This window comes from Coffea arabica, chromosome 6c (genome assembly GCF_036785885.1).
Source record: "Coffea arabica cultivar ET-39 chromosome 6c, Coffea Arabica ET-39 HiFi, whole genome shotgun sequence".
In the NCBI taxonomy this organism is placed as follows: domain Eukaryota; kingdom Viridiplantae; phylum Streptophyta; class Magnoliopsida; order Gentianales; family Rubiaceae; genus Coffea; species Coffea arabica.
In genome coordinates, this window is record NC_092320.1 from 29,160,030 (window position 1) to 29,232,118 (window position 72,089).

The following is a 72,089-nucleotide window of genomic DNA, read 5'->3' on the forward strand; positions in this document are numbered from 1 at the left end:
TAAAAATACAAACAAGTTTAGTTTGAAATAAAAGTGTCCTTTTAAACTTTATGGCCTTAAATTTGAAAATATTGATCCGATGTGAACTTGAAAAGAGACACGAGAAAAAGTTAAGGTTAACTCGTCTAAGGATATTAATGGTTTGAAACCGTTAGAAGAGTTGTACAGATAAAAGAAGGAAAGATTGATAGATAGTCTTGTACAATCCAATGGGATCCTAGCACTTGATCTAAGTTGAAACTGAACAAGGAGATGAGACCTACTGGTATTATGATGAATTGACCTGGTTGAGTAACTAGTGATGTTCTTCCTTGTGAACTTAATGATTATTTTACATATATCTTATGATTGGCCCTATAGGCATGTTTTAAACTTTTACGAATATTTGAACTTCTCTTATAAATAAGAATGAATATTGGTCGTGAAATGGGAGAGTAAATAGTTAAGTTTATGTGGCATAAAAGCTAATTCTCAGCTTAGGTGTGAAGAGTAGAGGCTTCGGACCAAAGTTTAAGTATATACAAACCTGCATGTCTGCTTATTGTCTTAAAAGCATTTTATTCTCAAAAGTGATTTGTGGGGTTAAATGATTTTTCTTGATCAAACGTTCAAATAACAAATGTTAAACTTCTTATCAAAAGTCAAACGCATTTAGAAATTTTGACTATCAAGATCAGAACCAATTTCTTTTCTTCTTGTCTTCCATTCGAATAGCCATTTTATTTATACGTACATAGACCACAATTTTTCCAAATGTGTATTTGATATTCTGTTATTAGTTTGGGTACGAAAGGTACGCGAAAAAAAAAAAAAAAAAAAAAAACTTTCCTTAAACGAATAAGATTTTCGGTTTGGGACAAAAGAACTGGGTCAATTCTAAAATTGTTAACTTTGAAAATCACACACTAGTAAATAATTTTGGACAATTGGAGCACGACAATTTGGTGAGTGAAGTCTTTTATAGAAAATATATCTTTGTACTCAAGTTTTGAACTACATAATTGAGTCATTTGATTTAGTCAAAAAAAAAAAAAAAAAAAATTTGAGCCTATAATGATGTTATAATTGTTGCAAGGGCCAATGGTAGACAGACTTTGACAAAGATGCTATCAATGGGATTTTAGAAGGAACCCACCCATGTAGCTACCCCTATTGACCATATGACTGATATCTTAGAACGGTTGGTGGAATACCAAAGCTCTAGGCCAATCAACTAACCTAGGAACCAAAAGAGTTGCGAAAATGGAATGACTCTTGAAATTCGTCTATCTAGGTTTCATTGGAAATCTGACCTCAAAATAGTAAGATTGAATCGAAGGAGTACAATAAGGCCCTAGTGAGAATAAGAATTATGACTGTTGTTTTAAACAACTTTGAAGGTAAGTATTGAACAGTGCACTAAGACATGAAATTTTTCTTTGGGATAAGGCTTCCTTATTCTGTCGTGATAGTGATTAACGATGGCAATCTTGGTGACACTTAGGAACTCGCTGGGTTTAATAGAAAGTAGATGAGGTTTATATTTTGGAGTAACCATCAGCAAAAGGATGAAAGAGTATTACGGCTCAAGTTCCAGTATGAATAGTTGCTTATTTTGATCTAATGATTTGTCTGGCAGGCTAGCTATTTGACTTAAGCCAACTAGTGAGATGACAACTTTAGAAGAACTGCGTAAGGAAATGGACCTTCTCCGAAATGAGGTAGAATTTCACAGGAAATTGGCTGACTACTGGGAAGGACGATGGAAACAAGAATATGCAGAGAAAATTGAGCTGCTACGCCAGAACGTAGAACTGGAGAAGGAAAATAAAGAAAACTCTCGAAATAGCCAGGCCGCCACTTTTCGAGCAAATTGTGGGTATTGTAAGAAAGCTGGTCATACCGAGAAGGAATGCTGGAAAAAGGGAGGAAAGTGCTTGAAGTACGGTAGTACCCAGCACAAGATTTCGGAATGCCCTAGAGCATTTAAAAAAAAAAAAAAAGAAGTACTCAGCAGACAACTAAGTCCGCTACAGAGCGATTAAGTGCTAGATAGAAGTAATTCGTGTTAATGACCATGAACGGGGTCCTAGTAGTGAATGTTTAACAAATCAGGAGGGTTTAACCTCACCTAAGGAATAAAGTTATAGTTACCCTAGATTGGAATAGCACTTTTGGAGGTTGTGATCTTTCGCTATGAATTATATGTACGCTACGAATTGTATGTACACTATGAATATCCTTTATTTTAGTTACTTTGCTATTAGAATATCCTTTGTTAAGTGCCAAATTGAATTTATATACATATATATATATACCCCGACCTATCTATTGAGAAAGTAAGAATTTTGAGGACAAAATTCATTTTAAGGAGGGGAGGATGTGAGAACCCTGAAAAATATATATATAAATATTATTTTGTAGATCATTTGCATTTCTTTTAACTCTTTAATAAATTTTAGCACTAAGATTTAATTATTGTTAGATAAATGCGTAAAGATAAATGTTAGGTGCAAAATAAAAGAATCGTGCTAAACCACTAAACTTCTTAGTTTTGTTACTTTAAATTCATATTTCTATGGTAAACTATTTCTCTAATCTAACAAGTAATCTCCCTGAATTCTAGTATAGTAATTAATTGTTTTGAAATAAAGCGTAAAGATAATTTTTATGAAATAAATAATATAATTGTGCCTAATATTGAATTATTCGGTTTTGCTATATTAAATTAATATTTCTTGAGTTAGATTAATTTTCGCCTTAAAATAAAATGTTAGATTTTTATTACAAGGTCAAACTTGATTTTAATAAGAAACTAATGAAGTATGAATGTTGGGAACCTTAATACTAAGTTGTAATCTATAAAAATTCGATAAAATGGTTTAGGTATACCAAAGTATAATTAGGCCATTAAATCATACTTGAGGAAAATCTCGATAACCAAAGTCTTGCAAGATTAGCGATTCAATTAGGCGTTCAAATCACTTTTGGAGACAATTTTTGGAACTAAGCTTGGACCAAGGACTTAAGTGGCTAATTGGAGAAGTAGTGAAAAGTCTAAATTACCCTCACAACCTCACGAAATAACCATGCAACCACCAAAACCAAACTTTTGGACAACCGTCTGTCACCACCTCACATTCGGCCAATACATTTCTTTCCCACTCCAACACACAACCGCACAAGCACTCTACCTTCCTGGCCAAAACCGCGGCTCCACCTCCACTTTTCTTCACAATCCAACTTCTCACCTCAGCTCCACAACACCATTTCCCTTTCGGATCAGCAGCTGGAGCAAGGTAGGAGAGCTGAAATCCGCAAGCTACACCCAGTTTTCCAGCCGCAACAACCACCACAGCTCCACCATCTGCTCAGCCAAGACAACCCCAAACCAGTCGCGAGCCTAGGGAGATAATTCTGCCCAGATTTGTTCGTGCGTGAATGGAGTATTAGCAGAGGTACTTCTTGATCTAGTTTGAGTTGATTAGAGGGTTCTGGAGCTAATTTAAAATCTTGCATGTTGATTATTAGACTTCGGATGGTAGTTACAAAAACAGCAAAAAATTTTCTGATGTGCAATAGTGCTTCATCCGAGACTGATTGGAATGATGCTACCTTAGATGATCAAACTCTGTTATTCTGAGCTTGTTGTGATGTTTAATTAACTAATCACTAACTAATTAAATTGTTCAAAGCTTTGCATGGGAACTTGGAACTTTCGGATGATGAACCAAGGAACATAAGAAATTCTGTTTTGATGTAGTAATGTTGCCGTGAGTTTGTTTGGAAGTAATGCATCTTGATTTGGTTTAATTTTGTTGTTTTGAGCCTATAATCATATTTAGCTAGCTAATGACAAGAAATTTTAGCTTTGCATGTAGTTAATTAGTTGAGCTAGAACTGAAAATAAAAATAAGATGCAACCGGATTTTTGTGCAGCTCAAACCGAGGCTAGCTGGAGATTTTCTTGGAAATTCGACGATTTGGGTTATGATTCGAACCTAAATTTTTAACTAGAAATGTTACTCAGTTAATTAAGTATCCGTATGCCGAATTTGAGTATTTAAATCCCTGAATAAGCCAAGGAAGAATTTTATACAAGATAAATGGTTGCTGGAAAATTTAGCTAACCAAATGATTGAGCTGAAAATATTGAAGTGTTTCCGGATTTCACTAGTTGATATAATTTCTGGATTTGGGTTAGATGAGTACAATTGTAGTTTGAATCTGGATTGGATTTGGAAACCTTTACTAGCTAGCTACGTGTGTACATGTCCTAATAGAGTACCAAAAATTCTATTTTAACCAAAGAAAATCCTGTTTTAGAACCATTGTTATTGCCAGAAATTTTGAGAAAGAACCGTGAGATTTAAACCTGGAAATTTTGGGGTTTGTAATCATGGTTTAATTTCAACTCCTGATCTGGAAATGTGCATTGTTTTGCTAAGAGATTGCATGAGGAAGCTGAGAGTTTTAAAGCATGGTTTAGCCAGAAAAATAAAATGATTACAGAACATTTCTTCGTGCATGTTCATCCGTGGCTGATGGATAAAAGTTCTGAATTTTCTGGATGCTTTTAATTGTGGAATGAATCTGATTTTTGAAAAAGGGAAAATTTTAATAGCCAGCTAAGTGTTTGATTGCTGAATTTGAGTCCCTAACACCATGTTTAAACTAAGGAAAGCTTGGATTTTTGTAAACCTTTAGCTGCTGGAAATTTTGTTGATATCCGAGGGGTACCAACCAGAATTTCAGTTGTCTTTGGAAATTGTAATCAGTTTCGGGAATTTTATTTTATTTCCCTTGGATCATAATGGGTCAAAACTGCATGCGAGATGCAAATTTTAAGAGATACAAGTTGGGTAGCAATGTGATATTTAATATATGGGATGGTCTAACCAAAGATATGGGCATACCAATGCTGGAAATTTTCCTTGTAGTTACCAAAGTTTGGGTACGAATTTCCAACTTAAATTGCGAAGTTATTCCTTGAAACTTAATGATTGGAAACACATGGAAAATGTTGATGTTAATGATTGTGGTTTGACCCTATTGCGTTCATGAAATTCTCAAAGAGTTAGATGTAAGAAGGTACTTGCTAAACGTATGTTTAAGCCTGGCCAGTGAAACAATTTCTACTCGTATTTCAATGCCTGAAAAGCTAATGGTTGAAATTTACTTTCATTAGTATATCATGTGTTGAAATTGTGGACAGTGGGCTCTATGAATTCCCACTTTTGAGTTGATGGTTGAGTTATTGGAAATTGGCTGATGGTGGGCTCTATGAACTCCCACCCTGAATGGATAACTGAATTGCTGAAATTCTTAGAAATCTGTGCTACTATTTTGTGAAACTGTGAGTTGATATAAGTACTGATTACCAAGTGCTAAGTATTGACGAAGCCTTGGTAAATTTTCCTGCTTATGCTTAGATATAAATTTGTTGGAACACAGGGCTAAGAATTGATGAGCTCTAGTGTTATTACTGTTTGAATTCTAATTGTGCAATATTGAGAAAAGGTGATTTTGGATTGGAATCGAAAATGTGAGAAGTGTACCGACCTTGTGACTCCAAGTAAACGCTTGACTAAGTAAATGAAAAATATTTTGCTTCAAGTTTTGAACGGTACAGATCTAGCATCGTACTACTAAACATAGTATCTACTATTTTTGCCTTAGAAACTTGGGCAACATGACTTTTACCCCTTAAGCTAGACTAGCCTTATTAATTTGGGAAAATGATTTCCCCAGACTCAAAACCTTAGTTTTGTTTCAAATTCCTTCCTTCTTTATAAATCGCCTAAGGCTAGTTGTAACTAAGGAAAAATTTAAAAGGTGAGTCTTGATCACCTTAGCTATATGCATAGAAAACTCGCTCGGCAAGAAAGACCTTATTTCCTTTTAACAAGCAGCTTTAGCAACAATTGTATAAGAAACCTTATCCTGAAGCATTAGCAATAAATTTTGCAAGCACCGCCTCTCAAAGGAACTTTTTCTCAAGGTATACTCTTAGCCTCGATATTAAATAGCTTGCCGACTTATTTTAAGAAAATAATAGTAGTATTTTTCTTTAAGGAAAAGTATTCCAGGAATATTATAAGAAATATCGTACGGTTCTCACAAGCTCGATTCCAAGTAAAATATTTTGAGAAAAAGTAACCTAGCAACATGCTAGAAATCTCTACATGTGCAAGCCAAAAGTTCCAATAGAAAACTTATGGCCTAAATTCTGATATTCTAGGATTTTACGAGGACGCGGAACTCGATCCTCAATCCAATATCTGAACTTCACTCGTGGTGAGTGTCCCTGCTTGTTCTATGTTATGTGATTAAGCGCTTTATCAATTCGCTATGTGATAATTGTCAAAATGCAATAAATGATTTTGATCCATCGAAGTGAGCAGTGTGTACTTTATCGCACTAGCCGTTCGAGTGGTGCTGTGTGTGAAATATTTTCTATGAATCTAAATGTAGTTACGTTGTTGGGTGAATCCCTCGACGCATGAATCTGACTACTATGAATCTAAATGTAGTTACGTTGTTGGGTGAATCCCTCGACGCATGTAGTTACGTTGTTGGGTGAATCCCTCGACGCATGAATCTGACTACTATGAATCTAAATGTAGTTACGTTGTTGGGTGAATCCCTCGACGCATGAATCTGACTACTATGAATCTAAATGTAGTTACGTTGTTGGGTGAATCCCTCGACGCATGAATCAAACTACAATTTCGTCGTTGGGTGAATCCCTCGACAAATTTATTACGGGTATATCTCGAGTATACTGCGTCGGTAGATGAAGTTTGGGCCCAAAGCAGAGGTATGAATGGTGACGGGTTAGGATTAAAATAAGTGGATCTACATGGACTATAAGTAGTGAAAGTTGACGGAGGGTCAACTACGATGGTATCTAATCAAGCGTGGAAGTTGGCTCCTGAGAGCCCTGTATCCGACCCTGTGTTGTTACTCGCTTTCCTACTAGTTAAATGCTGAAAATTTCTACCTGTTAAATGTTTATTTGGATGCATGTTTTGGGGCACCACTGAGCTTCGGCTCACCCCACGTTTATTTGTTTTCCTTACAGGTTTTGAGGCTTGAGAAGTTGGATGCTGTTTTTATTTGGTTACGCGTGCGTTTGGACAATGTGGTTTTAAGAATTGTAAATTTCAGTTTGTAACGTGTAATCCTGCTTGCGTACTTTCGCCTTTGTGTTACCACTTGAAGCTGGAAAATGTGTGGCTCTCGTGGTGACTTATGGCTGGGGTATTTTTTTATGTTTCTGCTGTTTGTGTTTTTGTACGTTAGGATGGTACGACTTTGTTCTTGTAAGGCGCGTGAACGATAGTTTTAAGAGCCGTCGAAGGGCTGACTTATGTCACTGTTATCCGTGAAGTTACTGTGGAGTTATAAAGTTTTACTTGGAAGAATTGCTGATGTAATAGATTAGACTTTTCTTCGGAGGAATTCAGGTTTGAAATGCGTGCTTGAGTCCTGGCGAGAGTTGGGCAGACGATCCGCCAACCCTTTGGTTCGCCTCAGGGGAAAGTGGGGTCGTCACAGCCGACAAGTGTCCTCACCACCCTCCACTCATTTTTTTGTTTCTTTTCCTTGTTATTTTGGTCCATAATTTTGGTCAAAGCTAGCTGGAATTGAGGGGATATTTTGCTCAAATATTAATGAGCTCATGTGGTAAGAAAGTAGTGGTCAAGTGGTGCGGTCAATCGGTAGTGATCGATACCCGTCGGTTTGCACCGTTTTTCCTTAAATCACACGTACTAGGGTTTTTACTTTCTATTCACTAACTTTATATCATTGTTTCTAATCACATATTATTTCTCACATAAAAGTCATTCTTAAGCACCAAATTTGGTCCTTGCTTTGTACCGGATAATTACACTACGGATACATGTGAAAACCCTAACTTGCTCCAACTTGAAAATGAAAAGTGAAAACCTTTACTTTCATGTTCATTTGCATTTATTGTGGAATGATTGGGTGGTAGGGCTATTAAAAAATCATAATTTCCAATTAAAGGGGCATTTTTAAGAAAACATGAGGGATTTTACAATTCCATAAATTGAATTTAGGGTTTCGGTTAAAATATGAGAAATTTGAGAAAATGGTCAGTCACAAATGCAACTAGGGTTTTGATTAGACTTTATTTCTAGAATTTAGGATTTCTAATCTGTAAAACAAAACAATAAAATAAAGAAACCGTAATATTCTCTTTGAGATTAAACAACAATAGTATCCTAAAAGTTGGGGTATCACATATATGCTTTTATTAGGTCTTACATGATTTATTTGATTGTAACCGATGTGTGATGTCACCACACTAGTCCAATGCTAGTTGTGGTCAATTTCTCAAATCCACACTAGTCCAACGCTAGTTGTGGCCCTTTGTTCCGCCTTTTCTTACTAGTCCAATGCTAGTGGAAAATTGTAGACATGGGTTAGTTCAACGCTAGACCCTTAGGAGCCCCTCGAGCGTTAGATCATGATTGTGTGATAAAATCACTTCATCTCATGCATGTTTTCACTTTTTAGGGTTTTTACCATGTTGCAAGACACTTTTCTCATATGTGTATATTCTCTATCCCATATCCCCTTGTATTTATATCCCCTATCTCATATTCTCTCTTATATCCATGTCCCCTATTTCTTATAATCCTATGCATGAAATATGACATTAGACTTGCATTTTCATTTAAGAATTAGAACTAGACTAGTACATTTGCATGATTAGATTAGGGAAATTACCCCTTGGGTATGGGATATGGACGAGTTTGGCTTTTTAGCCTTAGCACGCTCGTATTCCCTCTATTAAAGGGAACATTGAGTCACGAATATTAGTCCCCCGCACCCGACATGATGCATTCCTTTAGGTCACGTATATTTGTATAATTATTTTTATTTTTTATTTATTTATTTTCCTTTTCTTTTCTTAGAGTCTCATATTTTTGCATTATTTGTATAACCAGGTTTCTTCTTAAAAGTTGGCTCTGATACCAGACTTCTGAATTTGTTGCAAAGATACTCATGATATTCCCGAACAACACACAGGCTACCATTGCCTTTAAAAGTTCAAGGGACTTTTATGAAATATCTAAGCAGCAAGTTCATCTGTAAGGATCTTTGCCAATCTAAGGAGAAATAAAAAGCTTTAAGCTAACATGGTGATTGAACAAGCTGAAAATGTTTTAAGGAAAAACACATCTGCCTTCTTTCATTATATCAGTCTTATTTATATAGAAAGAAAACTGACTCTTGCATTGACTCAAAATCATATGGCCTTTTGGGAAAGGCAAAATGACTTTTTGATAAACGACTCTTCGGTAAAAGACAGGATAAACAAACAGAAAATGACTCTTGCAAAAAGTAAACAACAAATGACTCTTTAGCCTACAGTAATGTGGCCTTTCAAAAAAACAAGTAACATTGATTTAGATACAGTAATAATCCTCATCATCTGATGTATCCGAAGGAGTGGTGTCAAGATCAGTGATATTATACAATTCAATATGATCCATGTGCGCTCTTTTGTTTCTCCTTTTATTGAATTGTCTTTTTTCTTCTGAACGTTCCTTGTAGACAAAAGCAGTGGAGGGGCCAGCTTCTGTTGTTTGGCTTGTCTGATACGGATCTTGTGAATCCTACATGACATTATCATTCATCATATCTTGATATTCACGCTTGGCCTTTTGAATTCTGTTCCAGTGAGGATGACTGGTATGATATGATAATTCTAAGAACCATAATGTCTTGGCCAGCTTTCCGGTTGAATGCATCTATTTTGTTGAAATATGTACATTTATGGCTCCTGATACTCATCATCAAGATCTAAAATAGTATGAAAAATTTCTCTGTAAATGACTGCATTTGGGAGAGTATGAATTTGGTTGTTGATGAGATGGTTGGGCTTATAAAGATGGAAAATGATATGATTTAGATTTGTGGAAAGCAAATCAAACTAGAAGTACAATGGTTTGAACCATTGCAGAAAAATTTGGAGGTTTGGGTTCAAGGACTTATTGAAGAAAGGACTTTGAAATTCTATAAGAATATGGTATTGATGACACAGACGCCAAAAATACCATAAAAGAGGTTTTGAAAAATCATGAGGGTTGGCTATAAAAATTTGGCAAAAAGGATATTCGGGATTGGTTCCAAAAGAATTTAAAATAGAACCTCCATATGAACCAAAAACTTCTAGTTCATAATTGTTACGGATTCTTTCTATATCCTCCTTTTCCTAAGGATAAGGTATCTGATGGATATCAGGAGGGTTTTGATAAACAAGTGAAAACATTAAATAGGCTGAAACTTCTTTGACTGGCTCTTTTTTGGAAAAGAAATCAGCAACAACATTACCTTTTCTTTTGATATGTTTTACATCAAAAGAATATTGTGAGAACTAGGCTGACCATTTAAGCAATTGAGGATGGGGAATGGATTTTTGTTTGAAGTGCAGCATTTTAGGGAAAGATCCCATATCCATTTCAACCTGAAATTGATGAGCAATCAGAAAGAAAGAGAACTTTTTTATTCCCATTTTAATAGCCAAGATTTCTTTGAATGAAGAATGATAGTGCTGTTCACAACAATGTCTTTGACCCTGTGAATCTTCTTCAAGAAGAATTGCTCCCCAATAATTGTCAATCGCATCTGTTTGAAGATTCTTTTTCCATCTGATGGAATATGTAAGGTAGGGAAATGAAGTAATTGCTCCTTCAAACTTTGAATGGCCTTGGTCTAAGATGGTCCCTATGAGGGTGGATTTTTCTTAAACATTTTAGTCAAAGGACTAATAAGCTTAGCAGCACCAGGAAGAAATTCTTGGACATGGTTCACAATTCTAAGGAATTGTTGAGCTTGTTGTTTGGTCAGGTTGGTTTCAGGAAAATTGGAAAGAGATTGACCAACATATTATTCTGGTGTACATTTTCCTTCAGAGATAGTCATTCTAAGAAATTGAATTTCTTGTTGGGCCAAAATCATTTTCTTCTCAGAAAGCATAATGCCATATGGCTTTACAATTTCATGAAATTGATTAAGCAATTGAATATGATCTTCCCAAGTTTCACTGAAAAGAAGAATATCATCAATATAAACAAAGGCAGTGTGCAAAATGGGTTGGAAAATTTTTATCATTGCTTTCTGAAAAAGAGATGGGGCTGTTTTGAGTTCAAAAGGCATTACTTTTCACTGAAAATGATGGTTTGGAATACAAAAATCAATTTTATGCCTATCTTGAGGATGTATTCCTAATTGCCAAAACCCAGAGTTAAGATCAAATTTTGAAAACTATTTGGCTTTAGCAATTTGAGCAAACAAAGTAAACCTGTTGGGAATTGGAAATTTGACATCAAGGAGGGAGACATTTAAAGGCTGGTAATTGATAACCAATCGAATTCTTTTTCTTACTTGTTCAGACCTTTTATTAACATAAAAGGCTCGGCACGCCCATTGAGAGCCTGATGATTCTATTAGATCAAATTTCAAGAGTTCAAAACATTCCTATTCAACTAGTTTGGCATTTTTAGGACTTATTCCCAAATGACTAGCTTTTGTTGGATTGATATCTTCATTCCTTTTGAATGGCAATTTGATATGAAAATTAGGATTTTGCCATAAAGGATGATCACATTTTGTCAAAAACTCGTGATGGTTTGAAGCACAAGAATATTGGACAATTTGATCGTGAAATTCCTTTATTTGCTCCTCAATGAGAGATGACTTATTTTGAAGCATATACAATTTTGGGATTCCTGTGACGCCCCACTTCTCCCTAAGGCGAACCAAAGAGTATCGGCGGAACACCTATCTAGCTCTTATGGATAACTTGCCAGGACTCACTACGAGACAATTCAAACTTATGGATAACATTCAACAATAAGAGTCGAAACTATAAAGAAAAGGTCGCTTCCTTAATAAGTATTCAATTCTTACATTTCAAGATACCAAGTACATCACTTTCCCCAAAATATACAACTTTCAAAAGTCATTTAATCAATTACATTCAAAACCCTAATCAAAAGTGTATCAAGTCAGCTTCTACATAATTCCTTCCATTTTAGCTCCTGTTAAGGAAAACAAATCTAATGAGATGAGCTAATACTCGGTGAGGCCAAGAAAAACATGCAAAACACATAGTTCAAATAACGATAGCACTTATACGAGAATTAAAGCTATAACATTCAAGTAGTTCATAACTAATAATAAAACACGCTTGATAAGGATACGGAAGCTCTCAGGAGCTATATTCCACTTGCTCTGCCAATGCTCGATCCAGTACCTCCACGAGCTGACACTCCGTCAACCGGGTAGGTTATAGATCCGTAGAACCTCACTCACTTCGCACTCCCAATCACCGTTACACCCCCTGCTCCGGGCCCGCACTTCTTTTATATAAGGCGATGCTACTCGAGTATGCCAAGCGAGATCTCTCAAATAGATCAAGCTTATAAAATTTTCTCATGACTCACCAAACTTCACGACCAAACCCATGCCAGCTCGAGTCACAAGGTCGGCCGATGAGTTTGGGCGTCCCCCACTATTAAAAATTTAAGTCGAAGAGATTCACTCCAATCGACATTGATTCAACCATAGTATAATTGACTATTGCAACACTTCACTTTATTCACTTAGCAATTCACTTCATACAATTCAAATATAATTCACTTAAGAGAGAATGAGTGCGATAAAGTACACACTCGACTTGACACTTTCAAAACACTCAATTAATGAGAACAATTAAGCACATAGCAACACTTCATACACTTGACACTCACCAAGTCAAAAAGTGAGTAATTGAGCAAGTAAGCTTTTAGGCGTCCGCTTCAAGATTTTCTTGAAGATCCCCTTGAGCGCCTGAGCAAATAACGAGTAACTTTCACTCACAACCATGTATTAATCAAGAAAAAATGCACACGGGTTTAGAACAAGTCAATGTCTTAAAAGTGAACTTTAATTGTTCAAAATCGAGCTTCGAAAGTGAGGGTTCCAAGTCTCAAGAGAAACTTGCCTCTCCCATGAAATAGGGTTTAAAACGGTTTATCAATATTAAGATATGGTGATGAGTCCTCAAAAGCTCATTTCATAAGAAATCGACAAATTTTAGCTTTAAGTGACAAATTTGGAAAAATCAAATCTTGAGCTTGGCATGTCCGAAAATGGAAAACTTTATGCCATCAAAAAATAGGTTCGAAGTACTAAAAGTTCCTGGAAAACACTTTTCCAAGATTCTAAATGGAAAGCACTTATTTTTGAGCTCAAAGTTTCAGTTCCGATAAGACAGATTTGAACCAGTCTTGGTTTTCAGCCATTTTTGAAAATTCGGCATAATTCACAGAAAGTGAATCAACCTTTGAAATTTGTAGCACAATAAGAGTTCCACACAAGGTTTCAAACACAACAAACGGAACTAAATTCAGAGTTTTGAGCGTCAAGATATAGTAGCTTAAAGTTGGCTGACTTTGGTACACTGATAAAAAATTTCCTGATTTGAAGAGCAAACTTTGGGACGTTATTTGAGTATCCAAACGGTCTTAAATTTACACCAAATTTGGTACACTTAAACTTGCATATGTGGACTACCTCTCTATCAATTTTTACACAAAAACTCTGTGAGAACCCGAAATTTTTCTTATTTTCTAGGCTTTATTTTATTTAATTGCATGCCTTTTCTCTATTTTCTTTATTAGGAAAATTTTCTAGATAATTTTTATAAGTAAATATAGTTTTTACATCATTTTTCTAGTATAAGTTAGTTCATAAGATTTTAGGAGTGTATATTGGACGTCGGATCCGCTAGTGCGGTAAGTGCGCTAAAATTCGGCCAATTAGGTTAAGTTTTGTATACAGAGATTAATTTACCAGGTGTTAAGAGGGAATTAGAGATTACCAAAATGGATTAATGTTGGAGAGACAAAAGGATAACTTTAACCCTAAAAGGTGACATGTGTCACTTACTTATTCCATCTTGGACTTTGACCACTATTCATGAACTTTACTAAATAACCAAAAATTGACCCAAAATTCATCATCATACACATCTCTCTTGGCCGACTCTCTTAGGGAGAAAAAGAAAGGAAACTTTCAACTTCCTTCTTCACAATCTTGCTCTAATCTCACAATCTAACCGTCACAACTCCAAATTTCTCCATAAAAATCCTTTGCTAAGTAGTATTAAGGTAGTTGGTGGAGTGGTTTGGAAAGAGGAGGTGCTATGTTGCTTCTTTTCTTGAGTTTACAAGGTGAGTGGTTAAGGAATCCTTTTGTTCTTGATAATGTTCAATTAGTGACTTGTGATAGTCAAAGAGGTGGTTTTGTGGAAGATTTCATGACTTTTGGTAGAGATTGATGAATTTTTGTTTTTATTCATGATTTTTCAGATTTTATATGATTAGTATTGGTTAGCCATGGATGAGTGCTTAGTATAGTCTAGAATGAAGCTTTGGTGTGTTAATTGTAGCTATTTGCGGAAAATTTCTGCTTTGTACAGAAAATTTCAGATTTAGAGTTTTGAATTGGGGCTTTTCTAGGGTTATTGTGGGACTCTTGAAGTGGTTTTGTTTAAAGGGTATTGTAACCCTAATAAGGTGTATTGAGTGGCCTGTGACTTGCAATTGTAATTGTCGTTGTGTTGGGGTAATATAAGTGATTGATTGTAGGATGGAAATTTGAAATTATAAAGGGAAATGCTGTCCAAAATTTTATATCCATATACTTTCTTGGATTTGGGTTGCTTTAAGGGTTAATTAGTGACCTTAGGATTGTCTAAACCTTTAGCACCAAGTGTACCTTATATTACTTTCAAGTTCTTACGGCTTTACATTAGTGATGTGTGGTTTGGATTTATGACTCGTAATCGAGTCTCATTGTGTTTTATTGAATGTTTTTGGGCATGCTGGTGACGCAAGGCGCTCGTTGGTGGAAATTTGTGAAAACTCTCTTTGTTTGATTGGTGAGTGTACTACTCACATGATTGTTACTTCATGGCTTTGTTTTACTTGAAATCTATGACTTGAATGTTTGTGTATACTGTTGAGATTGATTGAGACGAGAGTGTACTTTATCACTCTCGCACTCTATAGCTTATGTGACTGTTTACTGTATCAATTGAATTTCACTTGAATATACTTGAACTGGTGTCGTTTGGGCGTGTATCCAACGACCTTTACTCTTAACACTGAGCTCAACCCCATTGGTGGTCAATTGAATCGAGCCAACAAGGGCTTGGTCGAGGAAATTGACAAGCCATGGGGACTGTTTATGTGGAATCATTGAGTATGAGACTCTTGATTCCGGTATACTCGAGTATTACCATTTCTGAATTGATTGGAGTTCGGGCCCCGTAGGGGTATGTGAGGTGGACAGAAACTGGAGAAAAGTGGAGTATGGCAAGCAAGGAAAAGGGTTCTTGAGAGCAGTCCGTATCCTTTTTACAAATCTTTATTTAAATTTGGTGTTAGTTAACTCATTTATTGAATGAATTTGGATTGAGTGGCTTTGTACTTATATGAACTTCGTTACTTGGGTGATGGTATCTCATTGGGCGAAAACTCACTCTATTGCCTTTGTTTTCCTTATAGGGATATGAATAACTTTTGGGAGACTGTGATTTTGGGAAGCTGAGTTGAGCTAGTTTAATATTCTTTTGTATAGCTCCTCAATGGTTGGAAAACCTTAAGTGTATTTTGATCCAACATCTCTTTTGAGTTGTAAATTTGCCACTTTACGTGTATAAACGTATTTGGTAATGTTCATGTGTTACTTTGGGTTGTAAATGTCAAATTTCAAGGTTTATATGATTTGTTGGAATCGATTGGGTTTCGAACAGGTTCGGGTTTCAAACGACAAAAGAAAAATTTTTGGCGGGAATTTCTACAGGAGAATCCGGTCGGATTGTGACCTGGCCGACACTATTCATGTGCGGCTCCGATTTTCATTTTTTTGTTTCGTGTTTTTTTTATTCGTTTGAGCACCCTTTTATCTTTCGAAACGTTTTAGATTGTATTTAACTGCCTCGTTAATCTTGGTGAAAGTTGGGTAGGCAGTCCGCTTAACCCTTTGGTACAAGAGCAGCCCTAGCTTTTCCTTCCAAAATTTCACCAACACACCACTAGCTAAACACTCAAAAAAGGTTTTAATCGGTTTAGTTTCTTGTTTCCTCACTTGGATGGCTCAAACTCAAGATGGATTGGTGAAGCTCTCCCTTGGTTTTTCTCTCCCTCTCTCTCGGCCAAAGCAAGCAGAAAATGAGAAAGAAAGGAAGCTAAATGGTGATAAGAAGGCAAGACAATTTGGTCTTGGTCAAGGCCCTAGATGGCCAACAAGTGTCACTACCAATTTTCACTCATTTTTTTGTTTCTTTTTCTTGCCAATTTGGTCAAAATTTTCGGCCAAAGCCAGCTGAAAATGAGGGGATATTTTGCTCAAATATTAATGAGGTTATATGGTAAGAAAGTGGTGACCAAGTGGTGTGTTCAATCGGTAATGCACGGTATACGTCGGTTCGCACCGTTTTTCCTTAAATCACACGTACTAGGGTTTTTATTTCCTATTTACTAACTTTTTATCATTGCTTCTAATCACATATTATTTCTCACCTAAAAGTCACTCTTAAGCACCAAATTTGATCCCCACTCCATATCGAAAAATCACCTTACGGAAAAATGTGAAAACCCTAACTTGCTCCAATTTGAAAACGAAAAGTGAAACCCTACTTTATAGATTCATTTGCACTTATTGTGGAATGATTGGGTAGGAGGCTATAATAAATGAATAATTTTCAAGTAAAAGAGCATTTTTGAGAAAAATATAAGGAATTTGTGAGTCCTCACATAAATGAATTTTCGATGGGCGAGTGTGTACTTTATCGCACTCAACCCAAACCAAATAGTGAATTTTCAATGATTGAATACTACTTGTACATGAATGTAAGTCTTTTGATTGAATTGGGTCATTGCCCTTCATTGCCAGTCAACTCGAGCCAGAAGCGGACTCTATCGAGCGGCTGGTGACCCTGGGATAGTGTTTTGGTAGACTCGAGTATGACCACGAAATTTGGTGGAGAACTGGCTAGTGAATTGGTTAGTGGCAGGAAATGAAATAAATGAATGGAAATATTGAAGTTATAAGGGAAGAAATGAATGGTTGAAGGAAGGAGAATGACTGGCTGAATGAATGAATGATGGAACGAATGGCTCCACATGAATATGTATCCTTTTAATGAGTGTGTTGTCATTGTTTTATATTGTGAATGTTTTCTCAATTGATTGTTATTAAATGACTAATGTCCTTGTTTCAATTGCTTGATTATGTATATGGGAACCTCACTGAGCTTTAGCTCACCCTTCTATTCCATTAAATTTGTTTTCCTTACAGGGTTTGAGAGCAAGGACGAGTGCTTAGAGGAAGACTAAACTTTTAACTAGAACTTTTGTTGTATAATAGTGATAGTATTGGTAGTTAGTTGGATCCTGAACTTTTGTACTTAATCTTGAGGATTGTATATCTGTGTGAATGATTGTATATATGTTAAGTTTGATTGGCCATCTTAACTTGCTCTGAAGTGATAAGTGAGTGAGCCCCGGCAAGAGCTAGGCAGGTGATCCGCCGAACCCTTTAATTTGCCTTAGAGGGAGATGGGGTCGTCATAGGTGGTATCAGAGCTTAGGTTTCAGATCTCTGTAGTGTATCCTAAGACTTAAAGTTTAGGATGCCGGACTATGGGATATTGTGAAGTTTAAGTGCAATATTAAGCATCTATGTTCCTGATGGATAGTAAGATTTGATATTTGAGAGTTTTTATATTGGGCTGGCAAGAAGAGAAGAGAATTGTGCAAAATTGATTTGAAGAGTAATGGGTCAGTTTCTTGAACAGCCATACTAGTTGATACCTATGGGACTGACTTTGACTTTGAAAGATCATTAAGGTATCCTTTAGTGTTTTGACACTCATTAGCATTTGTAAGGAACTAGATATAATTTTTGGAGCGATTGCTTAAGTAGGGATCTTTTGAACTTTCTTTGACGGATGAAATCGGAGTTTAGAATCTACCCTTGGAGAAATTGGGAAACCATTGTCTCTTGTTTTATTCTGCATGTATGTATGTGTTTACCGTGTTGCTGACTGATATGTATAGTGTACTACACATGTTTTGTGAACTTGGTTTTGCTAGGATGATATGTACAATATTTTTGTGATTTAACTTGTGAATTTGTTGTGTTATATATTTTAAGGGTGTTTTCTCATTTTTGGCCTACGTTGTTTTCTTCTTATTCTATATATATAGCCACTCTATTTTTGCTCATACACATACATAGTTTATATATATAAAAAAAAAGGTATGGAGGGACGAAGAAGCGGGTTAATTGTGGAAGTGGGGTTAGGCAAACTCAAGAACCAAGAGAAAAAAGAGAAGCGACAGCTAAATAACAACATGAACCACGGGCCGAAGCAGGGGATCAGGTAGCGACGGCCATACAACGAATGACAGATATTTTGGCGTGTTTAATGAAGTAACAAGGGCAAGCACCTGTTAACCAACCCAGCGAACCTGGGGAAGGAGAGGATTGGGCCCTAGAGCATTTTTAGAAGTTTTCTCCTCCTAAGTTTTTTGGAGGATCTGATCTGGAGGCAGCCGAGAGGTGGTTAGAACAAATGATTAATATTTTTGCCACGCTAAATTATCCAAAGGAGAGACATGTGACTTTTATGGTATTTCAATTTGAAGGGCCAGCTCGTGCTTGGCAGAACGTTATTAGGGCTAAGTGGGAGAGGGAACAAATAGCTCGGATTTAGGTAAATTTGATACGAAATTTAATGACAAGTACCTTCTGCCCTTAGTCCTAGAGAAAAGGGAGGACGATTTCATTCGATTACATCAGGGAGCCTTGAGTGTGTCAGAATATGAAACCCAATACACTTAGTTATCCAAATTTGCCCCTGAATTAGTAACTACAGAACAAAGAAGAGTAAGGCGATTTGTCTAGGGATTAAATGTGAAAATCCAGGAAGCTCTTGCAGCAGCTCAAATCACTATATTCACAGAAGTTCTTGAGGAAGTCCAAAGGGTTGAAATTGCAAGGGCGCAAGTAAAAGCATTCCAAGTACAAAAAAGAAGTGCGCCGAGTAGTGAGCTTGAGGAACTTAAGGATACTGTACCACCTTCCAAAGGTAGAAGAGTAAACCTTCCACCTTACCCACCATGGATACAAGGACAATATGAGGGAAGTTCGATGAGAGAAAGTTAGATAGGAAGAGGACGACACAAGGAAGTCTCTCTAAAGAATCCAATAGAAGCTCCTCGATTAGCTTGTGGTTACTGTGGGAAAACAAATCATACTGAGGATGCATGCTGGGTAAAAGGAAAGAAATGCTTGATATGTGGAAGTGCTGATCATCAACTTCACAATTGTCCGAAGAAGCAACAAAGAGGGCTGAATGTGCAGCAAAAGGATCATATTACTTCTAGACCGAACCAAGAAAGAGGAAACAGATCCAGGGCATCAGGTAGAGTATATTCTTTGGATCAACAACCCATTCCAAAATCTTATGAAGGTTAAAACTTTTTGAGCAAAGAAGAGAATTTCGAGAACGAAATTCTGTTAAGAGAGAGAGTGTGTGAAAACTCGGAAAATTAGGTTATATTTATTTATTTCTTTAAATACATTTTCTTCACTTTACATTATTGCCTTAATTTCTTCAATATTTTTATAAGTGAGTCAAGTTTTTAAATCATTTTCTTGGTATAAGTTAGTACACGTTAAGTTTGAAGTGCATTATAGATGTGGGACCCGCTAGTGCAGTCAGTGCAGTAAAATTTTGACTACTCGGTGAAGTTTTGCAATAAAGAAACATTAGTTTATAAGGTGCTAAGAGATAATTAGAGGTTAGCTAGATAGATTAACCATTGGAAAACAAGAGGATGAAATCAAAACCCTAAAGAGCCAAGTGTTGTGAAACCATTGGATGTTGGACTTTGACCAAGTCTTCTTAACTTTACTAAAACCACATTTGACCACAAATTATCTTCATTTTGCACCTCTTGGCCAAAATTCTTGAGAGGAAAAAAAGAAGGAAGAGAACTTCATCTTCAACCTCCATTCCTTGCTTCAATCTTGAGTTCCAACCATAGATTTTGCAAAATACTCTATAAAAGTGGTTCACTAGGGAAGATTAAGGCTTGAGTGGGGAGATTTTTGGAGGAAAAGTACTAAGCTTCCATCTTTCTTGAAGGTACAAGGTAATTATGGCATTAAACTTTCCTCTACTTCAAATATATGCAAACTAGTGGTTAGGGGTTCAATTTTGGTAGTTTCATGAGAAAGTTTCATGTTTTGAAGTTGTGATGTGAAATTTTCAGTTTTTATGGTAATTTTCTACCCACATATGATGTTTAAGTGTTGGCCATGGTTTGGTAGCTTTGTTATGTGAAATAGTTAGCTTATATGTGTTAGTTTAACTTGCCTAAAGAAAATTCCAGCTTGTGATTAGGAATTTCAGCTTAGGCTTTCATTTTCTAGCTTGAGTAGGTGATAGTTATATGCTTGATTTAGTGAGGTATTGGTTTGGTATGTATATGATTGAGTTGAGGCTGTTTTGTGGTAAGAATGAAGCTTTCAATTGGCTGGAAAAAGTAGTAAACACAAAGGAGGTGCTGCTGAAAATGTTTTCCACAGGAACCCTTAGGCAACCTTAGGAAATATGCTATATCTTGTTGTAAGAAAGTCAGAATTGAATTCTGTTTACTGCAGTTGCAACTAGAGTCATAGTACCATCAACCGTGAAAATTTCAGCATTTTTCTCATTTCCTATGAATATCTATGATTTTTCAAAATTGACTGAAATTGTATACCTGTTCTGTCTTTTACTGAATGAAGTAGCAACTTGGGCTGTGAATTTCTCCATGTTCTAGATTGAATCAACTTTTGGACAAAACATTAAAGTTGTAGGGATTTGAGTTAAATTTCTACCTGAAAAATTTCAGATCAATTGGATCATTGTAGTTTATGATTTTTCCAGAGCACTATTGACTGCGCAAAAACTCTAATTTTCCTGACTTGTTTTTCATGTGCATCTGACCGTCCATTTTGGACCCTGAAAATGGGAGAACTGGGTGTCGATGCCTTCATAGGAAATGTACGTCTCTGCCTTAGATTTGAAACATCATAAAATTTGCTTCAATCCAATAAGTGTAGCTTCAGTTGTGATCAAAACACCAAAAGATGGCAAAGCTGCCATCTTCATTGTTTCTCCCTTGTTTTTTGTTTCCTTCGTCGGACTTAACATGTATTTCTCAAGTGTTCCAAACCTGATTTCTAGCAATCTAAACAAGTCTTCAAAATATGGTTTCGAGTTACACATATTGGCTTTAAACTTAACCGTTTTAATCATTTTCTTTTACAAATTATGCGTGCACCTTGCCTATATGACTTACTATACTTTTCATGCCTTTTTCCTTTGATAATATAAGTTATGCAGCTTGCACTCATGTATGATTGGCTCTTTGTGCACAATATTTGACTGCAGATTTCGAGAGTGGCCAAGGTGCCGGCCGTGAACTGAATTTTGATAAAACGTGACTTGTTTAGGGTAAGTGTTCCTTGCATGTTTGTGCAATAAGTGACTATGTGAATATCTGTGAGTGATTGTTTGAATGTTAAATGCTTTCTCATGATTGTTAAATAGATTGTCGATGGGCGAGTGTGTACTTTATCACACTCGACCCAAACCAAAAAGTGAATTTTCAATGATTGAATACTACTTGTGCATGAATGTAAGCCTTTTGGCTGAATTGGGCCCTTGCCCTTCATTGCCAGTCGACTCGAGCCAGAAGCGGACTTGGTCGGACGGCTGGTGATCCTGGGATAGTGTTTTGGTATACTTGAGTATGACCACGAAGTTTGGTGGAGAACTGGCTAGTGAATTGGTTAATGGCAGAAAATGAAATGAATGAATGGAAATATTGAAGTTATAAGGGAAGAAATGAATGATTGAAGGATGGAGAATAACTGGCTGAATGAATGAATGATGGAACGAATGACTTCACGTGAGCATGTATCCTTTTAATGAGTGTGTTTTCATTGTTTTATATTGTGTATGTTTTCTCGATTGATTGTTATTAAATGACTAATATCCTTGTTTCAATTGCTTGATTTTGTGTATGAGAACCTCATTGAACTTTAGCTCAGCCCTCTATTCCGTTAAATTTGTTTTCCTTACAGGATTTGAGAGCAAGGACGAGTGATTAGAGGAAGACTAAACTTTTCACTAGAACTTTTGTTGTGTAATAGTGATAGTATTGGTAATTGTTGGATCTTGAACTTTTGTACTTAACTTGAGGATTGTATATCTGTGTGAATGATTGTATATATATTAAGTTTGATTGGCCATCTTAACTTGCTCTGAAGTGATAAGTGAGTGAGCCCCGACGAGAGTTAGGCAGGCAGTCCACTGAACCCTTTGGTTCACCTTAGGGGGAGATGGGGTCGTCACACGTTTTATGGTATTTTTGGTGTCTGTGTCATCAATACCATATTCTTATAGAGTTTTAAAGTCCTTTCTTCAATCAGCCCTTGAACCCAAACCTCCAAATTTTTCTACAATGGTTAAAACCATTATACTTCTGGTCTGATTTGTTTTCCACAAATCTAAATCATATCATTTTCCATTTTTATAAGCCCAACCATCTAATCAACAACCAAATTCATACTCTCCCAAATACAGTCATTTATAGAAAAATTTTCCATAATATTTTAGATCTTGATGATGAGTATGAGGAGGCACAGAGGTACATATTTCAACAAAACAGTTGCATTCCACCGGAAATCTGGCTAGGACATTATGGTTCTTGGAATTATCATACCAGTCATCTTCACTGGAACAGAGTTCAAAAGGCCAAGCGTGAATATCAAGATATGATGAATGATAGTGTCATGCAGGATTCACAAGATTCGTATCAGACAAGTGAAACAATGAAAATTGGCCCCTCCACTACTTTTGTCTACAAGGAGCATTCAGAAGAAAAATGACAATTCAATAAAAGGAGAAACAAAAGAGCGCACATGGATCATATTGAATTGTATAATATCATTGATCCTGACACCACTCCTTCGAATACACCGGATGATGAGGATTATTACTATATCTGAATCAATGTTGCTTGCTTTTTTGAAAGGCCACATTACTGTAGGCCAAAGAGTCATTTGTTGCTTACTTTTTGCAAGAGCCATTTGCTATTTGTTTATCCTTTCTTTTAGCCATTTACTATTTGCAAGAGCCATTTGTTGCTTAGATTGGCAAAGATCCTTACAGATGAACTTGCTGCTTAGATATATCATAAAAGTCCCTTGAACTTTTAAAGGCAATGGTAGCCTATGTGTTGTTCGGGAATATCATGAGTATCTTTGCAGTAGATTCAGAAGTCGCACTGGAAACTTGACGAAACATATTATTTTGGAATGTCAAGAAGCATCTTTTGCATCTCTTTCTTCTATGAAAACGCATGTTTTAAAGGATTAAGAGGATTTTAGAGACTCATGAGGAAGCGCTATAGTTATAGAAGAACAACTTTGTTCTAGAGCTTGAAGAACAACGTATAAGAGTGGATCTTGAGGAGCTTACTTCATCCAATTGAATAAAATTTCTTCAACTTTTACTCTTTGCTTTCTTATATTATTCATGCTTTACTACAATAGCTTTATGTCCTTTAACATGTTAGACCTCATTTCTAACTAAATCATTTTCTCCAAAATGTAAAGATAAACTTGTAATTTAAAATTGCTTCCACTATACATACGTTTTTTCATGCCAACACTAATTTTTCTTTGAACTATGTTAAATCTAATGATTTTTTAGTTTAAATATATTTGTCTCATGCTTTATGTATTTTTTGCCATTACTACAGCTTTTTTTTCAAGCAAATCGTGCTGGACGATTACCAACTTTGACTTCTGTTTTATCAAAAAGAATTCGCCTACTCAAAAAAAAAAAATTTCTGGTTCCGCCTATGCACTTGGTTGTACTTTTTTCATCACCAGACACCAAATTAGTTTGGAAGTTAAGAGATTTTCGTGATAAATTATATATCAATCATCAAGATAGGCACGTAGAATTTCTGTTTCGCCATCCTACAACTTGTCTTAGAGCACAAAGGCAGACATAGATCTTTTGGACTAACCGGTCAATACTGAGTATTAAAAATAAATGACGAAAATGAGAACTAAATTTGACCTTCGATATTTTTTTAATACGCAAATATATGCAAAGATTGTTTCCTAAGCTCCAAAATATTCAAGAAAAATAAAATTAATTCGCCAATAGTGTCATTTGTATTAAGATTTGATTGATGTGAAATGTATTCCCACTTTTTTTTTAATTGACAACACCCTGCACACGGAGGTGGAATGCCAACCCAAACTTTATTAAAAAGAAAACAAAAGTACAAAGAAGGGGACTAAACCTTACCTCAGAGCTTGGCAAGTTGGCAAATTGGTCTAGCTACATGTGTAAGTACTGTAATTAATCAGCACATTTACTAAGGAAGTTACATTCGCATCTACCCAGTGCTTTACTTCTTCATTTTGTAAATTTTTCTACTGTTGTTTTAGAAATTAAATTCTATCAGAATGGTCATAAAAAATTGCTCTTGTATTTAGTGATAATTTTTGGTGATTGAGTGTTTGACATCTTATATGTTAAATTGTCACATATTAAACTAGAAATGGAAGACATTTTTCATAAATTTGTATACCTACAATTACTGCTTGTATTTTTTTAAAATTTACTTTTACCCTGCGTATGCACGACGTATCATAGTCTATAAGACTGTTATACTTGTCATTGTTTATTCTTTTAGAAACTAAATCACTGAAAATTGATGATTATTGGTGAGTTAATATGGCTAGGGGAGGGCTCTTGGAATCTTTTTTGTTGTCAAATTTAGGGTTTGTATCATGTACCTGACACTTGGGGATGAAATGGTACCAAAAAAAATGTGGCACACATTTTTGCTTTGGGGCTGAATCTTTATGCAGTATAGTTGAACTCTTTTTCTCTTATAAATGTTATAATTTGAAACTTAGGCATGCTTAACATTTATAAAAACGACTTTCCCTAATGGCAAGTAGTTTTATTGATAGACTGAGAAAAAAGGAGTTTTAATGAGTGCCGAAATGCACCTAATCATGCAAACCATTTACATTAATCACTTTCCTCAATTGACCCTCACACCTTTGGCAAAAGGGATAATTTTAGAAACCTCCCTTGAGGTTTTTGACAGTTTCACTTAGCTCCCCCTAATTTTAGAAAATTACACTAATCTCCCTTGCTTTCACTGTTTAAGTGACAGTATAGACCCATTAGGCTAGAATACCCTTATGCAATATCATACATCAAAAGAAAGTGAAAAAAAGGTTTGGCGATCAATTTAACCCCAAAAAAAAAACAAACACTTCCATCCACACTTGCTATGTTTTCACGATAATTGTAAAACCAAAATCTCATCAACTTGTTCAAGAAAACTCCAACTTAATCCCCAAATTCTATCAATTTTGGCATCACTAAAATCTCAAATTTTACTAAAATCGCAATCCAACTTAATCCCCAAATTCTATCAATTTCGGAATCATCAAAATCCCAAACTCTACCCAAATCACTTCCTCTACAAATTGACCATAACCATCAGCCCAACTAAAATACCCTCAAAAAGCTTCCCGCCCCAAATTAATACTATACAGGGAAGGAAGATAGGCATTTCTGGATATATGGGACTGATGCAAAACTATTCAGTAAGTTATGGGTATAAATTACAGGTGGGTCACGAGGAAAGGAAGCACAACAGAATCAAGAAGGAGACCTCTACAAGCTGGGAGGATCAAACCCAAAGGCTATGGAAGGACTTGTGGAAATTGAAGGTGAAGCACAAACAGAAAATATTCTTATGGAAATGCCTTAATGATGCACTCCCAGTTAGAGCTCCTATTTTCGGTAGAACCAAAATTGAGGACCCCATTTGTAGCAGATGCGGAGCAGAAATGGAAACGATAGTGTGAGGACCCGCAAAATTCTCCTTGTTTTATTTTATTTTATTCTATTCTATTTTTCAGCGTGTATTTTCCTTACTTTCAATCAATTAATCATTTAATTTTCAGAGATTCTATAAGTGAATATCATTTTTTAAATCACTTTTTTTTTCTAGTATAAGTGCGTACATGTTAAGTTTGAGGTGCATTATGGATGTGAGATCTTGGATTCCTAATGGTCTCAAATAAATTAAATATGGATAATTATAGTAGCTATTGTGTGAAAAATGTATTTTACCATGTGTTTTAATTTTCAAAGAGTATTTTACATACCAAAAGTGAAACATTTAATTGAATCATTAAAATCCTATTTTCAAAACTAAACCTTTAAGTTTAAATTAAATTCAACCAATTAATATTTTCGTGATTGTATGTGCATGCATGCATGTTTAGTACGGGGGTTCGAGTGACTAGTACCTTGGGTTAGTGTGCTTAAGTTTTAATTAAACTAAATTAGTGCATTAAGTGGATATTAAGTTAGTAAACCAATGGGCTAATTACATTGGATCAAGTAGAGTTGTAGTGTTGGGCCTTTAAGTTTTAATTTCATTAGAAGCCTAAGCCATAAACTCATTAATTACCCAAGCCCATGACCCATCTCTTGTTTTGCTTTACTATTAATAAACTTAGCTATTAAGTCAGTAGGACATAAGACAAAACAAACAAAGCCAACACCAAGAACAAGCTGCCGTGAGCTTGGAGAAGAAGAAGGGCAGCATCGGGTGAGCTAGGGGAAGAAAGAAGGAAGGAAAAAAAAAAAAGAAAGAAAGAGAATCATTGGGATTATTCATCGAACCTTGCTTGCAACCAACCAAGGGAACTTTGTTGGAGAGTTGGAGCTCAAGGATACATCTCCTCAAGTAAGTTTCAGTCACCAAAGCTGGACGTGGTTTAGCTCATGAACTTGTACTAATTTTGTTTCTTTTGGTGAATTGATGACCAAGTTTGTGTTATATGATGAATTGTTGGATTAATTTCTGTGTTTCATGCTTCAAGAGAATCGGCCAGCTAGGGTTATGATTAAAGATTTGAGGTAAACCACTTTCCTAACTCTTGATTCTTGTGGTAAAACTTATGATTGATGATTGGAAGTTGAATCTAACTAGCTAGGAACTGATTTGAATGGCTGGAAATTCGTTTGATTGGGTGGAATTTCAATGAACTTCAAGTATTCCTTTTCTGTCAAGATTTCTGTCCGAAATTAGTCTGAATATTCGAACATGTTGGGAGATGAATTAGCCTTAGCACAAAACATAAAAGTTGTAGATAATGATGTTTTATAGTTTCCTGCAAAATTTCAGCTCAATCGGAGTAACGTACCCTGTAAAAAGACCGAAATACCCCTGCTGCCCTGTTTCTGTCCGAAAATGAAAATCAGCCTCTGTAAGTGGTTAGTTTGACCAGGAATATTACCGAATTGGTTGATAATGTCTTCTTAAGAATTATAGCCTTGTATCTTATCTTTCAAATGACTTTGCAATTACCTGAATTGGAGTTGTGTGTGCTGAGATATGAGTGAATAAAGCAGGACTGCTAGTTGATTTCTGCAGTGAATTTCGAACTGGAAAATCTGGAGTTGTTTTGGTAAATTTGACCTCGTTATGGTGAGAACTGGACTGAGTGATCTTCATAAAAGTTGTAGGTCTTTGTCTTAGCTTTTCAACACCTCCAAGAACGGCTTAAACGGACTTTGGTAGCCTGCGATATGGCCATTTAAAGGTAGTACGGTTAATTAGCCGATTAGTTGGGAATTGGGAATTGGGAATTTGACTAGGTTACACTGCAATTTGGACTAAGTGGTCTTCATCAAAATTGTAGCCCTCTGTCTTAGCTTCGAAATGGTATAAATTACATTCCAATCCGATAAGCGTAGCTTCGGATGTGTCCGTTACGCAAAACCCGTCAAATCTGTCTTTTGTTAAACTTCATTCCCGCACATGTTGTTAGCTTGATTTTTGTACTTATATGACTTTGAGCCTATGGAATGGCTATTGAAATGAGATGATATTGTGTGTGACTTTGGGATTGATTGAGGAAAATAATGAAGCCATAAATGGCTGGAAAAATAGGTAAATACAAAGGGCGTGCTGCCCAAATTTTCGCTCGAGAGCTAAGTTTCTATTTGAATTTGTATATTTTCATTTGGCAAATACTATGACCATTTTCCATCTTAAAACATGATCATTCTTCAATTGGAAACTCCAAATGTTTACTTACTCTTACCCAAATAAAAAGGAGTGGTTTAGGATTTTCTTGGGTATTTTGTCCTCCCTTTTACATGAATTTCATTAAGACATTTAGTCTATAATATCTACTTGAATATGAGATGATTTTGAACCATATAAACGATCCCGAAAACAGTATTGCTTAGCCTATCTAGTTGGATTTCGACTTATCTTTGGTTCAAGTGTTTCCATTGGAAAATTTTATAACCCTTTTGAGTTGGGTTTTACGTTTCGACTATGAAACCCTAGTTATTTTTGTCCACGGGTCCAAATGTCCTCGTTTCACTTTAAAGTCTTTTATACGTTCTACTCATCAATTGTCGAGTTCTTTGATTTCACCTAATTATTTGTGTTAGATGAGCTGTAATATTCTTTCTTGTTTAATCTTAGGTTTTCTTGGTGACTAAAGATAATATCTGGAAGGATATTTTGCACGTTGTTTTGCGTATATAGGTGAGTGTTCCTTGTTTGTTATATTTCCTTGACTTATTGGCTTGTTATTATTGATTGATAATGTGTTAAGTGCTTTCAATGATTGTTAAAACGAGTTTTCTAGGCGAGTGTGTACTTTATCGCACTCGACCTAAATAAATGTGAAATTTTCAATGATTAAATGATTAAATGCTAGTTGCGCATGAATGTAAGCCGTTTGGCTGAACTGGACCTTGTCCTTCGTTACCGATCGACTTGAGCTAGAAGCGGATTCGGTTGGGCGATATGGTGACCCTGAGTGTGAACGTTGGTATACTCGAGTATTACCTTGTAGGTTGGTGGAGCCTGACCAACATCTAGGAGGGGGTGAATGAAATGAAACGAACGAACGAACGAGGGTTTTACTTACAAAAATGCATTTTCAAACAATTGGAGGAATAAGGGGAAATGTCAGGAGAACGAATGAACGAACGAAAGCATGGCTCCCTATGAGTTGTATCCTTTTAATGAATGTGTTATTATCGCTTTCCATTGTAAATGTTTCTTGAATTATTGATACTCTATGTTTAATGTATTGGATTGATTGTTTGGTTATGTGTTCGGAACCTCACTGAGCTTTTAGCTCATCCCTTTAGTTTTGTTTTTCTTAACAGGGAAGGCGAGCCAGGGCCGGAATTTTGGATAGACTAGCCTAGACTAGTTTCTTGGTTTTCTTTTGTAATGGTTCTCGCCCTAGTGCTTGGCACGGGTTGGATGTATGAAGAATTGAGAACCTTTGTATATTCGATATTTATACTCTAATGTACATAAGTTTTGCGTTAAGTTTTGGATTGTCGTTATATTTATTCCTGTGTTTTATTTCGATTTTAATTGTGAACTGAAGTGAACGACTGAGTTCTGGCGAGAGTTGGGTAGGCGGTCCGCCGAACTCTCTGGTTCGCCTTAGGGGGAGGTGGGGCTGTCACAAATAGAACATACTCTTTTGAATTGTAGGGAAGCTAAACTGATTTGGAAGTTAGCCCCTGTCCAATGGGAAGGAATGATGGAGCAACATGGGAGTTTTAGAAGTTGGTGGACATCAATCTCAGAAGCCAGGAACAGACCAGAAGGATGGCAACACATTTCTTTGTCTGTACATATTCTATGGCAAATATGGAAAGCTAGGAATGAGCTGGAATTTAATGGAAAGAAAAAGCAGCCTTGGAAGACAATACAAAAGGTGCACCAGGAATGGTTAGAGATAGTGGAACTAGATATAAAAGAAACTAAGAAGAGCACAGAGGAAACATCAGTTCTTCATCAACATATACCGTAGTTAGACTCAGAACATGGGACAGTGGAAGTGAGGATTGGAGTAACTTCTGATATGGCCAATCATGGGCTAGGCATTGGAATATGTGACAGCCCCACCTTCCCCTAAGGCGAACCAAAGGGGTTAGCGGACTGCCTGCCCAGCTCTCGCCAGGACTAACGGTTCAGTTTACGTCGATCTATTACGTTCCGGAACTTACCATTGCGCGCAAACAAGTCAAAATCACAAAATAAAAAAAAATGAAAATCGAAGCCGAAATTTATCCAAACCACGCCCAAGCATATATATACATTGGAAATCAACATTTACAAGCCAAACGGCAAACCAAGATATTCGTCTAGTTCATACATGTACCAAAAGCCATTTACACACCCAACATTGGTGGAAACAAAACACTTAGGGTTTTTACCCTCAAGGAGCTATTCAAAAATACATGTACAAGAGCTCAACTTGTCATCCAACTATCACAATCTTTTCCAAAAGTTTCATTTTCCTGTAAGGAAAACAAATAACACGGAATGAGCTAAAGCCCAGTGGTATACTACTACAATAGCAACCAATAGCATATAGCATAACCAATCACTTAAAGTACAGAAATAAACAATGGAGCAAAACGGTAAAAGGATACGGTCGGCTCTCAAGAGCCCATTTCCACGCTTGCAATCTTGATCCAACCTCATTGACTCTCCGTCAATGTTAAAAGTACCAAACCGTAGACCACCCTTTACTTCCAATCCTTCCACCCATCATACCCCAACCAGGCCCGCACTCCATTCAGTCATTTTGGGTAATACTCGAGTATACCGGAACCAAGGGTCTCAATACCACAAGGTTCCCCAGTACAGTCCCCGTGGCAATTCAATCTTCACGACCAAGCCCTCGCCGGCTCGATCCAATTGACTACCAAACGGAGTTGAGCTCAGTAATACAGTAAGGTCGTTGGACATCGTCCAAACAACACCAAATCAGTTTCCATAAAATGGAATGCAATAACTCATATATCAAGTTCAGTAAGAAAGTGAAACAGTGGACAATCAGTGATACTATCAAAAGAGGTGAGGGCGGTCAAGTACACACTCACCTTAATCAATTCCAATATCCAAGTAAGCCTTCAAGGCATCACATATACATTTAGCAAAGCCACATAATAACATTTAAGTGAGTAGTACACTCACCAAACAATTAAGTGCTATTTCATGCACTTCCGTCAGGAGAATGTCGTGAACCACCGTCACGCCCTAGAACACGTAAACAAATGCAATGAGACTCGATAGCGAGTCACAAAACAATGCCAATCACAACCCCAATAGGGTTTTGCAAACATATATAAGCATCATAGGAAACCAGAAATTAGGAAAAGGGCTTTAACTTAGGCCTTGATAAGAAAACCGGTTTTGACGTCATAATGCGGTAATGGCACAACTCTCACTACAATTATCGGGTGGGGGTGTAAGACCCACCGTTTCGAAGCTATGGGACAGGGCTACAACAATGTAGAAGGTCACTCAATCCAGTTCCTAACACAACTAGGTCAAATATACGAAATACTATACCAGAATTCCCAAAACAGGTTTGCAAAACGCAGAAAACTGTAATCGGTATATCTCCGTCCATACAAGTCCAAATGCCGAAATTCCAAAGGAATATGTTAGCTAAGACATTCATCTACATTTCATCAGAAGACACCAACTTCAAAATCCAAACCAATTCCAGTCAAAATAGCCAAATACAAACTCAGTTTTCGCATTCTGATCAAAGCAGAACAGCTACAGTAATTTCGTCATAACTCACTCTACACTAATCCAAATGCCCTGAAATTTTACAGGCACCTTATAAACATCAATACCTACAACTTTCATGTTTTGAGAAAAGTCCAATTCGGCCTGTAACCCTGTGATCTAAAACCGGACAGAATTGGGAAAAATAAGAACCCTAACTTTCCATTTTCCATCCAAATCCAAAATTGATTGCATTTATCACCAATTCACACCTCCTAGAGTCATTATAGTCCATTGCCAATCATCAAAGATGGCTACAACATCCATTTCATATTACACCAGAAAATTCATCATAAAATGGAAAACTTCACCAAAACTCTTCAAATCAAGAAATAAATCATATATTCCAACACTTATGCCACCATTAAGCACAAAATAACCATCATTAAGTATAAGGAAGTAGTAAAACATCACTTACCTAAGAACAAGAGGTGTAGAGAGGTTGGCCACCTTAGAGCTTCAAACAAACTTCACTACAACCCTTACTAGCACTAGAAGATAGGAGTTTATGGAGTGAAATCTAGTCTAAGCTTTTGTTTATGGAAGATTGAAGCTTATGGAAGCTTGAGAGTTGAGGAATTTTCTTCTTCTTTGAGAGAGAGAGGGCCGGCCAACACAAGGAAGAAAATGGTGAATTTTGTGAATTTTTGGAGATATTAACTAATTTTGGTCAAAAGTCAAAAATTGTGAATAGTAATTCTTAAAGTCCACCCAATAGGAAAGTGACACTTGTCACCTCCATTAATGCTTTCTTATCTTTTTTTTCTCTCTCACATCAATCACTTCACACACACTACTTATCTCTTAACACCCGATAAATTTTTCACAGTATCCGAAACTTAACCTTAATGGTCGAATTTTTCCGAACTTTTCGCACTAGTGGGTCCCACATCCAATATACATTCTTAATTTTCTAAAAATTCACCAATACTAGCAAAATCATCTTAAAACTATAACTGCTCATAAAATCCACTAATAAAATATTTCTAAGCCAGAAAATGCAGAAAACATGCAATTAAGGGGTAATAAACCCTAGGAAAAATATTAGGGTTTTACGGGTTCTCACACTCTCCCCCCCTTAAAAGAATTTCGTCCTCAAAATTCCTTATCATTGACTACTCCGGGATTAAATTGAGCTTTATACTTCGCTAACAGATCTGTGCCCCTTCACTGGCCAGGTTCAGTAAATTCTTACCTTCCACGTCCTCTAATGGGTCAAAAACTTGATGTTGTTCTAAGGAGTACACCCGAGAGGACACGTTCGATCCATCCTTGTCCCCCTTCGACTGGTCAGGGTGGGTCGTGGTTGGTGGCAGAGTCCCTTGCCTCTCGCGCAGGCGAGCTGGACAGTTAGCAATTTGATGGTCAGCACTCCCACAGAGCAAGCATTTTCCTCCTTTCCTCCAGCAGATATCCTCTGAGTGGTTTAATTTTCCGCAATACCCGCAGAGTCCGCGTGCTGTAGAAGTCGAACCTCCTCTTGACGGCCTCTCCGGTGACACTCCCAGCATCCTTACTCCTCCCGTTCCTCGTCCAAACTTGGGAGGGGTACTTTCATCCCCCTGCCCCGAACTACTTCCAGGAAATCCGCGTTTCTTAGCCTGGAAGTTTCGGACCTGCATTCGTGCACTTTCAACTCGTTGGGCTTTTTTCATTGCCTCGCTAAACGTAGCGATTTGAGCCGCCGCGAGGTCCTTCTGGATTTCTACGTTCAGGCCCTGGACAAATCGCCGTATTCTTCGTTGCTCGGTCAAGATCAACTCAGGCGCAAAATTGGATAAGCGGGTAAATTGACTTTCATATTCCGCCACAGTTTGAGCCCCTTGGCGGAGCCTAATGAACTCGTCCTCCTTCCTCTCCTGGACTAGAGGAGGGAAAAACTTGGCATTAAATTCTCGGATGAAATTCACCCAAGTCCTAGGCGTCTGCTCCCGCTCCCATTTCTGTCTAATTACGTTCCACCAGGAACGGGCCGCTCCCTCAAGTTGAAACACGGCGAAAGTCACCTGCCGTTCATCGGGGTAGTGTAGGGCTGCAAATATGTCAACCATCTTTTCAAGCCATCTCTCAGCAACGTCCGGGTCGGGTTCCCCAACAAACTTTGGCGGAGCGAACTTTTGAAACCGTTCGAGAGCTCTATCTTCGCTCTCGATATGATGGCCAGGGTTTCCGGGGTTAGGGTTTGGATTTTGGCCCTGTTGTTGCACCACTTGTGCGAGCAAGTCTGTCATTTGCTGCATAGCAGCAGCTATCTGTACATTAGGGTTTACTTGCGGTTCCAGATTGGGTCCAGTAGAGGTTTCCCCCGTACCCCTAACCGGTGTGGGTTGCCTAGTTCTGCGTCCACGGCCTCGACCACTCCGAGTGCCTTCCATCAATCTAAGTCAATCTAGGTCACCAAATAAATATACTGTTAAAGGGCACCTAACCCTCCTTTCCGTAGCACCAGACAGGAACAATGAAACAAGAATAAGCAACTCAAACATTTACTGCGAAGAGCATCTAAACACATAACACGTATACATAGATCACATAACCAGGTTAAGCAATCATACGGAACAGTCAGTCAAGTACATATAAAGTCATTGCATGAAACAATAGGGTCCTCAAAAATACTTTGAACAACTAGGTCACAAGTGCAAAAGAACTCACGAAAAGCTTTTCCCCTTCTAGGGCTTCGTCCAATATTTATATCTTAATCAAGGTCGATCACGCTTAACCATACCCGAACAAACCACACGAAGTTCCATAGAATCGTCTTTTTAGTTCACCAAATCCTTTCTAACCTAGGCCTTCATATCTTTCGTATCCGGGCGCAAGAATCTCGTCTAAAATAATTCACATCTCGAGCCGGCCGGTCCCAAGAGTAAACCATCCTTATTAAAGATTCCTACCCGACATACATACCTAGCTTCCACGAGTCCCATGATAATGATTCGTACACTTATCACATGCCCGGTTCATAACTTACGCTCAAACGAGCACTTAGACATATTCATGAAATTAGGACCACAACACCACTTGGCCCAGTCTCACTCCGCGCAAAGACCACGCGAAGTGACTCTGATACCACCTGTGATAGCCCCACCTTCCCCTAAGGCGAACCAAAGGGGTTAGCGGACTGCCTGCCCAGCTCTCGCCAGGACTAACGGTTCAGTTTACGTCGATCTATTACGTTCCGGAACTTACCATTGCGCGCAAACAAGTCAAAATCACAAAATAAAAAAAAAATGAAAATCGAAGCCGAAATTTATCCAAACCACGCCCAAGCATATATATACATTGGAAATCAACATTTACAAGCCAAACGGCAAACCAAGATATTCGTCTAGTTCATACATGTACCAAAAGCCATTTACACACCCAACATTGGTGGAAACAAAACACTTAGGGTTTTTACCCTCAAGGAGCTATTCAAAAATACATGTACAAGAGCTCAACTTGTCATCCAACTATCACAATCTTTTCCAAAAGTTTCATTTTCCTGTAAGGAAAACAAATAACACGGAATGAGCTAAAGCCCAGTGGTATACTACTACAATAGCAACCAATAGCATATAGCATAACCAATCACTTAAAGTACAGAAATAAACAATGGAGCAAAACGGTAAAAGGATACGGTCGGCTCTCAAGAGCCCATTTCCACGCTTGCAATCTTGATCCAACCTCATTGACTCTCCGTCAATGTTAAAAGTACCAAACCGTAGACCACCCTTTACTTCCAATCCTTCCACCCATCATACCCCAACCAGGCCCGCACTCCATTCAGTCATTTTGGGTAATACTCGAGTATACCGGAACCAAGGGTCTCAATACCACAAGGTTCCCCAGTACAGTCCCCGTGGCAATTCAATCTTCACGACCAAGCCCTCGCCGGCTCGATCCAATTGACTACCAAACGGGGTTGAGCTCAGTAATACAGTAAGGTCGTTGGACATCGTCCAAACAACACCAAATCAGTTTCCATAAAATGGAATGCAATAACTCATATATCAAGTTCAGTAAGACAGTGAAACAGTGGACAATCAGTGATACTATCAAAAGAGGTGAGGGCGGTCAAGTACACACTCACCTTAATCAATTCCAATATCCAAGTAAGCCTTCAAGGCATCACATATACATTTAGCAAAGCCACATAATAACATTTAAGTGAGTAGTACACTCACCAAACAATTAAGTGCTATTTCATGCACTTCCGTCAGGAGAATGTCGTGAACCACCGTCACGCCCTAGAACACGTAAACAAATGCAATGAGACTCGATAGCGAGTCACAAAACAATGCCAATCACAACCCCAATAGGGTTTTGCAAACATATATAAGCATCATAGGAAACCAGAAATTAGGAAAAGGGCTTTAACTTAGGCCTTGATAAGAAAACCGGTTTTGACGTCATAATGCGGTAATGGCACAACTCTCACTACAATTATCGGGTGGGGGTGTAAGACCCACCGTTTCGAAGCTATGGGACAGGGCTACAACAATGTAGAAGGTCACTCAATCCAATTCCTAACACAACTAGGTCAAATATACGAAATACTATACCAGAATTCCCACAACAGGTTTGCAAAACGCAGAAAACTGTAATCGGTATATCTCAGTCCATACAAGTCCAAATGCCGAAATTCCAAAGGCATATGTTAGCTAAGACATTCATCTACATTTCATCAGAAGACACCAACTTCAAAATCCAAACCAATTCCAGTCAAAATAGCCAAATACAAACTCAGTTTTCGCATTCTGATCAAAGCAGAACAGCTACAGTAATTTCGTCATAACTCACTCTACACTAATCCAAATGCCCTGAAATTTTACAGGCACCTTATACACATCAATACCTACAACTTTCATGTTTTGAGCAAAGTCCAATTCGGCCTCTAACCCTGTGATCTAAAACCGGACAGAATTGGGAAAAATAAGAACCCTAACTTTCCATTTTCCATCCAAATCCAAAATTGATTGCATTTATCACCAATTCACACCTCCTAGAGTCATTATAGTCCATTGCCAATCATCAAAGATGGCTACAACATCCATTTCATATTACACCAGAAATTCATCATAAAATGGAAAACTTCACCAAAACTCTTCAAATCAAGAAATAAATCATATATTCCAACACTTATGCCACCATTAAGCACAAAATAACCATCATTAAGTATAAGGAAGTAGTAAAACATCACTTACCTAAGAACAAGAGGTGTAGAGAGGTTGGCCACCTTAGAGCTTCAAACAAACTTCACTACAACCCTTACTAGCACTAGAAGATAGGAGTTTATGGAGTGAAATCTAGTCTAAGCTTTTGTTTATGGAAGATTGAAGCTTATGGAAGCTTGAGAGTTGAGGAATTTTCTTCTTCTTTGAGAGAGAGAGGGCCGGCCAACACAAGGAAGAAAATGGTGAATTTTGTGAATTTTTGGAGATATTAACTAATTTTGGTCAAAAGTCAAAAATTGTGAATAGTAATTCTTAAAGTCCACCCAATAGGAAAGTGACACTTGTTACCTCCATTAATGCCTTCTTATCTTTCTTTTCTCTCTCACATCAATCACTTCACACACTACTTATCTCTTAACACCCGATAAATTTTTCACAGTATCCGAAACTTAACCTTAATGGCCGAATTTTTCCGAACTTTTCGCACTAGTGGGTCCCACATCCAATATACATTCTTAATTTTCTAAAAATTCACCAATACTAGCAAAATCATCTTAAAACTATAACTGCTCATAAAATCCACTAATAAAATATTTCTAAGCCAGAAAATGCAGAAAACATGCAATTAAGGGGTAATAAACCCTAGGAAAAATATTAGGGTTTTACGGGTTCTCACAGAATAAGTCTGAGACAAGGTGATCAAGGATTCCACCGAGGTTGGGCCATACGGGCTAGAAGTTCAGGATCAAACCTGGTGGATGAAGCAATTGCACTTAAATTGGCAATGTGTAAGGCTGCCGCAGTGCTACTAACGGAAGTGAAATTCCAAGTGCAAAGTCCTTAACTCAACTATATCCTCACAAACAGAGTAAGTGACATTCGACTAGCTACTGTGGTTGATGACATTACTCAACTAAGAGATTTGTTTCATATGTGCTCCTTTTGCCTAGTTAGAAAATATAAGACTCAACTAAGCTCCAAGCTTAGCATTCATGCCTTAGGCATTATTTTGGATGAGGAATTTTGGTTTCCTTAGTGGTAAAATCGCCGCTTGTAAAGTTCAATCGAGCCTTTGCTCGCACTTGTAAAGTTTTTGTCAAGTAATACAAGTACTTATCATTTCGAAAAAAAGGGACTAATCTCACACCTCAAATTATAAATCCAACACCTATCACCTACCACCTTCCTTGAACAGAAAAGGATCTGGCCAACCACTAGTGATGCCTATGCCAAAAGCAACCCTATACTCCAATGGCATTAAGAATAGATAAACTAATCTCTGTGACAAACAACCACCGATACTTGTAAATCAAACAAAAATGAAACCAAATGAAGATATAAGATTCTATTGTGTAACAGACATAATAGCATAACCCAAATTCGTTCCTTTTTTCTCTTTTAACCATAGCCCATTAATCTCATTTCCCCCCCTATCACAACTATTTTCATGATCTCCATCTAATTTGACCATGAAATTTTCATTTGTTCCATCAATTTGTAATTTTGGAAATTTTGATTCTTTAATGTATGCAAATTATAATACGAGAAGAAATAAACAAGATGAGCTGATAGTTAAGTACCACAGAAAGAGAAAAGTAAACAAGAAATAAATACTTCAGGTAGGTTTGCATAGTGGTGTAGTTGATGGGTGGAAGAGGGTTATAAGCAGAAAGGAGGGAATCATAAGAGGTAGAAAAAAAGGAGGGAAAGAGAAAAGAAACTATTGTTAATTAAAGTAGGGTTAAGGATAATGACGAGTTGTTGCAGGTTTTTATTTTTCTTTTACTTTTGGTTTGGTTTTTGTGTCCCACATATGTGATAAATTATCTATTAAATAGAGAGTATTGTAGTCATTTTATTGAATTGAGGGAGGTCAGTGTAATTTTCTAAAATTGGAGGGAGCCAAGTGATATTATCAGAAACCTCAAGGGAGGTTTCTGAAATTATCTCTTGGCAAAATTAGCACCTGACTTCCCTGTTAATTGGTCTTCCTCTGGCTATTGGACAAACTATTAAAAGATCCCTTTTCGTGTGATCTATGTAGAAATTTGGGGAAAAAAAATTGAGCATCTTCTTCGTAGAGTGACTTGGACATTTTCTAACATGTAGAAAATGTCATAGCGCAAAATTCATAAATTGTAAATGACTTGTGTACATGGACGAACTAGGCAATAGATTTTCCACCTTTAAAAATTTTTTTTCTAAAATGGTATTTTCAAGTTTATACTTTTGAGCCATAAAAACATAAGAATATTTTATATTATATATTCATATTGAGACATGTTAAAGTTTGTCTCCCATTATTAAAAAAATTAGAGTTGGCAAAGGAGTCTATGGGACAAAAAAAGGGCAAATTATACTTTATCCCCATGTAGTTTAGTATTTTTTTATATAACTCCCCCATAATTTCAAAAGTTATACATAACCCCCTTATGATTTGGATTAAAGCGTCAAAATGACCGAAATAGTCATTCGTAATGGAACTTTTAAAAATGTTGAAATTACTCTTATAAATAGAAGACACACTAACCCGTATGATTTTTATGTTTTACTATATAACCTCTTTATGATTTAATACTTTATCATATAACCCCCTTATGGTTTTCAAAATATACACATAACCTTTCTTGGTTAATAAATAATTTTTAACTTTACATAAGGGTATTTTTGATATTTTAAGTGATTTCGTTACGAATGATCATTTTTGTCATTTTGACTTTTTAATCCAAACCATGAAGAGATTGTGTATAGCTTCCGAAACTATAGGGGGATTATGTTAAAAACCACTAAATCACACGGGAGTAAAGTGTAATTTGTCAAAAAAATAAAAATCGTTATCCCCGTCGAAGTAAGTTTTATATTTCCGTCCAAGTGTACAGCTTAGGTCACGTAGAAAATTTGCAGTGCAAAGTTTCTAAATAGAAGTTTTGATGTTAAGTGAAACATGATACGCATTTATTCATGATATCTAGTATACTAAGATATTCCATAAAGAAACATGAGAAAGAAAACCCAAAAAAAAAAAAAAATTACCCATCTTCTTCATGGATTGACTTGGTTAATTTCCGACATGTAAAAGTGAAATAATGCAAAGTTTTTTTTTTTTTTTTTTTAAGAAATAGCGCAAAGTTCATGAACGGTGACTTTGGTAGCATAGGAAATGTACATAATCTGTGGTGCAAATTTGGAAATCAAAGTTTTGAAGTTGAAGTGAAACATTAGAGGCATGAATTGACAATAGTCATTTACCATTAATTAATATATATTTAAGATAAAACCATGATTTGTTAAAAAAAAAAAAAGAAGAAGGATTGATAAACTCAGAGTCTCGAAGGAATATGCTACCTGATCTAGAGGCCTCATCAAAATAATAATAATAATATAGATACATAAAGGTCAAGAAGACTTTGGTCTAATAATTAAGGTTAAAAATTTAAGATTTAGATATTTTGCATTTAAATTTCCTACCTCTCCTTGTTTTTTAAATCTCACCCCTCCCCTATTGAAAAAAAAATTATAAAAAAAAGGATAGGTAAAGCCATAGGCTTAACTAAATAAACAACAAATAATTGAATAATCTTACACCAAATTATCAAATGTTTTTCTGAGGAAGAATTAATCATTGAAAACGATCAATTTTCTACTCAGGAAAGTATTAATAAAAATTGGCCAACGGAATTTATAATCGTAGCTGTGCAGGCATTGTGACTAATGCCAGAATCATGGCCAAGGTTGAGTAACCTTAAACTAGAGGTGGCAAATCAACCCATTTAACTAGATTTACCCATACCCGCCCATGAATAGATGGGTATGGGTATCTTAAATTTTTGTATATGGGTATAAATGGGTTACCCAATAATACCCATTTAATAAATGGGTATTATTGGGTAACCCATCAAACCCAATTAACCCATTTAAAATTCTCTTCCCCCCAAGTCTCTTCTTTTCCCCTACCATCTTTTTTTTCAAATTTTTCATTTTGTCATGATGCTAACATTATTATTATTATTATTATTATTATTTGTTGGTTTTATCTTATTATTTTATTTTTTCTTAGTTTGTTAACTTGCTCATTTTTTAGCATTACCAATTTATGATAAATTTTAGCCTATTTTCTTATCTTTATAAAATGAAAATTTAAATTTATATATGAAAAAAATGTTAGGGGTTCAAAATTTTTGGATTAAGTTTTTATATTAATTTTTATAGTACTTAATTCAAATTTTATATTCGTATTATTCAATTATTAAATAATAAGTAATTTTGTGACATAGAGTATAAATGAAAAAAATTGGTAATTAAGTTTATTGAACATTATAAGTAAATATTTAAAACTAATGATGGGTACAAAGAGTGGTATAAATTGATAACTTAGTTTGCAAAAATGAATTTAAATGAGTTTACAAAAAATTAAAATAAATGAGTTATAAATGGGTAATTGGGTTACCTAATTCATTTTTTGACTTACCCATTTATACCCATCTAATTAAATAGGTATAAATGAGTTGACTTACTTATACCCATTACCCATTTTACCCAACCCAAACCCGTCTAAGTCACCCATTTTGACACCTCTACCTTAAACTTAATTATCAAATGTTTTTCTGAAGAAGCAGTAAACATCGACAATGATCAATTTTCTTCTCAGGAAAATATTAACAAAAATTGGCCTATAAAATTCATAATCGCAGCTGTGCAAGCATTGTGGCGAATGCCAGAATCGTGGCCAAGGTCCCTGGAAGAGAAGTGGAAGCGGCACTCTTTCCTTGTTCATGGGATGAAGAATGTGCACCATGCGCGGGACTAGTACTAGTACTTGGAGCAATCTGAATTGTAAAGTTGCAATTTGGCACGGATGGATCCTGTGTGGTTACTGTTGCAAGCCCCTTAAAATCACAGCTAGTGTTGGATTGATTCTGAATCTGGAAATATGAATTGAATACATATGAAGCCTTCTGTTTAGCATCCAAGAAATTGCAGGATGATCCATCCTGGATTGGGGTGCAGTCACCGCCATTGTTGCAAGCATAGTTCATGTTGTCTGCCAGGTTAGCATCAGTTGGTGCATCTCCCTTAAGTACACACCATTTCTTGGGGAGATACTGCACATCCTTTGCAGCAACTAGAGTCTTGTTTTCGCCTTTACCTGACAAATCAAGAGGGAATTTAGGTTGTCCATCGTACTTAAAGATTCCCCAACTACGCTCGAAATTCCCGGGAAGAGTGCTTTTTTTATCTTCATCGAAAAGTCCGAATAGGTATGTTTCCAGGTATCCAGGTCGAAGAGGGCTGCCTTTGTTGGAAGCAAGATGCTTGATGAGTCCTTGGAGAAACCTCTGGGCCAACGTCACATTTGCGTTTGTGTCCCCGTCAGTTGGCCATCCGATCTCTCCTACAATGATTGGCATGTCGGAATATCCTTCAACCTTCAGGGCTGAAACCAATGTGTCCATGTTGGCATCCAGGACATTGGTGTATTGGATTTTGCCATCAACAAGTGGTGTGGCTCCATCAAAGAAAGCATATTCCAGAGGGAAATCTTTGGCGAAATAGAGACTCAGGAAAGGGTAGATATTTACGATAAATGGTGCATTGTTGGCACTTAGAATCTTGAGAATATCTCTTATCTTATCTGCTATATCTGGCCTGAATATCCCAGCTGAAGGGACTGGATTATATAAAGGAGACATGTAGACATCACCATTGAAAGGAATACTTGCTTTGGTAGTCTTTCCAACTCCTGCTTCATTGAGAGCATCCTGAATGTTCTTGAGTGCTGGTGCAGTGACGCCTGTGAATTTGTCCCCGTAGGCCTGGAGGAAAGGTTCATTGCCAACAGCTACAATTCTGCATTAAGAAGATGGGAAAAAAAAAAGAACAAATCAACATTCCCTTGCACATCGTCTTTAATTTTCCCAAGTGTTTTAGGCTTAATCTTTTGGAGATTCATTAGATTTTGGAATGTTGCCCTACTGAAATCTTCAGTGAGAAAGGAAAGCTGTAAGGGTTGAATCCTACAAGAGTATGATAACAAAATTGGCGATTTTTAGGCAATAGAGTATAAACCTGTAAGTCATTAATTGATTTACAAAATTTAGAAACTGCGCAAAATATTTTTAAAAAAAAGTAAAAAATACTTTAAAATAGGATACATAAAAGACTAGAGAAATATTTGTTCGTCAAAGATTGGGAAAGTGATCCTGTTTTATAGAGTTTGAAGAACTTAAAATCTCTAAGCAACATGTTGCCAAATATATTGTCAAAACAAATGGTATATTTTGTATCTACAAGTTCAGGAAAAAAAGAAATTTATTCTAGAATTATTTGTTTTTTAAGAATCATCTTTAGAATTTGGAAAAATTCTAGAAAGTGCAAGACAAATTGAAGCAAAATAAAAAAATCTCACATAAATTGTCAAAATGAAAGAAAGAACTCTTAAACAGCTTGCAACTCAGAATTGATCTCACATAAATTGGGAGCCTAGAGAAAAAAATTAATTCCATTTAAGGCCTATTTTTCACGAGAAACAATCCATGTAAATTCCAACGATGAGGAATCTTACGTGATGTTAACACCATCCTTGGAGTTAACATTGTATGGGATGACATTTTTATGTACCCAATCCTTGGCTTTTGTAGGGTCACCCAAATCAGCAAGCTCAAGATTAGTAGCTGCAATCATAACTTCAAGGCCAGAGCCAGCCAAGGCCTTAAGGATGGTCGGATCCGCATCAAAAAGTTTCACTTTTTGAATCCCATTGTCCTTCAACAGTTGAATTACTGTTTCTGGAGCCAACTTGTGAGATGACACAGTCCCCCAATTCACCCCTAAACCTTCGACACATGCATTGTTAAAAATCCCAATAAATAATAACAATGCACTAAAAGTTTGCCACCCCCTTGACATCTTTTTTTGACCTTTTTGGGCGTAAAAGGGCAAAGGGGGGGGGGGTGTTGGGATGTTAGTGATCCTGTTCTTGCAGGTTAGGAAGGCACTCAAAAAAGTTGATCACTACTAACTGTTTCACAAAACAAAAAATGTTTTCAGGTGCTTTTTATAAGGCAAATCTGAGCAGAATGAGGAGAAATTGGTTATCTAATTTAGGGTTTTATGAGTTGGATGGACATCATGCAACTCTTTCCTCCTCAGTTTCCGGTAAGACAAGTCTCTCTTGGGCGTATGGACCCTTGTTTTTGTGCATGGTCCTTTCATGCATATTGTCTTTGGTCTAAGAACCACGCCCGAAGACTATAAATATTCACAACCATGAATTAATTATGGGGATACTTTTTGTTTTTGGTTTTTGGTGGGGAAGCAATTATGGAATTTTCTATTTTTGACCACTAAGAAAAGCCAAGAATAGAAAGTGAAGGAGCCAACTTGATTTCCTAAACAAAAACTAAGTACGAAACAAATATACGTTGCATTGGTTCAGTAGATTCGGACGCACGAACTTAGGAAACAATAGATATACATTTGGTGGCAATCAAACTTTGAGCTAAATCCAACATTTTAGCGGCTTAATCACACAAAAAATTTCTTTTATTAAGAACTTTGTGGTAAGTTGGACAATGCTTAGACCAATTTGGTTTTTTGATATTTTTTCTTCTCAATGGACTGAGGTCAATACTGCTTCTCCTTTCCTACTTGTTACCACACTTAGAATAAATTGTTAATATAGTTATTCAGGTCATCCTTTTCAAATTGTTGTAATTGTTTGCTTTAATATTTTCAAAAGTAATTAATAATAAATTTATGGATTAAAAGTCCCATGACCTGTTACATCCTTTGCATTTTACAGGCAAAACTGTTCTAATAGACATTTTACACCCTTAGTCAATTAAAATATGGTGAAAAAATTTACTCCATTCAAGCAATTGATTAAACAACCAATTTAACCTCCATTAAAAGTGTAATGGGAAAGTAACAAAAATACCCTTTTAATGGGGAAAAATGCTGCTTTAAATAGACTATTTTTCATTTATACCAAAAGTTTAATTGAAAACACATAAAAATAGAAGCAAAATTTATAATTTTGGTTCCCAATCTATCACCCATGTGCATATTTAGTTCTCAATCTATTTCTCAAAGTAAATGTGGTCTCCAATCTATTCAATTTCGCACAAAAATGGGCAAGTGATAGATTTCGTTCAATTTGTAGCAGAAATTATGGCTCATGTGCCGTGACTTAAAAGTGTTTCTTTTTTTTTTAAGTCATAAAATGCTTAAAAATTGGAGTTTATTTCCACAATGACCTCATTCTTTAAAACTATTCCCAAACTAATGCACTTTCAAAATATATTCCCTTGTTAACCAACTTGTTGCCATGTGGAGTTTGAGTATGGAAAGTATTCACATTTTCATCTTATATTAAGAGGTACAATCCACATCAATAGATTTTTAATAACTTTTCAATAGTTCAAATTTTGCTACTTATGTACAATCTTAAAGATAAATAAAAATATTTCTCTATCTATTATTGAGTTAATTAGTGTTTCTCACATTAGATTGGCTCATATAGCGTGTTAATTTTGATACTAACACTGACCTAGTTATCTTTTCTCTCACCTATTTTTTTGGGATATATTCTCTTTTGATAAGTCAAAAAATGCAAGAGAATTTTTTTTTCAAATTTTCTTTCCGCTTATAGTGGAATTTTTATAGTTCACGTAAACTATGATTATTATGTATCTTGAAATGTTTACTCGTACTTCAAACAATTTGAGTTTCTGCAAACTTCTTAAAATTTACAAAGTTAGGAGACTACCGTATAAAAAATTACAACTGTAAGGACCCAAAAATTTTCACATTTTCTCAGCATTATTTTATTACTTTGACTATATTTTATACTTTCCTTGAAAATATTAAATTTTCTATGCATTTATACAAGTAAGTACAGTTTTAAAATCATCTTCCTAGTATGAGTTAGTGTACGTTGAGTTTGAAGTGTATTTTGGACGCGGGACCCGCTAGTGCGGTAAATGCGATATATTTTGGCAACTTGTTGGAGTTTTGTATTAAGTGATATTATTTTACAAGGTGCTAAGAGATAATTAGAAATTACCTATATGAATTAGTATTAGAGAGACAAAGAGATAAGCTTAAAACCCTAAAAGGAGCCAAGTGTCACTATGCTATTAGAAGTTGGACTTTTGACCAAGGTTGGTAACTTTACTAAAATCAGATTTTTGACCAAAATTCATTCATTTTCTTGTCTCCTTTGGCTGGAATTAGTGAGAGAGAAACCAAGAGAGTTCTTCATCTTCCACTTCAATTTCTTGCCCAAATCTTGAGTTTCAATCGATTAATTTGCAAACTACTCCATAAAACTTACTTTCCAAATAGTTTCTAAGGTGTTTGTGGAGTTATTTTTGGAGGACAAAGCCTAAACTACCATCTTTCATAGGGAGATAAGGTATTTTGCCAAGAACCTCTTCTTTACTTCAATTAATTGCTTATTAGTGGTTTTTAGTTGCTTTAGATGTTGTTTTGTGGAAGATTAGCACTTGAATGCATGAATTCCAGCTTGGATGATAACCTGCCCTGCTTTTGGCTGGTTCTATTTCACCTTGTTAGAGGCCGAACTAGCCTTACCACAAAACATAAAAGTTGTAGAGAATGATGTTTTATAGTTGCCTACAAAGTTTCAGCTCAATCGGAGCAACGTAGCCTATGAAAAGATAGAAATACCCCTGCTGCCCTGTTTCTGTCCGAAAATGAAAACCAGCCTCTGTAAGTGGTTAGTTTGACCAGGAATATTACTGAATTGATTGATGATGTCTTCTTAAGAATTATATACTTGTATCTTAGCTTTCAAATGGCTTTGGAATTACCTGAATTGGAGTTGTGTGTGCTGAGATTTGAGTGAATAACGCAGGACTGCTAGTTGATTTCTGCAGTGAATTTCGAACTGGAAAATCTGGAGTTGTTTTGGTAAATTTGACCTAGTTAGTGAGAACTGGACTGAGTGGTCTTCATGAAAGTTGTAGGTCTTTGTCTTAGCTTTTCAACGCCTCCAAGAACGCCTTAAACGGACTTTGGTAGCCTGCGATATGGCCATTTAAAGGTAGTACGGTTAATTAGCCGATTAGTTGGAACTTGGTTTTGGGAATTGGGAATTTGACTAGGTTACACTAGAATTTAGACTAAGTGGTCTTCATCACAATTGTAGCCCTCTGTCTTAGATTCGAAACGGTATAAATTACATCCCAATCCGATATGCGTAGCTTCGGATGTATCCGTTATGTAAAACCCGTCAAATCTGTCTTTTGTTAAACTTCATTTCCGCACATGTTCACTACAAGAAAATTGGTCATCAGTGACAACTTTTCTCTGTGACGAAAAAAAGTTGTCACAAAAGTAGATCCTTTATTGACAACTTTCTATCTCGTCACAAACCTCTAATGGGAGCCAACTCAGAAAAGTCATCACTAGCAAATTCCCGCCAAGATTTAGCAAGAGCGCGGGAGTGTTTAGAACACATAATAGTGACGACATTAAGAACATCATCACTATTGCTTGGCCTATTTACGGACGACTTTTTGTTGTCGTCACTGATCACTAAAAAAAAAAAATTATTAGTGACAACATTTTGTAGTGATGACAATAAGTCGTCACAAAAGGAGCTTCTTTAGTCACGACACCTAAAGTTGTCACAATTGCATCAAAGCAACTAAATGTTTAGTGACGACCCGTTATTTTCGTCACAAACTACATTGCAAGAAATATGGTCATTAGTGACAACATTTTTTAGTGACGACAAAAGTCGTCACAAAACGTGGTTGTTTAGTGACGACAAGGAAAGTTGTCATAATTGCTCAAAGCAACTAAGTCTTCAGTGACGACCTTGAAAAAGTTGTCACTAAAATGATCTATATAGTGGCAACTTCTAATATCGTCACTGTCACTCTATCGATTTGGATTTAGTGACAAGAATTAATCGTCACTGTTTAAAGTACTTATTTCTAAGTCACTTTCATTAATTCTACTGTACCACCCTAACTTTTGCGATTTAGCCCCAAATGTTGTAAAAAATTCTATTAATTCCATTATGATACCTTAACTTTTACAATTTAGCCCCATATGTAGTGCACCGATTTCTTTAATTCTATTATTACTCCCTAACTTTTGTAATTTAGCCCTATATATAATTCACCAATTTCATTAATTCTGCTATGGCACTCTAACTTTTACAATTTAACCCCCATATGTAATACACCAATTTTATTATTTCTATTATGGCACCCTAGCTTTTACAATTTAGCCCCTATTTTTTTATTAGGAAATTGCGAATGGTATCTTGATAAACTATGCATAAATATTTTATAATTTTCTCAAACTTAAGTAATAATTTGTTATAAACTCTAAAGATATATCTTTCATTACAATAGTTATAAGGCAGGCAGGTCTTTTTATCAATGGAATAAGAAATTTATGCCAGATTTATCCTTTGTACTACATGCCAAGTAGTATTAGCAAAGGAATAGTAAAGTACTACAAAGTAATTAACAAAATAGCTTTCAGGGAGTGTAGTTTATGGGCAAATGAGCATTATCTATTCAAAGTACCAACTTTTTATGGGCATTTTACTCTCAAACATATAATTTATGATAAATTTATAAATGTTTGTAAGTAAAATTCAAAAAGTGTTACACTGATTTCTTACAAAACAAAAACTGGCAAGTTATCTTTTCAACATAAATTAAATTTTTTTAAAAAAAGAAATGGCCCATAAAGTACTAACTCTTTGTGGGTTTCCTCCATTACATGAACAAATATTCTACTCTTTATGGGCATTTCACTCTGAATCATTTAATTTATGTTAAATACATAAATGTTTGTAAGTAAAATTCAAAAAGTGTTGCACTAATATTTTTATGAAAGGGAAACTGGTAGGTTTTGTATTTAACATAAATTAAATATGTGAAAGCAAAAAAAAAAGAAATTACCCATAAATCTATGTCTTGCAAATCTATACTAGTAAAATAGTTTCAAACAAAATTAAACATTAAAATAAACTGTAATTTATACACATTAAAATATCTGTAATTTATACACATTTTGCAACTACTACTTTGTGTTTTCTCTGTAATGAATTTTTTAACTATTAAGAACTTAAGTTTTGTCTTGCAAATCTATACTAGTACAATAGTTTAAAACAAAATTAAACCTTAAAATAAATGTTTGAAAAAGAACAAAAGTACATTTATCACTTGTAGTAATGTAACAAAATTTTCTCAACCATTATCAATATTTTCACAAAAGTATTAAAAACTAGCAATTGACAATATTAAAAACTAGCAATTTAATTAGTGACGACTTTTCTTGTCATTATAATCTTGAATAAATTAGTGATAACATTATGTCATCACTAAATTTTCTTTGATTTTGACTTAACAATAATGTCTTATTAATAGCATTTGATTATTTTTAATGAAAGTCTGTTATAACCATAGAATTTGACTTTCGTTATTTTCAATTAATGATGTACTTTAGTGCTGCAATTATAAAAAATTGCAGGGTTAAAATATTTGCAAATTATAAAAGTATATTTTCACTTATATGTAATTAACAAATTTTGCCACCTATATTGATGAAAATTTGTGTTTTTGTACTAAAAAATAAAGAATAATACTATAGCAATAAAATCTATGCTTCAAACCAAATTAAAAATAAAAAAAAGCATGATGATTGGTCTCAAATGTTGGGAAAATGATTATTTTTATTGAAACTATGTTATAACCATATAATTTGAGTTTAATTATTTTCAATTACATGATGTTCTTTAGTGCTGCAATTATAAGAAATTAGTATAAAATATTAGAAAATTATAAAAGTACATTTTCAATTATATGAAATTAACAAATTTTTCCACCTATGTTGATGAAAATTTTTATTTTTTGCTAAAAAATAAAGAATAATACTATAGCATTAAAATCTATGGTTCAAACCATATTACAAATCCAGAAAAAAACATGATTTTTGGTATCAAATGGAGGGAAAATGAGTGAAGTCAAAATTTTGATCAAATCATAGTGAAAGTGCCGCGCAACAAAAACAATATCCAAAGCAAAGCAAAGACCAAAGCAGCGGAACACATTCTGAAAACAAAAGCAATGGAACACTTGGTCTGAGTTAAAGCAACGGAACACTTGAGCAACACAAACTTTCACCTAGCTGAAACAAACAAGCTTCTGCACTGAGCACAAAACAGAGCTTCCGCACGGCACCTGATACCTTCACCCACACAACAAATCCGTTCTCTGGCTTCTCACTAACATCACCATGGCTGTCCAGCATTAAAGGGCAAGGTTTTCATTGGAAAGGTTCCTTTTTCTCTCTCCTATACATTTTCCCCAATTTTTCCAAATCCCTAATATTCTACAATATTTTTTACAAATTTCTGCCCAAAATCTTTTAGCAGCTCTTGATTATTAGATGCTATCATAGCTCTCTTTTTTTTTTTTTCCAATCTTTTGCCCCCTCTATTTATGTCGAGGAAGAAAAGGGGGATGTCAGCAGGGGAACGAAGGAAAAGACTAAAGTTTCATTTGGGGGCTGGTGATTGAGGAAGTGAAACCAGAAACAGAGAAAGGTCTTGGCCTAGAGGGGACACAAAGAAAATACAGAGCAACAGCCGCTCATCGGCCATCACAGCGCGCAATCTCCATAGCTGCCGTCACTCTGCTCTCATCCAATTTCTGCCGCCTCCAAGTTCCGCCACGGCACCTCCATTTCGTGCGCCGCCTAGCTGCCTGACGCATCTCCTCTTCCCGCACGGCCTTTCTCTCTCACTGTCGCTCCTCGATTTCATGTTGCCACCCACCACTGGCGCCCAGCTCCAGCGCGGCTACCATGGCAGCTACAGCTGCCTGATCATTCGCACCTTCCTTCGACCATCACCATCGCCTGCAGACTTCGCCAAGCAAACGCTGTAAGCCGTCTGCCTTCTTTGAATTTTAGTTTTCCATTTTTAGTATGAACATTGAAAAATCTCAAAGCATGTTTGCTGTGCGTTTGTTCAGTGCCAACTTCATGTTGATTGCTAACGATTTTAGATTGTATGCTATTGTATGTTGTTTGGACTGAAATCTCTTGTGTTTTGACAAATTTTGAGGGGCTAATTACAGTCCCAATTGAGCAAAAATTACTGGATCCTTCTATGCCCATGTACTGTTTGTTAAAATGCCCGAGTGAAGGTCCAAATAGAAGATTGATGCCTAATCTGCTTGGGGAAGACGATCGTTTGCTTAAATTTACAATTCCGGTCATTCCATTTTCTTTTTTGTAATTTAGCCCCAGAGTTCCTGAACTTCGTAATTCGACCCTAAAACATCCATAATTCATTCAGTTAAGTCCCTATTTGGTTGCATTTGAACCCCTTTAAGAATATCACTTTCAACTGAATACCAATGCTTCATGTCTCTTATGCATATATCAATAATAGCAAACCTGTGATTGTAGAGCAAAATGAAGGAGTTACAGCTAGAAGCTCATTGTGGTAATAGCAAGCCCAAAATTTCTGCCCAAAATCCCTAATATTTTTTGCTCATAATCCCTTCAGTAAGTAATTGAACCTCAATAAGATTTTAAGGTCACCAGACATATTTTTAAAGTAAAACTTGTTCTTTAGCTTCCCTAATGCAGTAGAAAAAGAAGACAAATTTGGCATGTTGCAGCCATGGTTTTCCTTTAATGGTGGGTTTTATTTTTTAATTGGGTAATTGAGTTATGTATTTTTTGCAGGAAATCTGCCTAGGAAATATTCAACCTTTGAATGGTTCAATTGGTTCATCCAGGAATTTTCAGCTGTTCGATCTGGTCGAATGCAAACTCAGAGAAGACTAAAAGTCTATGAAACTTGATGAAAGCCAGCGAAGATATTGACTAGAAACCAGTCTAGTTTGGCCGAGGTTTTCTATTGGTGCCCTCGATTATATTTGTTCTCTTTTGATGGAGTCCTTGATTTATTTGATTTCTTTTTGTGTTTCTTTTGCATACTAGTTGCTTGTCAGGGGGTCTGGAACTAAGGCATGGGCAAAAAGAGTGATAGACTGATAATGATTGATGGGTAATGTACACTTGAATATTTTGGACAAATGTTATTTTTGTAGGCATTAGTTGGGTAATGTACACTTGAATTTGGCATTTGAGAATGCTATATTATTACCATGTAATCTAATGCAAATACTTTTGGTTATCAATCGTTCATGTTTATTTGTATGGTTTGTTTAAAATCAATGATTTAGCAATGATTACAGGCCAAATTATGACTATTAAGCTATTGAGAAATTATCTAATGACAAAAAAAAGTTGTCACAAAATAGAAAATAAAAACTCCAACTCACAACAGAGACTGTCACTAAATCTAAGCTAAATTTGTGACGACAATTATTGTCAGTAAAATAGTTATATACAATGGCTTTCGGTGCTTTTTAGTGACGACCTTAAGTAGAGCATTTTTGACAAAAGATCAATTCGTCAATAAAACACTTCCGGATTGTCGTCACTGATGACAACTATTTAGTGACGACATTTCAGGTCGTCACTAAATAGTTGTCATTAGTGACGACAATCCGGAAGTGTTTTATTGACGATTTGATATTTTGTCAAAAATGCTCTATTTAAAGTCGTCACTAATGAGAACTATTTAGTGACGACATTTTAGGTCATCACTGTTTACTTTTACCAACGGGGATTTAGTGACGACTTTGTGACGATCAAAAAGTCGTCAATAAAAGGTATTTGTGACGATATTTGTATGTTCTGTGATGACTTTGTGTTGTCACTGATGAACAATTTTCTTGTAGTGGTTGTTAGCTTGATTTTTGTACTTATATGACTTTGAGCCTATGGAATGGCTATTGAAATGAGATGATATTGTGTGTGACTTTGGGATTGATTAAGGAAAACAATGAAGTCATAAATGACTGGAAAAATAGGTAAATACAAAAGGCGTGCTGCCCAAATTTTCGCTCGAGAGCTAATTCTCTATTTGAATTTGTATATTTTCATTTGGCAAATACTATGACCGTTTTCCATCTTAAAACATGATCCTTCTTCAATTGGAAACTCCAAATATTTACTTACACTTACCAAATAAAAAGGAGTGGTTTAGGGTTTTCTTGGGTATTTTGTCCTCCCTTTTATATGAATTTCAGTAAGACATTTAGTCTATAATATCTACTTGAATATGAGATGATTTTGAACCATATAAACGATCCCGAAAAAAATAATTCTTAGCCTATCTAGTTGGATTCTGACTTGTCTTTGGTTCAAGTGTTTCCATTGGAAAATTTTATAACCTTTTTGAGTTGGGTTTTACGTTTCGACTATGAAACCCTAGTTATTTTTGTTCACGGGTCTAAATGTTCTCGTTTCACTTTAAAGTCTTTTATACGTTCTACTCATCAATTGTCGAGTTCTTTGATTTCACCTAATTGTTTGTGTTAGATGAGCTGTAATATTCTTTCTTGTTTAATCTTAAGTTTTCTTGGTGACTAAAGATAATATCCGGAAGGATATTTTACACGTTGTTTTGCGTATATAGGTGAGTGTTCCTTGTTTGTTATATTTCCTTGACTTATTGGCTTGTTATTATTGATTGATAATGTGTTAAGTGCTTTCAATGATTGTTAAAACGAGTTTTCTAGGCGAGTGTGTACTTTATCGCACTCGACCTAAATAAATGTGAAATTTTCAAAGATTAAATGCTAGTTGCGCATGAATGTAAGGCGTTTGGCTGAACTGGGCCATGCCCTTCGTTACCGATCGACTCGAGTCAGAAGCGGACTCGGTCGGGCGATATGGTGACCCTGGATGTGAACGTTGGTATACTCGAGTATTACCTTGTAGGTTGGTGGAGCCATACCAACGTCTAGGAGGGGGTGAATGAAATGAAACGAATGAATTAACGAGGGTTTTATTTACAAAAATTGCATTTTTAAACGATTGGAGGAATAAGGAAAAATGTCAGGAGAACGAATGAACGAACGAAAGCATGGCTCCCTGTGAGCCCGTATCCTTTTAATGAATGTGTTATTATCGCTTTCCATTATAAATGTTTCTTGAATTATTGATACTCTATGTTTAACGTATTGGATTGATTGTTTGGTTATGTGTTCGGAACCTCACTGAGCTTTTAGTTCATCCCTTTAGTTTTGTTTTCCTTAACAGGGGAAGGCGGGCAAGGGCGAGAGTTCGGTACAGACTAGCTTGGTCTAGTTCTTTCATTTCTTTTGTAATGGTTCTCGCCCTAGCGCTTGGCATGGGCTGGATGTATGAGGAATTGAGAACCTTTGTATATTCAATGGTTGAACTCCCTTTTGAGATAGAAATGTAAATAAGTTTCGTTTTAAGTTTTGGATTTTGTTACACAAATTCTTGTGGTTTTATTCCGATTTTGATTGAGGTATGACTGAGTCCCGGCGAGAGCTGGGCAGGCGGTCCGCTGAACCCTTTGGTTCACCTTAGGGTAAGGTGGGGCTGTCACAACAAGTAGCAAGAAAAAAAGAAAGGAACTTGTGATATAATAATCAAGAATAAAGCTAGGGAGAAATAATGACAGAAAAAAAAGGTTCTTCGGCAAAATCATTGCAATTTGGAGGGTGATCTACAATTTTAAAACACTAATTATGGATCCACTTTCCTTCCTTTGATGGGGAGTCGACATGGCAATAACTAGATTAATAAGGGAATAAAAACTGAAAGAGCATTACTTTGGGATTATTTTTTGAAAAGTAGATTATTTTAGCCAAAAACTCTAAAAATTGAGCTAGGTTACTATTTTGCTCTTTTGTTAATTAAAGAAGGTTAAACACACAATTAAGAGAGTTTAGGTTCCTGAAGATTAGCTGATAATAAAGCCAAAAATAGAGATTGTAGCCAAACTCTACCTCAATCGAGCTTTCCGCTGCATCTCAGAGAAAACCTACGAGTTAACTAGAGAAAGAGATCTACTCCATTCATGAAGAACATCAACAAAGAATTGTTTATGCATTCAGGTTTGTAGGAGATTTGTATGTTTCTTAATTAGGACAAAAACCTTTACCTATCTTCATCGAGTCTCCTTGTATAAAATGATGGTACCTGAAAAATTTTTCAAGTATGGTGGCCCAGCAACAATGATTACCTCTTGGACAAACTACAATCTTCGGAGAAGGTACTTCTCTCGTGGCGTTAGGAAGGCGCGCATTGTTTACCAATTTCTGTGGTTATGAAGTGCTTTTCTCCCTATTTGAATTTTGTCCCTATTTTGGTAATTGCAAAGGGTAGCAGGGACAATAATGGTTGCAACTATTTTTAGCGACATGGCCCAATTATGTGACTAAGAGCTACTGCACTAATTCTCGATCTGCTAAGAAGCATGAACAATAAGGATATAATCATTGAAAGAATGAAATCAAGAAAACAGAAATTGGTGTTGGCAACTGTATTGCTATCAATATTGTTATTGATTAGCTTGCTAGTTTAGTGTTCAAGTGAGATTTAAGCTGCATGACAGCCATGATACGAAGAAAGAAAGATGGAATATTTTTTTTGGCTAAGTTCTTCGTGTACTATTGTTGTTTAACGTTGGATGAAACTAGGATTACTTGTGATTGGCTAGTGGATTCATTCACAATTTTGTATTTTTGTTTGATGTGGATGAATGTGTAGTATATGATGTACTTCTGCTCAAACATGTTTTCTCCATGTTAATGAATATTTGGTTTTCTTGACCGAATCATCTTTTGGATTTAATATCTAGTGACCAGTGCAGTAGTTTTGGTAATGTACATTATCAAAGGGTTCCTGCCAAGAACGAACAAATTCATTTCTAGAACATGTTTCTTAAAGAAGCAATTGCCTAGAAGCGAGTCTCTAAAATTGACAAGCTTTTCAATAATCTAGACCACAATTGAAACAAACTTAAGATAAATTTTGATCACATATACTGATTCACAGAATTCAGTAGAAATGTCAAAGGCTCAAAAGAGATGCCCAGATTCAATTACAAATTCAAAAAATCAAATAATCCTACCCAAATTTCTTTGTCAAATGAATCTATGGTCATTAAAACAATCAAAACATTAAGTGGGACTTGAACATTTGATAAAAGTTTAATAATCCATAGCCCATAAGTCATTAAAATAGGAAAACTTTTGCTAGTCTAGGATTTCAAATTGCACTGACCAAAGGATTAAAACACTAGGTCCTGCAAGCAGCATCATTCACAGCCATTCACCTCACTTTGAGAGACGAAAATGGACATGAACATCTCTGATTCTAAAAGGTGCACAACTAAGTGGATTAGGCTGAGTGCTATGCGGCTCATGAGGATTGTGAAGACCAAAATTTTCCTCAAACTTGGTTGAGCAGCAGGGGCAAAGATATGATGTTATTCTCAACAGAATCCATAGTGTTTCAGGGATCAGTTTGCTTTCCTTTCATTTCTTCTGCTGCTATTTCTCTATAACAATCAGTTAATAGTAATTAGAAACAACATTATATAATTAGAATAACAAGAATTGAGATGAGAAATATGGACAAATAGTTTTGCTTTTGTCTGATTTCTTAGTAGCTTTCCTTGCATTTGAACCGATGCTTCTAATTAATCGGAAATAGGAAATATACCCTTGTTTGCATTAGTATAAACACAATTCTGAACCAATACACACAAATTAGGAGCATTTTACTCATAGGAATTAATGTTCTCCATTAGGCTATCAACATCTATTTTTTACAGGACACTTACGCATCGTATATTAAAGAGTCCATCTCAAATGTGGACTGCATCGAACCTTGGGAATTTTGAGTGTCTTGACCATTTTGGTAACTCTATCTTGCTACACCAATTGCTTCTTTTCTGAGTTTGTATGTCCTTGCATTATGATCTCAGTCACCTCAATATGTGCGCTTGTAGACTTGGCCAAATCTTCTAGCCTTCTTCCTCTTGTCGTTGGTTTGCTGTACCTCATCAGCGGATCTTCTCTATTCTTTGGGTTTGCCGGGTGCTCTTCTATAGGATGGTGAGAGTGGTGGTTTAACAGTCACCTCTTGTGACGACCCCACTTCTCCCAAGGGCGAACCCGAGGGTATTAGCGGGCCGTCTGCCTAACTCGCGTCAGGACTCGAAACTTAAAGCAATAAAACTAAATGAACCGAAAGAGCACTATATACACAATATATACAATCCCAAAAGTGTTCTAATCATCCCATTACATCCTTATGAATATAACCAAAACCAAAGAGTAGACCCTAAGGAGGGTCCTTATACAAACCACCAAAACTAAAACAAACATCCTAATTGTCCAACTATTACATGCAAATCTAACTATACTAGTGTATGTATCAAAAGTCCCCGCGTCGGCCCCTGCTAAGGAAAACAAAAGAAAATGGGTAAATTATATGCTTAGTAAGTAAACAGGGGCAAAAGCAAAAATCTCACATATATAAGAGTAAAGCAAATGCAGAAAATGACATCACATAATAAGGATACAGGTGGCTCCAAAGCCAATTCATGTGCCATGTATGATCTCCTGCCGACACTCCGTCGACCACAAATAATGGTCCGTAGAACTCTACTTGTTCTCCCATCGTACACCTTTTCACCCTCTCTGGTCAAACACCTCACAAACTTGCTCGAGCGAACGAAATTGAGCTTGGTTCACAAGCTTGGATCACAAACTTGGTCCACATACTTGGTGAACCGGATTCACAAACTTGGTGGCCTCAAACCAGGTTGGACTGACTTCGACCAAGCCCTAACTGGCTCAAATAGTCCATCTAGGTATTGAGATCGGGCTCCAAACTCACAAACTTCACAAAATTTTTCAAAAGTCACCCCGAGCCACAAGCTCAAGGGTTTTAGTTCCAAAATTGCTCATATACGCAAGCCATATACAAATATGTGCGCAAGTTAGGGTTTAGGTCGAGTGCGATAAAGTACACCCTCGCCTAGGTACCCTTTTCATGCCTATCGAAACACATGAGCAACTAACACACAAGAGCGGCCTGAATACTTACCCAACGAAGAAAAGAGCAAAAGTATGAAATTCGTTCCGCGAGGAGTAGCTAGTAGGCCCCACCGGCTCCACCTAACTCACCAACGTCTGAAATAGAAGATTGTGTCACAATATTTCACAAACGGCTACTAACATACTTAAAACAAGCAAAACGGCAAAATCGGCACATACGAGTGCAGAAACGGCATACGGAATCGGAAATGGTAACCCAATCGCTTTGCTGTCAAAACTGTTTTGAATACAATCGAAGCTACGAGTGTCAGATCAAGATACATGAGGTACCGTTACGAAGCTAAGAGGAAGAGCTACAATTTTCACGAAGACACCTAAGTCCGGATCTGAACAGAAATAGGTCGAAAGTATGAAAAATTGTTCCAGAAATTCGCACTTTAGAGTGACGGACAGGGTAGGTTTTTTGGACCATAACTCCCAGCTCATAAATCCAAATCAGGTAATTCCAAAGGCATTAGAAAGCTGGGACATAAGGCTAAAACTTTGATGTTTTGGCCAAGACCTGAATCCACTCAGAACAGAACGAAATTTGAGTGCCAAAGTACCCGTCAGAACTGTCCAAATTCAAAGGCAGTTCTGACGATCGATCTTGTTTTGGTCACAACGGGAGCTACGGAACTCGAATTTCGACAAACTTTATACCGTTTCGAAGCTAAAACCAAGATCTACATTTCTTATGAAGGAGTCAACACCCAGATCATACATTATCAAAACAGAAAAAAAATCACGGTCAGAGGATGCCTCAAAACGCAACAGAATCTGATGTTCAAAATAGGCCTGAGTGTTTTGTCTATAACTCAGGATACACTAATCCGTTTGACCGGAAATTTTACAGAAATATTCAGGACTTAAGAGGTTACAACTTTAATGTTTTAAAGAACTTCTGAATCCATACGTAACATCAAGAAAAAATGAAGCCAAAGTTCGGATGCTGAACTGCCCTGATTTTCCAGATTTGCCGGTTTTGCGCGCCGCAACTGTACAGCCCGTTCTATGATTCTTATACCATCTTTTCTAACCAATTTGATACCCAACAACCACGAAACTACCAAACACTAACCAAAATCCCTATCCTCACTTCATTCGCACTAATGAGCTTGCTCTAACATCCAACTAACCAAACCCCAACTCACTAGGCATTAGCCAAGCTAAACTAACCTAATGGAGTCTATGGTTTCATGAACCAAATCTGATTTTACCAAAATCTAACCATACAAGAACAATCAATACACCACAATTCCATCTACCAATCAATTTCTCAATCAAAGCAACTAAGGAAAACATTAAAGCAAGAAGCCCTAATTTTTTTTCTCCTTTTGACCGAATTTCCAATAGCAACAAAACACTAAAATTAACCATGAAACTTCAATATAAACATCAAATCCACCATACAAATCCATAATCACAACAAAATACATCAATTCCATAGCTTAAAGATTAACAACCCCAAAGTTTATCTTTCAAAGAAGATGGCATACCTTCAAATGAGTTTGGTAGATGATGAAACTTCAACAATCAAGCTCCTAAGTTGTTCCCTCAAGCTTCAAAGGCAAGATGAAAGGCTAGAAGATGAAGAACTTGAAGAATTTCTTTCCTCTCTTTGCTCTCTCAATCTCGGCTCTCCTCTCTCTTTTTTTTCTCTCCAAGTCTTGTTTTGTTTGTCTTGTGATTATCTTATAATTCTAAGGTAATAAATAGTCAAAGACAATAGGAGATATTTTTAGGCTAACCAATCACATAAAAATGCTTTATTTGCCTTTTAAACCCTTGCACTTCAACTTAGCTTTTATTCTACTCTTGCCCTCAAACATTTGATAATCTGTCAATTAACTCCATAGGTCATAACTTAATCTAGTCTAGAACATGTAATCACGCTTAATTACTTCACTAATCACTTTCATATCTTAATCACCTATACTTAAACATACTTTTTCCATAATAAAAACAATCAAACAACAACTTTTATAACTTTGGCAGAATTAGGGTTCTTAGACCCCACTTAAGCTTTCTAATAAATTGTAACACTAGAGGTTTGCTAATCTAGAGTTTGCTAACCATTTCAAACTTGCTAAACCTTTGTAAACTAAAACGAATCTTAAACTTACGTATGCCAAAACACACACTAGAACACCGAATATAAATTATAGTTCGAACCTACGAATAATAATACCTAAACTAGGGTTTTCAATCTTAACCAAGATTAGGGTTCTCTTCTTAGCCCTAAAACCCTAATATCAACTTACGAACTGACTGGGGCCTCACAATCTCCCACACTTAGGACAATTTCGTCCTCGAAATTAATTCTTTGGTCAAAGCGTACCTTCGAAATCCGCCAAAGGGTCAGTCACCTCTTGTTGACCCATTGCATACACTCTTGCTGGCCCTGTTGGTCGATTTCCCCCTGCGTTCATCAGTTTTGTTGTGGTCCCTTCTATTGGTGGTTTGAGTCCTTCCTTCTGCATCTTAGGGCACCGGGCAATCAGATGTTCGGTGCTGCCACATATGAATCATTTCCGTACCGAACTATTTTTCCAGCAATTTTCATCGGTGTGATTGCCCCCACAGAAACCATAGGTTGGTTTAGTGGCCGTACTTGACCCTTCACGCTGGGTACTTCTCGGGGGCTCTTGCACTACTTGACCTCGCCCAAAGTTGTTCAGAGTTCTTACAGGTCGTGGACCGTCTGTGCCTTTACTCATCTTAGCAAGTGGCTTGTTTCGCAAGCTCTGTCCAACCGTGGAGTCATTCGAGCTGGATTGCCTCCTTTTCCGATCATGGAAGGCTTTAACCTGTCTCCTGGCAGTTTCAATCCGCTGTGCTTTTTCTAGCGCCTGGCTAAATGTGTCCAGCTGTGCGGCCGCTAGTGCTTCCTGGATCTCCACATTCAAGCCTTGGGTAAAACGGCGAATTCGCTTTTGCTCTGTTAGTACCAGCTCTGGTGCAAAGCGAGAGAGTTTAGTGAACTGAGTCTCATACTCCGCCACACTAGATGCCCCTTGATGCAGACGGATAAAATCATCTTCCCGTTTCTCTTGCACAATGGGAGGTAAATATTTTTCATTAAATTCCCGTGTAAAGTTGATCCAGGTCCAGGGGGTTTGTTCGCGCTCCCATTTGGTTTTAATCACGTTCCACCAGGTTCGAGCAGCCCCTTCAAACTGAAAAACAGCAAAAGATATCTGCCGCTCCTCCGAATACCTAAGCGCGGCAAATATATCTAACATACGGTCCATCCAGGCCTCTGCTAGGTCAGGATTGGGTCCACCTATAAATTTAGGAGGTGCAAACTTTTGGAACCGTTCTAAAGCACGGTCCTCTCCCTCATGGTTACCTGGATTATGTCCAGGATTCCCAGTACTGCTTCCCTGGCCCTGTTGATTTGCCATTCGCTCTAGTAGATCGGCCATCCGTTGAATGGCTGTGGCGACTTGATCCGACCCATTTTCATTATTTCCTTCAGAGCCTCGTCCTTGCTCCCTATCTCTACTTTGACCACCGAAGTCCATTTAGGGGTACAAGTCTATAGATCGGAACATAACATGTACTTATTGTCCAAACTATAAGCAAAAGAGGGGACACAAAACTTATGCATAAAGGACACACAAAAGATAAGTTCTAAAATTATATTCAAATATATACATATATTTACAAAGTCACACTAAAAGATTTACAAATTATCCGACCTCCAGTCGGTACAAAATCCAATATACACATAAGCACCGGCTCCAAAAATCTAGCCAGTCAACCACATAACAAAAGGGGGTAGTCATGCCAGTTCTAACAAAAGTAAGCCACCAGCTAAACAAAAGTACAAAAGTGACCCTACACGCCTCCCCTAGGGCCCAGGTTCCCAACGGAACCTAACGTGTCCATTTCGTCCATCATCTCTGGACCGGTGGCTCGTGGCAGTGCCTCCGCGGCCATATCTAGGATGACCTCGCAGTCCATCGAAATACTCCGAACCTTCTCCTTCAGCTACCTCTTCATAGTGAAGAGGTGCTGATGTGTGTCCTGAAGCTGACGGCGTAAAGCGTCCGCCCTATGCATCTCATCTCGGAGACCCCGCTCCAAGTCCCTAATGCGCATCGCATGCCCGTGACCAACCTCTCTGGCCTCCTCTAGCTGACTAATCAGGCTACGTCGCTTATCGTCCACTGCCAGGACGACCTCGTCAAGGTAACTGTACGTATACCAACACCTACAAGGTCGGTGCGACACCTGACCAAAAGGGGAGTAAAAAGTGTAAGGCTCTCCAGGCCTCTGCCGATAACGGATCGCCTGCTTACGCATCACTCGATCCTCTGGGCTCCTCGCACTCGAAGGTCTCGGTCCCACGCCACTGGGTCCCGCACCACTCGAACTGCCCGGATACATACCTACAAAACATTAATTCGTCAGTTCTCCGGCATTTCAGCTTAAAATATATCATTCATCTTAAAAGAATCAAGTATGCCTAATGCCTACCGCGTATGTCCCACTTGCCCAAGTCCTTTAACCTAGGCGCTCTGATACTACCTGTGACGACCCCACTTCTCCCAAGGGCGAACCCGAGGGCATTAGCAGGCCGCCTGCCTAACTCGCGCCAGGACTCGAAACTTAAAGCAATAAAATTAAATAAACCGAAAGAGCACTATATACACAATATATACAATCCCAAAAGTATTCTAATCGTCCCATTACATCCTTATGAATATAACCAAAACCAAAGAGTAGACCCTAAGGAGGGTCCTTATACAAACCACCAAAACTAAAACAAACATCCAAATTGTCCAACTATTACATGCAAATCTAACTATACTAGTGTATGTGTCAAAAGTCCCCGCGTCGGCCCCTGCTAAGGAAAACAAAAGAAAAGGGGTAATTTATATGCTTAGTAAGTAAATAGGGGCAAAAGCATAAATCTCACATATGTAAGAGTAAAGCAAAAGCAGAAAAATGACATCACATAATAAGGATACGGGTGGCTTCAAAGCCAATTCATGTGCCATGTATGATCTCCTGCCGACACTTCGTCGACCACAAATAATGGTCTGTAGAACTCCACTTGTTCTCCCACCGTACACCTTATCACCCTCCCTGGCTAGACACCTCACAAACTTGCTCGAGCGAACGAAATTGAGCTTGGTTCACAAGCTCGGATCACAAACTTGGTCCACATACTTGGTGAACCGGATTCACAAACTTGGTGACCTCAAACCAGGTTGGACTGACTTCGACCAAGCCCTAACCGACTTGAATAGTCCATCTAGGTATTGAGATCGGGCCCTAAACTCACAAACTTCACAAAATTTTTCAAAAGTCACCCCGAGCCACAAGCTCAAGGTTTAGTTCCAAAATTGCTCATATACGCAAGCCATGTACAAATATGTGCGCAAGTTAGGGTTTAGGTCGAGTGTGATAAAGTACACCCTCGTCTAGGTACCCTCTTCATGCCTATCAAAACACATAAGTAACTAACATACAAGAGTGGCCTGAATACTTACCTAACGAAGAAAAGAGCAAAAGTACGAAATTCGTTCCGCGAGGAGTAGCTAGTAGGCCCCACTGGCTCCACCTAACTCACCAACGTCTGAAATAGAAGATTGTGTCACAATATTTCACAAACGGCTACTAACATATTTAAAACAAGCAAAACGGCAAAATCGGCACATATGAGTGCGGAAATGGCATACGGAATCGGAAATGGTAACCCAATTGCTTTGCCGTCAAAACTGTTTTGAATACAATCGAAGCTACGAGTGTCGGATCAAGGTACATGAGGTACTGTTACGAAGCTAAGAGGAAGGGCTACAATTTTCACGAAGACACCTAAGTCCGGATCTGAACAGAAATAGGTCGAAAGTATGGAAAATCGTTCCAGAAATTCGCACTTTAGAGTGACGGACAGGGTAGGTTTGCTGGACCATAACTCCCAGCTCACAAATCCAAATCAGGAAATTCTAAAGGCATTAGAAAGCTGGCACATAAGGTTAAAACTTTGATGTTTTGGCCAAGACCTGAATTCACTCAGAACAGAACGAAATTTGAGTGCCAAAAGCAGTTCTGATGATCGATCTTGTTTTGGTCATAACGTGAGCTACGGAACTCGAATTTCAACACACTTTATACAGTTTCGAAGCTAAAACCAATATCTACATTTCTTATGAAGGAGTCAACACCCAGATTGTGACAGCCCCACCTCTCCCTTGGGCAAACCCTAGAGTATCAGCGGACTGCCTGCCTAGCTCTCGCCAGGACTCAGTCGTTCAAAGTACTAATATCATCAATGAAACAAATGTAACATTTGACAATGCAGGGGATTGAAACACTAACTCAAACATGATCACTAATCCAACAATTCAGCTTAGTACATATATCATCGTATGCCAACTTACCACGCTTCACTCAAAATTACATAATATAAATCACCCTTAAGAATTTAAGCTTACAAGTCTGCTTAAACGAAAGTTACAACCTCAAAACGCAAGAACAGCAAAATAAAGATAAGAAAGCCCTCGATCAAATCCCTTCCCGGTCTGTTAAGGAAAATAAAGGGAATGGGGTGAGCTAAAATCCAGTGAGGTTCCAGGTAAACAAGTAAACACATAGCCACATAAAATCACAAAATAGCCAACTAAACACCGTACAGTAAAATAACAGTTTAATCACAATTCAATTCAAGGATACGGGTGGCTTTCAAAAGCCAAAGGTCCACTTGAGCTTGATCATAATTGTCTCCTGTTGACACTCCGTCAACACTTGTAACAGTCTATAGGTCCGTAGAACACCACTTTCACCAGTCTCCGTCCCCCAAACAACCCCCCACAGGGCCCGCACTCCATAAACAGTAGTTTGGTAATACTCGAGTATACCAGGAATCTGAGTTTCCAATGCTCAAGGATTCCAATAAAATAGTATCAAGCCGAGGATTTTATCACTGGTGGTGCTGGACAACACAACAAGCAAGCACAACGGCTATGCTTCACCAGGGACCTCCAGGCAAGATTCAATTTCCAGTGAACAGTAAACAGTCCTCAAGGTTTATCGGCCTTCTCGACCAAGCCCTTGCTGGCTCGATACAACCGACTCACCTATGAGGTTGGGTACTCAAACAGTAACAGTAGTTGGCGGAATGTCATCCACGCAACTTAAACACGGTCATGTATAGCAATATCTCATTTCATATTACTTCATTCAGTAAGTAGAGCCTCAGTGGAAAACAAGGAAGGTCAAGTGCGATAAAGTACACACTTGCCTTGATTTTAACTAAAACAGTGTTTGGCTCAAACAATAGCAAATCAACGATTTCAAGTATGCAAGTATTCCATATAACAAGTAGCAAGTAGTGAAACACTCACCTGTCAAGTAAAAATAGCAATTGACATCAAATGTCTCAGTTACGATCACCTTTGTTGTCCAAACCTAGGTCAACGAGCGAAACCATTAACAATTGGATTCGTTCCTTACTCAAGTATAGGTTCATTAAGAGACCAAGTGAGTAGCCTAAGCTACTTAATCTATCATGCAAATGAGGTCCAAACCATGGGAAAAGTTGATAAGAAAACAAGTTTGGTATGTACATGAAAGTTCGGCAAAAGAAGGGTTTCACCGAAGGTCAAAAGTTTCATTACGGTTAAACTGTCTCGCCCGACCAGCCTCGGGAAAATGGTCACTGTTCATGGTAGGAGAGTCAGAATTAGGTTCCGTCAATTGCGTTGGAAACTAGGTTCTTAAGGTTAAATTTGTCGTGAAGAAACCATTTCCAAAATCCCAGCATAAGTGGCTCAAAATTAAGAAGCCAAAAGCAATTTCTGGACTGCCTCGATGAACAGTACCGCACGGGCAGCCGACTTCCACGACTTGCCACGGATTGCTCGGGACGAACCAGAACATGAGCCAGGTACCATTTTAAAGCTCTAAGAGTCTATTTTCCAATGCCACAAACGGCACTCAATTCAGATCAGTGAGTAAAGCGTTATAGCCTTTACAACATCGCTGGACAGAAAGTTTCTGGACCTAGTCCAGTTTTGTCCCTTTGCTTGCAACTCAAAATTTACTCAACCAAATTGGCTAATTTTTTGTAGACAACCTCTACACACATAACCCAACATATATCACTCACATTTGTAGCCAAAATATGCATGAAACATCAGGGCAAAAACCGGACAGCAAGCTGAACAGTTTCGGTCAGCATCCTTAATTCTTTCCCAACTTTCACTCTTCTCATTATTTTCACCTTTTGCACATCTCAAGTATTACATCTAACCATATAAGGTTTTAAAACATATCAATACCTCATAAACATAAATGAATAAGAGTTGAACATTTCATCAAACACTTGGTGTGCATACTAACAATTCATCCACTACTTGTTTAATTCAAGGGGTTAACTTTCAATTCCAACCACAACAACTTGCAATTCATGATTAGAGCTTATAGTAGATGATCTAACACATAAAACCCCCAAATTAAAGAGTACTTACCTTACTTACAAGGTGCTCAAATCACCAAACAATCCACCAAAATGAAAGCTTCAAGCTTGGAACAACCACAAGGATTGGAGGAAAGTTTCTCACTAACTCTAGATCTTTCTCTTTTGATTTTTCTCTCAAGCTCACACTAGGTTTAGAAAGCTTTAAAATGGAGTTTCTCTCATTCTCTTGGAAGCTAAGAAGGGCACGAAATTATGGTGGAGGAATGGAGCAAAAATTGGTTTAAAATTCATCTAATCTTTGGTCAAACAAGATGCATGGCTAGGATTTTGCCACTTGGCCTAATTCTTGTACACAACTTCTCTTAATTCTTTGACTAATGCCATTCTTACCTTTCCAAATGCACCAATAATTATTCAACACCTCTAATCTCTCACATAAAGTCTCTACCACTAATAAAAGAACACTTGGACAATTATAAGTGGTGATTTATTTACAACCTAGCTCAAGGATATATTTTACTTCAAGTAAAATGAATTGAAATGAAATGCATGGAAATTATTATAACACATAGAAAATAATTTGTAAGGGCATATATTAAATGGTCTAGATCTTATAATAAGGCATGTAAATAAGAAAATTGTGTTTTAAAGTGAGGGTCCATACAAGGGATTTTTTGTAACACATTGTGAAATATAATGCTAGGGCATATAAGAGGTGGTTTAAATCTTGGTGCAAGGCATGTAGTTTGGGGAAATTGTATTTTAAAAATGAGGGTTCTCACACAGATCGTACGTTATCAAAACGTAAAAAAAATCACGGTCAGAGGCTGACTCAAAACGCAACAGAATCTGATGTTCAAAATAGGCCTGAGTGTTTTGTCTATAACTCAGGATACACTAATCCGTTTGACCTGAAATTTTACAGGCATATTCAGGACTTAAGAGGCTACAACTTTCATGTTTTAAGGAACTTCTTAATCCATACATAACATCAAGAAACAATGAAGCCAAAGTTCGGATGCTGAACTGCCTTGGTTTTGCAGATTTGCCGGTTTTGCGCGCCGCAACCGTACAGTCCATTCTATGATTCTTATACCATCTTTTCTAACCAATTTGATACCCAACAACCATACCTTTATCAGCCTATTAGTGGTCTGAAATTCTCTCCTTATTTTACCACGAAATTACCAAACACTAACCAAAATCCCTATCCACACTTCATTCGCACTAATGAGCTTGCTCTAACATCCAACTAACCAAACCCCAACTCACTTGGCATTAGCCAAGCTAAACTAACCTAATGGAGTCTAGGGTTTCATGAACCAAATCTGATTTTACTAAAATCTAACCATACAAGAACAATCAATACACCACAATTCCATCTACCAATCAATTTCTCAATCAAAGCAACTAAGGAAAACATTAAAGCAAGAAGCCCTAATTTTTTTTCTCCTTTTGACCGAATTTCCAACAGCAATAAAACACTAAAATTAACCATGAAACTTCAATATAAACATCAAATCCACCATACAAATCCATAATCACAACAAAATACATCAATTCCATAGCTTAAAGATTAACAACCCCAAAATTTATCTTTCAAAGAAGATGGCATACCTTCAAATGAGTTTGGTAGATGATGAAACTTCAACAATCAAGCTCCTAAGTTGTTCCCTCAAGCTTCAAAGGCAAGATGAAAGGCTAGAAGATGAAGAACTTGAAGAATTTCTTTCCTCTCTTTGCTCTCTCAATCTCGGCTCTCCTCTCTCTTTTTTTTCTCTCCAAGTCTTGTTTTGTTTGTCTTGTGATTATCTTATAATCCTAAGGTAATAAATAGTCAAAGACAATAGGAGATATTTTTAGACTAACCAATCACATAAAAATGCTTTATTTGCCTTTTAAACCCTTGCACTTCAACCTAGCTTTTATTCTACTCTTGCCCTCAAACATTTGATAATCTGTCAATTAACTCCATAGGTCATAACTTAATCTAGTCTAGAACATGTAATCACGCTTAATTACTTCACTAATCACTTTCCTATCTTAATCACCTATAGTTAAACATACTTTTTCCATAATAAAAACAATCAAACAACAACTTTTATAACTTTGGTAGAATTAGGGTTCTTAGACCCCACTTAAGCTTTCTAATAAATTGTAATACTAGAGGTTTGCTAATCTAGAGTTTGCTAACCATTTCAAACTTGCTAAACCGTTGTAAACTAAAACGAATCCTAAACTTACGTATGCCAAAACACACACTAGAACACCGAATATAAATTATAGCTCGAACCTACGAATAATAATACCTAAACTAGGGTTTTCAATCTTTACCAAGATTAGGGTTCTCTCCTTAACTCTAAAACCCTAATATCAACTTACGAACTGACTGGGGCCTCACACCTCTATCCAATCATGTTCTCCATTCACAGGAAGAATACATGGGTCATAGCACTTAAGATAAGTATCCACTCTATAACAATCATCGACATAATCAATGGGATCTTTCACTGCAGTCCAAAGTGCTGAAATTGCATGAAAGCATGGTATACCTATCAAGTCCTATTTCCTGCATGAACATGTTCTTCCTTCAATGTTAACTGCAAATATTTCACCATATGGATGCATAACTTCATGGTATATTTCATTGGCCTTGTTAGAAACACAGTGAATAGCCAATTCAATATTATCAGCCATTCTTTTTTTTTTTTGGACACAGCTTATGCTTACTCCATCCTTCCCGAGCCTTGTCTCTGTTTTCTTGCATTCTAGATATGAGAAAATAGCTTAAGGACTCTATCGTCCCCACAATGGATTCCTCCCTAGTATCTAAAATTTTATTGTTGAATAATTCACAAATATTATTGAACAGTATATCACACTTAGGAAAAGTTTTAAAGTGTGATCTACTCCATTCAGCAAGGTTCTTATCAACAAACCACTTAGCAGCCTCAAGATCAAGTTTTGCAATTTCCTCCATCCTTCTTATGAATTGAGGGGAAGTAATCGCCTTAGCCATCTTCCACAAAGCTTTACTCAATGCTGTTCCTTTGAAACCAGCAACTGACCAATTGCTGCGCAAGTGTTTAACAGAACCTATGTTCAGCATTTGGAAACACTGTGTCACATGCTTGGATAATTCATTTCTATTTGTCATTGATGATGAACCATGACAATACTTTTACTTCACACCAAATTTTAAAAAACTAAATATCCTATTTTCTGCAAGTATACAGATCATTTATCGAATATAAGGGATATTAGGTATCGATCTCATAGGAAAGATTGTCAACTACCTGTGGTATTTGAACTACTTTATTATTTAGATTATCGCCAATAAAGCAAGTAAAGCTAAACTATTATCATGCAACAAAAGTAATAAAATGACAAGAAAGATATTCCTAGGGCCATGGAATTCCTAACTACTATTGTAAGTGAAAAATTATTAGTTAATTAAATTTATTATCTTCATGGCTAATTTCCTAATATACGTGACACCCATTTTCACTAGTGCACCAACCAAATCTATAACTATCCCTCAACTACGTTTCGTGATGAAAAAACTAGTTATAAATTTATTAAATTCTATGAAATTACAAGGTTAAAGGCACAAAGTAATTCCCTGCTTTCATGAGATTACTCCCTAAGTTCAACACTCCATGAACTAGTGTTAAATCACAACTTTCATTGATGATATAATAGCTTTAGATAATCATAATTAGTGATCAGTTAATCATGATTGAAATAGCAAAAGTGCTAAATAGCTTGCTCAAGAAATGACTCAAATAATCATGAAAAGATCACATAACAATCATAGTAAGTTCATCCACACTCCTAGACAATCAAATACTAGCAAGACATAAATGAAACACAAACAAGAACCACACTTGTATATTCACTAAATATCGGAATCAATATAAGAAATAAAGTGATAGAAGAGATGTCACCCATGTCAGTTAAGTTGCAAACTCTCTATTTTCATCATCAACTTCATCTTTGTTTAGCTACAAAACAAGATGGATAAACTACATTAACCTACACTAAACTAATGAACTAAGGAGAATTAGTGAAAGCTACATTTTTGTGGTAGTTCCTATGTGATGCCCCTACCTCTTCCTAGGGCGAACCCTAGGATATCAGTGGAGAGTTTGCCCAACTCTCATCAGGACTCACGCACTCATTCTAGCTTAATAGAGATCCACAAGCCAACCTTAGATTTAGAATTAAGGGAATACTTCGAATATATAAGCGAAACTTCTAAGGCAACCATTTACAATTACAATCCAAAAACCCCAAATATAACAAAATTTACACTTCAAATGTCTCAAATACCATAAAAAAGATTTACTAGCTTCAACCAAAAACCGCTAGTCTAGAGTCCCCAATTTTCACTTCCAAAACCTGTTAAGGAAAACAACTTAGGGTGAGCTAACGCTTAGTGAGGCTAAGAAAATCAAGCAAGTAAGCAAGTAGCACGAATTAATCAAATAGCACACTTAAAAGCGACTTAACATGAATTTCATACAAGTGAGCAAATAGAAAGTAAAACACAAGCAGAAAGGATACAGGAGCTCTCAGAAACTATTCCTCACGTCTCGACCAGTTCAAGCCATCTATGGTTGACCCTCCGTCAACTCAAGTAGCAACATGTCTATAGAGCTTCGCTTCCTCCATCCACCATATCACCCTCTCGGATTCGGAACCAAACAAGCATGAGGTGACAATACTTATTTCAGTATGCCAAGCGAGATCTCATGTGACGACCCCATCTCCTCCTAGGGCTTACCCGAGGGTTTAGCGGACCGCCTGCCCAACTCTCGCCAGGACTCACTCATTCAATCCAAGAAAATAAGTTGTAACCTCAAGAGTAAATGAAACAATAGTTCTCAAGCTTGGAACATACAATTACATCCATTTCTATCTCAAACGATCATACAATCCCCAAATATAACAAAAGATTTGAATTCCAAATACATTCAACCCTAATCGAGCACTAGTGTGCGTACAATTGCCAAAAATTCAAAAACTAACTAGTCTGTACCTGCCTCACGCTCTCGCTCGTACCCCTTGTAAGGAAAACAAATTTAACGGAATAGAGTGAGCCAAATCTCAATGAGGTTCCAAAACTTCATGCAAACTCAAGTAGCAAGTTGGTCCTTATACAAAACTTGAAATGTCAAAGTAGCGAGTATAAGAGTTCATAAAAGTGAGCAATAACACTTCAAATAGCAAATATCAAAATGAGCGAGTGTAAAGTTTTTTTTTTAAAAAAACAATAACACTACAAGTAACAATCATTTCAATGTATAAGAATACAGATGGCTCTCAGGAGCCAAATTCCTGTTGCATGACTTGATCCGAACCCGTTGACACTCCGTCAACGTTTGAAGAAGCAAACCATGACCGTAGATCTCTACTTTACACCAATTTTCATCCATCAATCAACCCCCTACTAGGCTCGAAATCCAAAATAAGGGTGGTGGTAATACTCGAGTATACCGAATCCAGTGGACCAAATCAAAAGGATTATACAATAAATAATAAACAGTAGTACCTATGGTTCGTCAGTCTCCTCGACCAAGCCCTTATTGGCTTGATTCGACTAACTAACCAATAGGGTGTGGATCCAAGAAGTGAGATGGGATGAGAGGCATCTCCCATTCGGATTGAGTGTGGTACATGCTAC

At 36.8% G+C, this 72,089-nt stretch overlaps 1 protein-coding gene and 2 long non-coding RNA genes across 3 annotated transcripts in view; 2 read left to right on the forward strand and 1 right to left on the reverse strand.

The window, feature by feature from the left end:
* The window catches only part of LOC140008591 (uncharacterized), a 14,696-nt gene extending 6,930 nt beyond the window's left edge, over positions 1–7,766 (forward strand). Inside the window, exons 3-5 of the long non-coding RNA XR_011816095.1 lie at positions 1–3,437; positions 6,221–6,276; positions 7,064–7,766. The exon at positions 1–3,437 is cut by the window's left edge and continues 2,420 nt beyond it. This is a non-coding gene — a long non-coding RNA (uncharacterized lncRNA). The remainder of the gene's footprint in view (positions 3,438–6,220; positions 6,277–7,063) is intronic.
* Positions 7,767–26,750: 18,984 nt separating this feature from the next.
* LOC140008202 (uncharacterized) lies at positions 26,751–29,395 on the forward strand. The gene is made up of 3 exons (XR_011815585.1): positions 26,751–26,930; positions 28,686–28,748; positions 29,381–29,395. It is a non-coding gene; the product is annotated as an uncharacterized lncRNA (long non-coding RNA).
* Positions 29,396–41,411: 12,016 nt separating this feature from the next.
* LOC113691616 (glucan endo-1,3-beta-glucosidase 8-like) lies at positions 41,412–43,931 on the reverse strand. Its single transcript, XM_027209841.2, has 2 exons — positions 43,536–43,931; positions 41,412–42,820 (listed from the first exon to the last, which is right to left on the reverse strand). Exons 1-2 carry the CDS (start codon positions 43,877–43,879, stop codon positions 41,653–41,655), a joined length of 1,512 nt encoding a protein of 503 aa, XP_027065642.1. The 5' UTR covers positions 43,880–43,931; the 3' UTR covers positions 41,412–41,652.
* Between the last annotated feature and the right edge of the window lie 28,158 nt (positions 43,932–72,089).

What these genes read in the sequence shown, in the direction of transcription:
- LOC113691616 (XM_027209841.2), bottom strand. Translation starts at nt 43,879, where the DNA reads ATGTCAAGGGGGTGGCAAACTTTTAGTGCATTGTTATTATTTATTGGG. An exon ending in AAGGATGGTGTTAACATCAC is followed by an intron (nt 42,821 to 43,535) that starts GTAAGATTCCTC and finishes TTCTTAATGCAG; the next exon opens with AATTGTAGCTGTTGGCAATG.